Raw genomic sequence first — 72,089 nt, 5'->3', positions numbered from 1 at the left:
CATCACTTTCACATGTATGTACCCTACAGCTGCATCATCAGTAACTAACTGTCTACCGGGCGTACATAAATACTATTTGAAGATACTTCAGTATAAAAATATGAAAACATATAAATCTCCATCATCATTCTGAGCCTGCCTGTCGATCGTCTGTCTGCTTTTCTTCTGCCATCCATCCATCTATCTCTCCCTCTATCTCTCCATCCATTTGAGCATTCTGTCTGACCAGTCTGTTTATGTGGAGATTATGTAGACAGGGGTTGTAAATCTTTCCGCATTACCAACCGTCATTCCACACAGTAACAGCATGCTGTACAAATGTGACGGCTTTGTACTTGACCGGATGCTAAATCACCTCTTAGCACTGGAGGATTTGTTTAAAGTGTATGTGTGGGCTGGAGGAACAGGGAAAGCAGGGCTTGAATACTGCTTCAAGAGGTGCATGCTTTTGTTCTAGCACTAACACATCTGATTCAGCTAATCAAGGTCTAGATGGTTACTTCATTCATTGAATCAAGAGTGTTTGTGCTGGGCTTGAACAAATGCACCGCCATCCGCTCTCCAGAACCTGGGCTGGTGACTACTGTGTTAAATGTTATGATATTTATGATACCTCACTATGTTCTTCCCTAGCCCATCCCCAGTCTACCTACTGACTCAGTGTGGTCTGGTCTGCGGTGCTCAAGGTTGAACTGCTCGCTAATATAAACAGACCACAGGAGCCTCAGGAACTGCAGGGCTGAACTCTGATCTCTGCGGTGAAAGGTTGGCATAACTGAAACCTGGAGAGAGCTCTGGAGAGCTAAACAGTGTACAGCGTCAGAGAGAGTCCTGACCTGAGGTCATCTTCCTCCCCCTTCCTCATCCTCCCACCTCGTCCATCTCTTTTTCTTTCCCCTGAGCTTCCTTTAATGATGTGATCATATGCACCTCGCACCATCTGAAGCTCCACACCTGAACGGTGTCCAATATTCACCTTGCTGTCATGGTACTTACTGTATCAAATTCTGAGAGGTCTTTGTAGAAGCTAAGCTGAAGGACACAGAGATGCTGAATGGTGAAAATCCTTGTTTGCTGTAGTTTTATGTTGGGTGTCCCCAAAACACGTGTAAATAATGGACTATTAATTTTGCCTTCCTGTATTATACTGATACTAAAATGTTTATTCTATTCTACTGAGCCATTTACTTTATGTTCGTATTCTTATATTTTATTGTTCGTATTCTTATATTTTATTTATTGTTGTTGCATTGTCGAGTGGGAACCTGCAAGTAAGCATTTCGTTGGACGGTGTATACTGTGTGTATCCTGTACATATGACGAATACAACTTGAAAATTGTTAGGGTGTTCTGCAGAATCAGTTATTCTCATCTGAAAAAGCAACGGAAGAGACACCTAAAGCTCAGTTGGTAGTGCATGGCGCTTGCAATGCCATGTTTGTGGGTTCGATTCCCACGGGGGTCCAGTATAAAAATAAAATTCAAAAAGTATGAAAATGTATGCACTCAAGTCGCTCTGGGTAAGAGCGTCTGCTAAATGACTCAAATGTAAATGTAAAAATGTAAAACTATTCTGACAATCCTGGAAAGAAGCAGACATGCCATTGGCTGACCTCAGGTAGTGAGACACAATATATCATTGTACATCAGCTTCACTAAAAAACACTGCATCCCAGTTTGAATACCTTAAAGTGTCATAATTCCTTCCCTCCTTGGCCTATCTGGCTATGCTGGATTGGTGAATGCAATAAGGAAGAAAGAAACCTGCTTGGTAACACAACAGATGTGATTGTTGAAGTGGATTAAAAGCCTGCCCACATACTGTGCTTCAGCAAGGTGGCCAGTGGCCGCCCCCTAGTGCAGGGGTCCTTGCAATCTGAGATCCATTGGATGTCCAACTCTGACATCACCCCTTTGAAGATTCAATTTAAAATGGTTAAGGTTAGGGTTTAGGGTAGGGACATCCCAAGGATCATGGATAGCACTAACCCTAGTGTGGGGCATGGTTGAATGGAGACAAGGGGATTGATTGAATAGTATCGCCATCTAGTGGAGTCACTTGGGGACACATCCAACACCCTCAGACAGGAGAGAAATCCTAAGCAGCGAAAACTGAGCAGTTCGGTGCCATCTTCATTCAGGACAGAAGGAGAGACACTCAACTGGAGAGGGTCATACAGCAGCAGCATTCTATACTCCCACACTGGTTTTATCGCCACCCAAAAAAAACACTATTGGAAAAATCTTAACCGGAGAAGAAGACATATGCATATATTCCCCTCATGAGACTGAAAAGACTTGGCATGGGTCCTCACATCCTCAAAAAGTTATACAGCTGCACCATTGAGAGCATTCTGAACAGTTGCATCACTGCCTGGTATGGCAACTGCTCAGCCTGCGACCGCAAGGCACTACAGAGGGTAGTGTGTACCCCAATACATCACTTGTGCCAAGCTTCCTGCCATCCAGGATCCCTATACCAGGAGGAAGGCCCTAAAAATTGTCAAAGACTCCAGCCACCCTAGTCATAGACTGTTCTCTCTGCTACCGCACGGCAAGCGGTACCGGAGCGCTGAGTCTAGGTCCAAAAGGCTTCTTAACAGCTTCTAGCCCCAAGCCATAAGACTCCTGAAAGAGCTAATCAAATGGCTACCCAGACCCCTCTTTTACGCTGCTGCTACTCTCTGGTTATTATCTATGGATAGTCACTTTATCTCTACCTACATGTACATATTACCTCAATTACCTCAACTAACCTGTATCCCCGCACATTGACCTCCACATTGACTCTGTACTGGTACCCCCTGTATATAGCCTCCACATTGACTCTGTACCGGTACGCCCTGTATATAGCCTCCACATTGACTCTGTACCGGTACCCCCTGTATATAGCCTCCACATTGACTCTGTACCGGTACCCCCTGTATATAGCCTCCACATTGACTCTGTACCGGTACCCCCTGTATATAGCCTCCACATTGACTCTGTACCGGTACCCCCTGTATATAGACTCCACATTGACTCTGTACTGGTACCCCCTGTATATAGCCTCCACATTGACTCTGTACCAGTACCCCCTGTATATAGCCTCCACATTGACTCTGTACCGGTACCCCCTGTATATAGCCTCCACATTGACTCTGTACTGGTACCCCCTGTATATAGCCTCCACATTGACTCTGTACTGGTACCCCCTGTATATAGCCTCCACATTGACTCTGTACCGGTACCCCCTGTATATAGCCTCCACATTGACTCTGTACTGGTACCCCCTGTATATAGCCTCCACATTGACTCTGTACCGGTACCCCCTGTATATAGCCTCCATATTGACTCTGTACTGGTACCCCCTGTATATAGCCTCCACATTGACTCTGTACTGGTACCCCCTGTATATAGCCTCCACATTGACTCTGTACTGGTACCCCCTGTATATAGCCTCCACATTGACTCTGTACTGGTACCCCCTGTATATAGCCTCCACATTGACTCTGTACTGGTACCCCCTGTATATAGCCTCCACATTGACTCTGTACTGGTACCCCCTGTATATAGCCTCCACATTGACTCTGTACTGGTACCCCCTGTATATAGCCTCCACATTGACTCTGTACCGGTACCTCCTGTATATAGCCTCAATAGTGTTATTTTACTGCTACTCTTTAATTATTATTATTTTTATTTCTTACTTATGTATTTTTTACCTAACACTTATTTTTCTTAAAACTGAATTGTTGGTTAAGGGCTTGTAAGTAAGCATTTCACTGTAATACCTGTTGTATTCGGCGCATGTGACAAATTACATTTGATTTGATTTGACTTGGACGCTGTAGCAGGCTATAATCAATCCACCATCCTATAGTTACTTGTTATGAGCTATCCACATTTTTACCATGAGATGTCAGGCTTTCCCAAAGCAATGACAGCAGCCATACGCCAGCCCAGCTATAGAGAGATTCCCCTATATGGAGGGAGTTTGCTTCCCTTTCACCAATCTCTTTTTATTCACAATGACATCAAACGGAGAAGCATTGGAAAATGAAACAATGCATTTTAGGGCCCAGTCACTGGCTAATATATGTACAGGGCCCAGTCACTGGCTAATATATGTACAGGGCCCAGTCACTGGCTAATATATGTACAGGGCCCAGTCACTGGCTAATATATGTACAGGGCCCAGTCACTGGCTAATATATGTACAGGGTTAAGTGTGTGTGTGTGTGTGTGTGTGTGTGTGTGTGTGTGTGTGTGTGTGTGTGTGTGTGTGTGTGTGTGTGTGTGTGTGTGTGTGTGTGTGTGTGTGTGTGTGTGTGTGTGTGTGTGTGTGTGTGTGTGTGTGTGTGGTGTGTGTGTGTGTGTGTGTTTAACTATACAAACATTTAACCAACTGGGAACATTTTGTTAGTACTCCCCACAAGAACAAATTATATTTCTTGGGGGTTTAGGGTTAAGGTTAAAATTATTGTTAGGGTTAGAATTAGTTGAAGGGTTATGAGCTAGGGCTAGTTTTAGGGTTAGGAGCTAGGGGAAGGTTTAGGCGTTGGGGTTAGGGTTAAGGTTAGGTTTAGGCTTGGGGGTTAGGGTGTGTGTGTGTGTGTGTGTGTGGTGTGTGTGTGTGTGTGTGTGTGTGTGTGTGTGTGTGTGTGTGTGTGTGTGTGTGTGTGTGTGTGTGTGTGTGTGTGTCTTCGTCGGTATCTCACTGTATGCCAAACTCCCATGAAACCCCTTCAGGGTGTAGCTGTAAAACCAGACAGATCTATTTCCTCTGTTGACAGAACACAACTACCGATACAACCTTTGTGACACAAATAGGTTTCACGTTAAAAATTGAGGAAAGCAATAGCCATAAAGCTTCTCTATGTCCCCAAATGAAGCCTGTCTATTTCTATCTCTCTGGGACCCCAAAATGACGTCCCCCCCCCCAAAATGAATCACAAATTACCCGTCTCATCCATGGCTGCTCACCCTTTCCCACCCAAATCAAAAGGGGGGAGTCACTAGAGGTCATGTCTGGGCACCCCCCAGGAGAATAGCGGGGTCTCTGTCTGCCCGTCCCTGCCCGGCCCTTTAACAGCTCTCTATGGTCCCTATAGCAACAGCCAGGGTCTAGAGAAGGCCCCAGACTGGGTTGTCCAACCAGATGCCCATAATTAACATTATTATACGGGGGTGTCAGCCCAGCCAGTCTCCCCTCCATAGAGGCAGACACTCTCCCAGACCAGCCAGTCTCCCCTCCACAGAGTCAGACACTCTCCCAGACCAGCCAGTCTCCCCTCCACAGAGGCAGACACTCTCCCAGACCAGCCAGTCTCCCCTCCACAGAGGCAGACACTCTCCCAGACCAGCCAGTCTCCCCTCCATAGACGCAGACACTCTCCCAGACCAGCCAGTCTCCCCTCCACAGAGGCAGACACTCTCCCAGACCAGCCAGTCTCGACTCCACAGAGGCAGACACTCTCCCAGACCAGCCAGTCTCCCCTCCACAGAGGCAGACACTCTCCCAGACCAGCCAGTCTTCCCTCCACAGAGGCAGACACTCTCCCAGACCAGCCAGTCTCCCCTCCATAGACGCAGACACTCTCCCAGACCAGCCAGTCTCCCCTCCACAGAGGCAGACACTCTCCCAGACCAGCCAGTCTCCCCTCCACAGAGGCAGACACTCTCCCAGACCAGCCAGTCTCCCCTCCACAGAGGCAGACACTCTCCCAGACCAGCCAGTCTCCCCTCCACAGAGGCAGACACTCTCCCAGACCAGCCAGTCTCCCCTCCACAGAGGCAGACACTCTCCCAGACCAGCCAGTCTCCCCTCCACAGAGGCAGACACTCTCCCAGACCAGCCAGTCTCACCTCCACAGAGGCAGACACTCTCCCAGACCAGCCAGTCTCCCCTCCACAGAGGCAGACACTCTCCCAGACCAGCCAGTCTCCCCTCCACAGAGGCAGACACTCTCCCAGACCAGCCAGTCTCCCCTCCATAGAGGCAGACACTCTCCCAGACCAGCCAGTCTCCCCTCCATAGAGGCAGACACTCTCCCAGACCAGCCAGTCTCCCCTCCACAGAGGCAGACACTCTCCCAGACCAGCCAGTCTCCCCTCCACAGAGGCAGACACTCTCCCAGACCAGCCAGTCTCCCCTCCATAGAGGCAGACACTCTCCCAGACCAGCCAGTCTCCCCTCCATAGACGCAGACACTCTCCCAGACCAGCCAGTCTCCCCTCCACAGAGGCAGACACTCTCCCAGACCAGCCAGTCTCCCCTCCACAGAGGCAGACACTCTCCCAGACCAGCCAGTCTCCCCTCCATAGAGGCAGACACTCTCCCAGACCAGCCAGTCTCCCCTCCATAGACGCAGACACTCTCCCAGACCAGCCAGTCTCCCCTCCACAGAGGCAGACACTCTCCCAGACCAGCCAGTCTCCCCTCCATAGAGGCAGACACTCTCCCAGACCAGCCAGTCTCCCCTCCACAGAGGCAGACACTCTCCCAGACCAGCCAGTCTCCCCTCCATAGACGCAGACACTCTCCCAGACCAGCCAGTCTCCCCTCTATGACTGGCCAGCGGTGTGTGTGTGTGTGTGTGTGTGTGTGTGTGTGTGTGTGTGTGTGTGTGTGTGTGTGTGTGTGTGTGTGTGTGTGTGTGTGTGTGTGTGTGTGTGTGGGGCTGGGTGAAAATGACTGTCCAGTGATCACATTCCATGTTTTCATGTGACCCGTCAGTTGATCATAGTGATGATGGCTCCAGCCATAATAACCCAGTGTTGAGCCACAGCCCAGCAGGAAATGGACACCACCTACACACCCACTTAGAGAGCACTGCTTTAGGGGTTCAAATTGACTACATTATATATCTTTATAGTGCATTCTGCAGAATCCATTATGCCTTTTGTCTGTCTTGTGCTACACCACAATGTAACACATAAACCAGAGCAGGCTGGTGGGAGGAGCTAGAGGAAGACGGGCTCATTGTAATGGCTGGAATGGAATTAATGGAACGGAGTCAAACGTGTGGTTTCCATACGTTTTGATGCTTTTGACACCGTTACATTTATTCCATTCCAACCATTACAATAAGCCTGTCCTCCTCTAGCTCCTCCCACCAGCCTCCTCTGACGTCAACCCCCTTTAAGGTACAGAGGATAGAGTTGTAGTGATTTAGGGATAGTCATTGGGTTACTAGACGACAATACAGCGTTCAATGTACTGCAGGGATTTGAGCTGTAATGGAGGTTCTGTGTCTAAGGCTGCACCAGTGTAATATGGGGTTGTTGGGGTCATGGTGGCTGGCTATAGTCCTGTTAGAACACTGACTGGCTGTGTGTGCTTTACATGGCTGACTGACAATGACTGATGGGGTTTCACAGTCTCCTTCCCACATAGCATAGTGCTCCCGAGTGGCGCAGCGGTCTAAGGCACTGTATCTAAGAGCTAGAGGAGTCACTACAGACCCTGGTTGGATTCCAGGCTGTATCACAACCAGCTCTGATTGGGAGTCCCATAGGCCAGTGCATAATTGGCCCAGTGTCGTTAGTATTTGGCTGGGTTAGGCCGTCATTGTAAATAAGAATTTGTTAACTGACTTGTTAACTGGCAAGTCTTAACTGGCAAGTCTTAACTGACTTGTTAACTGGCAAGTCTTAACTGACTTGTTAACTGGCAAGTCTTAACTGACTTGTTAGCTGACAAGTCTTAACTGACTTGTTAACTGACAAGTCTTAACTGACTTGTTAACTGACAAGTCTTAACTGACTTCTTAACTGACAAGTCTTAACTGACAAGTCTTAACTGACTTGCCTAGTTAAATAAAAAGCATCTAACAAGAAGAACTTTAGCTACACAGACATACTGTATCTAACACTGCTGATATGGTTCAACAATGTGTCATAGCATGAGAAGATATGGACCATAAACCAAAGCAATGCTTGCTTTTTCATTTTTAATGCAGGTGATGCTTCCCAAGAAAAATATGTGACAAAACACACACTTCATGACCAAAAGTATGTGGACACCTGCTCGTAAAAAATATCTAATCTAAAAAACTATGGGCATTAATATGGAGTCGATCCCCCTTTGCTGCTATAACAGCCTCCACTCCTCTAGGAAGGCTTTCCACTAGATGTTGGAACATTGCTACGGGGACTTGCTTCCATTCAGCCACAAGAGCATTAGTGAGGTTGGGCACTGATGTTGGGCGATTAGGCCTGGCTCCGCATTCGGTGTTCCAATTCATCCCAAAGGTGTTCGAAAGGGTTGAGGTCAGGGCTCAGTCAAGCCACACCGATCTCGACAAGCAATTTTTGTATAGTTCACGCTTTGTGCAAGTGGGCATTGTCATGCTGAAACAGGAAAGGGCCTTCCCCAAATTGTTGCCACAAAGTTGGAAGCACAGAATCGTCTAGAATGTCCTTGTATGCTGTAGAGTTAAGATTTTCCTTCACTGGAACTAAGGGGCCTAGCCCGAACCATGATAAACAGCCCCAGACCATTATTCCTCCTCCACCAAACTTTACAGTTGGCACTATGCATTGGGGCAGGTAGCGTTCTCCTGGCATCCGCCAAACCCAGATTCCTCTGTTGGACTGCCAGATGGTGAAGCGTGATTCATCACTCCAGAGAACGCGTTTCCACTGCTCCAGAGTCCAATGGCGGTGAGTTTTACACCACATCAGCTGACACTTGGCACTGCACATGGTGATCTTAGGCTTGTGTCCGGCTGCTCAGCCATGGGAACCCATTTCATGAAGCTCCCAACAAACAGTTCTTGTGCTGATGTTGCTTCCAGAGGCAGTTTGAAACTCGGTTGTGAGTGTTGCAACTGAGGACAGGCAATTTTTAAGTGCTACGCACTTCAGCACTCGCCGGTCCCATTTTGTGAGCTTGTGTGGTCTACCACCTTGCGGCTGAGCCGTTGTTTCTCCTAGACATTTCCATTTCACAATAACAGCACTTACAGTTGACAGTGGCAGCTCTAGCAGGGCAGGAATTTTGACAAACTGACTTGTTGGAAAGTCACTGAGCTCTTCAGTAAGGCCATTCTATTGCCAATGTTTGTCTATGGGGATTGCATGGCTGTACACCTGTCAGCAAATCCACAATTTGAAGGGGTGTCCACATACTTCTGTATAAATAGTGTACATACAATTTACAGTACAAAATCATAGAAATAGCATGAGTTTCCTGCCCTCATCTGAGCTCCAGAATAACTAACTGAACCATTGTGGATTGGACAGCAGCACATTTCAGAAGATCAATCAAGAATCGCTCAGATTTAGCCCAATCAAAGGTCAACACAATGACTAAGATATTATCGCCCCTGGCTTTCAATAGGTCCAGCCCTGACCTGGTCAATCTGATCAGCCCTGATTGGGTTAAAGATGCATCCATCTGCTGTCCGGCAAATGACATAAGAGGTCACCCAATCGATGCACTGTCCTATAGTTTATCAACACTCTCCCTGGTCACCGACACACTCTCTGACCATAAAGGTCAAGGGGTCATCTGACCCTCTGTCCCTGGCCAGTCCCACTTGTTTACATTACATAATGAGTTTGAAGCAGCTTTGTCTGTAGTCAAGGATTTTACAGCCAGGCAGACAGTCTGTAAAAATGACTATACAGCCATGCAGGCAGTCTGTACAAAGGACTGTACAGCCAGGCAGGCAGTCTGTATAAAGGACTGTACAGCCAGGCAGGCAGTCTGTATAAAGGACTGTACAGCCAGACAGGCAGTCTGTAAACAGGGACTGTACAGCCAGGCATCAGTCTGTATAAAGGACTGTACAGCCAGGCATCAGTCTGTATAAAGGACTGTACAGCCAGGCAGGCAGTCTGTATAAAGGACTGTACAGCCAGACAGGCAGTCTGTAAACAGGGACTGTACAGCCAGGCATCAGTCTGTATAAAGGACTGTACAGCCAGGCATCAGTCTGTACAAAGGACTGTACAGCCAGGCAGACAGTCTGTAAAAATGACTATACAGCCATGCAGGCAGTCTGTACAAAGGACTGTACAGCCAGGCATCAGTCTGTATAAAGGACTGTACAGCCAGGCATCAGTCTGTATAAAGGACTGTACAGCCAGGCATCAGTCTGTACAAAGGACTGTACAGCCAGGCAGACAGTCTGTAAAAATGACTATACAGCCATGCAGGCAGTCTGTACAAAGGACTGTACAGCCAGGCATCAGTCTGTATAAAGGACTGTACAGCCAGGCATCAGTCTGTACAAAGGACTGTACAGCCAGGCATCAGTCTGTATAAAGGACTGTACAGCCAGGCATCAGTCTGTATAAAGGACTGTACAGCCAGGCAGGCAGTCTGTATAAAGGACTGTACAGCCAGGCATCAGTCTGTATAAAGGACTGTACAGCCAGGCAGGCAGTCTGTATAAAGGACTGTACGGCCAGGCATCAGTCTGTATAAAGGACTGTACAGCCAGGCATCAGTCTGTATAAATGACTGTACAGCCAGGCATCAGTCTGTATAAAGGACTGTACAGCCAAGTAGGCAGTCTGTATAAAGGACTGTACAGCCAGGCATCAGTCTGTATAAATGACTGTACAGCCAGGCATCAGTCTGTATAAATGACTGTACAGCCAGGCATCAGTCTGTATAAAGGACTGTACAGCCAGGCAGGCAGTCTGTATAAAGGACTGTACAGCCAGGCATCAGTCTGTATAAATGACTGTACAGCCAGGCATCAGTCTGTATAAAGGACTGTACAGCCAGGCAGGCAGTCTGTATAAAGGACTGTACAGCCAAGTAGGCAGTCTGTATAAAGGACTGTACAGCCAGGCATCAGTCTGTATAAATGACTGTACAGCCAGGCATCAGTCTGTATAAAGGACTGTACAGCCAAGTAGGCAGTCTGTATAAAGGACTGTACAGCCAGGCATCAGTCTGTATAAAGGACTGTACAGCCAGGCATCAGTCTGTATAAATGACTGTACAGCCAGGCATCAGTCTGTATAAAGGACTGTACAGCCAGGCAGGCAGTCTGTATAAAGGACTGTACGGCCAGGCATGCAGTCTGTATAAAGGACTGTACAGCCAGGCATCAGTCTGTATAAATGACTGTACAGCCAGGCATCAGTCTGTATAAAGGACTGTACAGCCAGGCATGCAGTCTGTATAAAGGACTGTACAGCCAGGCATCAGTCTGTATAAATGACTGTACAGCCAGGCATCAGTCTGTATAAAGGACTGTACAGCCAAGTAGGCAGTCTGTATAAAGGACTGTACAGCCAGGCATCAGTCTGTATAAAGGACTGTACAGCCAGGCATCAGTCTGTATAAAGGACTGTACAGCCAGGCATCAGTCTGTATAAAGGACTGTACAGCCAGGCATCAGTCTGTATAAAGGACTGTACAGCCAGGCATCAGTCTGTATAAAGGACTGTACAGCCAGGCATCAGTCTGTATAAAGGACTGTACAGCCAGGCATCAGTCTGTATAAAGGACTGTACAGCCAGGCATCAGTCTGTATAAAGGACTGTACAGCCAGGCATCAGTCTGTATAAAGGACTGTACAGCCAGGCAGGCAGTCTCTAAACAGGGACTAACAGAGCCACTGAAAAGGTAGACATGGTGTGTAAATCATGAACAACAGAATGGCCAGTTAGTGATCCAGTCAGGGGTCTGTACGGCTCAGTTGTTTTATTTGTTGGTGCCCTGTGGATTTCAGCCCCAGTCCAGTTGTTTTATTTGTTGGTGCCCTGTGGATTTCAGCCCCAGTCCAGTTGTTTTATTTGTTGGTGCCCTGTGGATTTCAGCCCCAGTCCAGTTGTTTTATTTGTTGGTGCCCTGTGGATTTCAGCCCCAGTCCAGTTGTTTTATTTGTTGGTGCCCTGTGGATTTCAGCCCCAGTCCAGTTGTCGTGTGTGTGTGTGTGTGTGTGTGTGTGTGTGTAAACAGACCAAGGTGCGTATCATTCCACACCTTTATTATATTGTGAAACTTAGCCAAATAAACAAAACACAAACCGTGACGACAGCTGTGCAACATGCACTAACTGAAAATAATCTCCCACAAACACAGGTGGGAAAAACAACTACTTAAATATGATCCCCAATTAGAGACAACGATGACCAGCTGTCTCTAATTGGGAATCATACTAAAAACCCAACATAGAAAAAATAAACTAGAACCCAACATAGAAAAATTTAACTAGATTTAAAAAAAACAGTCACACCCTGACCTACTCTACCATAGAAAATAAGAGCACTCTATGGTCAGGACGTGACACTAGTTGTTTATTTGTTGGTGCCCTGTGGATTTCAGCCCCAGTCCAGCCCAGTCCAGTTGTTTTATTTGCTGGTTTCCTGTGTTCAACAATATACAATATGCAAAAATGCATACATACAAAATGTGAACAAATGAAAACAGTTCATATACATTCTAAAACATTATAACTCGTATTGCCTTCGTCTGGTCCACAGCATCCCAGTGCCTTTGGAGTGTCTGTAAAGTAGTGTTCTCCGATCCTGAACCTGATCGAGTTTCATCCCATCACTAACATACCTGATTGGGCTTGATTAGCTGGGTTAGCCCTGGGGCTGGAACATAAATATGCACATCACAGCCCGTGGATTTTAAGATTTTCATAGATTTCTATGGGATTTATTCACTTTGGGGTCAGGGGTCATAGAGTCAGACACCATTTTATGGGTCCTCAAATAGAGAGAAATGTGGAGCCATGGGTTGTCTGGGCGAGATCAATTATAGGGTGGCTAGACACATGATGGTCACACTCCATGGTTCTCCTCTATGGTGTTTCTCATGTTAACACTGAATTAATCTTGCGGTGTTTCTCATGTTAACACTGAATTAATCTTATGGTGTTTCTCATGTTAACACTGAATTAATCTTATGGTGTTTCTCATGATAACAAGGAATTCATCTTATGGTGAGAAACACCAATTTGACAGAGCTTGATGAATAATTTTAAAGAATAATGGGCAAATGCTGCACAATTCAGGTGTAGAGTCTCTTAGAGACATACCCAGAAAGACTCACAGCTGTAATCACTAGGTGCTTCTACAAAGTATTGACTCAGGGGTGTGAATACATATGTACATTTTCTAAAAACATGTTTTCACTTTGTCATTATTAGGTTTTCTGTGTAGATGGGTGAGAAAACATGTATTTAATCCGTTTTTAATTCAGGCTTTAACAAAACAATGTGTGGAATAAGTCAAGGGGTTTGAATACTTTCTGAAAGCACTGTATATCATTTATGATGTCCTTCAGAAAGTGAAGTAGGCTCCATGGTCTCATTTTATTTGAGGTATACAGTAATTGTCTAGATCACGATTTTGTAGACGCCATGTTAAAATTCGTTATTTGACAAACATATGATTTTTCAATGAGCCCACTTCATAACAAAATACTAATTGCATTTTTCACGGTTGTGACTCTGGACCTCGAAGCCAGTTCCACTGCATTTTTTTAATTGTTCCCCTTTAATCAGGGACTGACTTAGACCTGGGAAACCAGGTGTGTGCAATGAATTATCTGGTAGAACAGAAAAGCAGAAAGCTCTGAACATCGTAGTGTAACAGTTGAATACCCCTGTCCTACAGTATGTGCATATATGCACGAATTTATTGTGAGACTGTGTTGGTATGTGACGTGAGAAACTAGACCTACATGCTATTTGAAGTCAAATGTAAGCTAAATTACTTCTGAAATCATTTTTTTTTTTCCACAAAAAAGGCATATTGTGTAGTGTAGTTTAGTCTAAATTGGCTTTATTGTGTGAAGTTTATGGCTTAAGGCCTAATAAAAATATTCTCAAAAATCTAGTTTAGGCTAATTATATTCAGGCTATTTACTTTATTGAATCACTTTAGACATCTGCAACTACTGACATGATGACGAGTTCCTCAATGCTTGAATCTCAAAAGGTTGACGAACTCTCCACCACAGAGAGCGCGCGCTTTTTCTTCATAATGAGCTGCACGACACGCCTTGAATTGCAATAGAGGCTCGCGCTTTGAGCTTGAACTTGACTGTCGGAATGTGCCTCGTGGGAACAGGCCCGAGTTTGCCCCCTCCTTTCATGGTGCACAATTTGGTGTCAACTCTAATTATCATAAATCCCAGCCTGCTTCAAATGAAGGGACGAGAGGTGCTGGGAGCTAGTCTCTCTCACATTCAAGGCAGGGGAAGAATTAAGAGCTCCCTCGGTGAAGAAGCCCACTTGGGTACGTTTATTTTACAGACACTTCTACTTGAGAAAGTTTAGGCCTAATATTTAATCCCAGCTACTTGTGTAGCGTTAAACGAGAAATATGTGTAATTTCTCACATTTTGATATTGACGATAAGTAAACGTTTGTAGGCAATATTTATTTTATTGTATACATTTCCAAGTAAGCCTATGCTGAATATTAGCTTAACTTTTATAGAGCATCATTAACATTTGCAAGAGTTTGATGTCGGCTTGCATGTAAACCTATTCTACTTTTACTCAAGTGGGCCTAAGAAACTAAAGTTCTATTCTGATTAAATTATTTTCATCTTATTTTTTTATTTTATTTCGTTAACATATTTTCTTATTTCCTTGCAGATGACTTTCAGACATAACAACAGGTAATTAAAACAGGCATTCACTCCTTGTAGTAAAGCAATTTATGTTTTTAAACATAAATAAAACATTTATTTTGCAGTGTAAATTTGCAAAAGGTTGTACTTAGTTAATTATCTTCAAAACATTAAGTATTCAATGTATACATTTCAACATACAGTAAAGTAGACAATAATGCATTTGTCTGATACAGTTATACATTTATAACCTTATTTGAATTAGCTCCGTTCTTGGGACACGTATGTCTTCATCATGTAAAATGTAGTCCACGATTCAGTGTAAAATTCTTATCAGGATTGTTAACATGATTATAATCATGACAATATTATTATTATACAACTGCAAATCAATTGTTTGCCTAATAAGACAGTGTCCTATAATACCTGAATATAATAATCATGAGCAGCCTGAGATTACTCAATCTCTTTCTTCATTTCCCTCTTCAACATGTCTGATGTTAGCGCATGGTACCGCACGCACGGCAAGCGGGGCCGGAGCGCCAAATCTGGGACCAAAAGGCTCCTAAACAGCTTCTACCACCGAGCCATAAGACAGCTGAACAGTTAGTCAAATGGCTACCCGGACTACTTGTATTGACCCCCCCCCCCCCCTTTATTTGCACTGACATTCTTGCTCTGGCTCTATGCACACTGACTGAACTCTACCCACACACTCACTACACTGACACTCCAACACACACATACACACCCACTACATACGCACAAACACAAAACACACAAACACACATGCATATTGATGCATATAAATGTTTGTATAGTTAAACACACACACACACACACACACACACACACACACACACACACACACACACACACACACACACACACACACAATTTCACTCTTCACATACACTTCTGCTACTCTGTTTATTGTCTATCCTTATTGCCTAGTCACTTCTACCCCTACCTACATGTACATATTACCTCAACTACCTCGTGCCCCTGCACATTGACTCGGTACCATCCGGTAATAACAGATACAGTAGTCTAGTCTAGTGAATTTGGCCCTAAAACAAGGCTGTGTTGAGGCTTTACTACTGTTGACCAATAAGAGTAAACCAACAGAAGGCCATGTAATGTACTTGAACTCATCATGACTTGTTGGCCACCAGAAGCATAGACAGAGTTTGGGAAACTCGGATTTTAATGACACAATGCTGGCACCAAAAGCTAAAACACATTCTAATTTCTAAATTAGAAGATTTTTGTGGAATGTTTTCTATCAACAAGGAGGATGGTTTGGTATATCCGCGGGAAGTAGGGGCGCTGAAAGTGCTGCAGCACCACCTGAAAAATCAGAATAAAAAACATTTTAAAAAATATATATATATTTATATATATATGAGTGCAGGGCTATTAAATTAATGCATGGCCCCCGGGAGCTGAAATACTGCTGTTTTTCTATTCTTCCTGGCTAATCAATTAATTGTATTGATTGTCCAGTTAAAAAATGAACCCCAAAAGGTTCTTCAAAAGCTTCTTCGAGGATGCATTAAAAGGGGTTATTTGAAGAACTTATAGGATTTCCCTCACAGTTTCAATTCGAAGAACCCCTTAAGGATACTCCAGGAATCTTTTCTTTTTAGAGTGTAGGACGGTGCACAATTGGCCCAGCGTCGTCCGGGTTTGGCCGAGGTAGGCCGTCATTATAAATAAGAATTTGTTCTTAACTGACTTGCTTAGTTAAATAAAAAAATGTATCATCAGCCAGGGCTAGTTTGGATCATTACACATTTTGTCTTTAGATAGATGATCGTCTTTTTTTGTATGTATGTTGTTGTTTTCACTGTCTGTTTCCCCACACCACATTCTTCCATGCTAAATAGACATAATATACTATAAGTTCGGGATTTTGAACACGTAACTTAACATGTCAAGTAGCTATTTTTGGGAAGGCATTCATTCTAAAGGACTTTACTCTCGTGAGGCTATTTTCACAATTCTTCTCTGACATAATTTTGAATTGATCGCATGTACCCACAGAATACCTTTACAGTATATAATTTACTCCTGCATATTGGGGTATGATATCAGTGGAATAATCATAAAAAAATATGAATTACATTATTTGAACAACTTTAATACGTATATAGAACACACTCCTGTGAAGCAGGGTGGAAGTGGTATATTCCCCCATTTCTACCGTGTAAACCCTATTTCCAAAATAAGTCACATCTGTAAATGATAGTGTAACATCAAATCACTTATAATCAAACTTGATTCAAAATGCATTTACGTTTAAATACACTTTAAAATAGACGTGTCTATATATTTGCTGACGTATGTTTAATCTAGAGGGTTGTATTGTAAACTCACTTGGTTGAAACTATTTCCGGTCTTGTACTGTACTTGACGCTTTATTAAGACGGTAAACGTACATAAAAAAACATGTATTCCCTCAATTTTATCAGGATGGTTTATATGCATTGATAAAACTGTTATTACGTAAGAAATTACCAAGTAATTACTGGTTAGTTTATTTGTGAGTTATAGCAAATTGGCATATTGCTCAATAAATAAATAGTATACCATCTGAAATTGAAAATTAAGCGTTTGATGCAAGTTTCAGACTAAGCAAGTACCTATTGTTATAAAGGATGTAGGTTACCAAAAATCATGTGGTCAAATTATTTATAGGACATATTGAAATAAAATGACATTAAAAAAGTTGCAGTGCTCCTTTTGACCATGTAGATTTATCGTTATTTTGTCACGGAATTACAGCATGAGCTGCACAAGTTGGTTGGTGCAAATCAGTAAATATGTTCGTTTTCTTTAGGATCAATTCAATTTGTGCTGAATTAATCTAACACTTAAAATGAACTTCAACCAATACAATCGAACATCAAAGTTTGATTCTGGCCTCGAAATATCAGTACGATGACGTTTAGACTGCAGGTCAAAGCAAATAAACATATCCACATGTATTTAGGCGTAGGCTAGCGTAAAAGAACGTATATCCTTCTCAAAATGTGAATGACGTAGCCTATACATTAGGTGACATTTTGCTTTTATCGTTTCTTAATTACAAATGCATATATGTTAATTAAAGACTCCGAATGAAGCACTGAATTTTGTAGTGAAAAATTAAATATAATTGGTGAATTGTGTCCCTCCATTAGCTTTCTATGACTGCATGAGATGTCCACCCAGTTTTTGAAGGTGTATGTTTGAAATGTTACCTGAACATTTTACAATCTGTATAAACGTATCATTCGTTTTCCCAATGAGAAGGCAAACACGCAAATAAAGCATTTTCATTTATGATACAGTCTGTAGCCTACTTCAGGATAATTTACAGGGATAGGCCTAAACAAAGGCTCACCTAAAACACATATTCACATAGCTATCTCTCCCTCTAATTGTCTGTGTATCGTGTTTTTTCGTGTAGTCAATAACTGACAACCAATATTTGACTGTAAAAGGACATTAACACTGCAGTCTACACTGTAGTCCAATCCACTGAAGACAATGTTCATGTCCCCTGTCACCAAAGAGCGTCGCTGTTTCTATCCTTCGTGTACTGTAGGATGGGGGGGATTTTTCCTCCCAACGTTTTGACAATATTAATTCCGAGAGATATACTGTATGTTCTATATCATTTTATTTGGGGCAGGGTCAGATAGTCTACATTCTTAGCATACAATCCATAACGTTAGATACGTTCATATTGTACTTTCACATTGAAAAGCAGATGCTCACAAAGCCTTTTTGTTGAAATATAATAATTCACTAGTGTGTTTGCTGTATAGACGTTTAGCCTCGTTAGTATTATTCCTTATTATTCAAAGTTACTATATGAGTATACAGACGAAAAATGAAGGTTCCTCAAGGGTTCTTTGATAAAGGTGATGGTTCTATGTGGAACCATACTAACCCAAATAATAAATATTTGAGTCCTTCAGTGTTTTTTGTGGTTCAAAAAGGGTTATTTCCTCTTTAGTGATAATTAAAATCTAGGGTCGGCGCCTCATTAGAATATTTGGGGCGTGGTTTGCTTACAGCTCTTTTTGTGCAACGGTGAGTGAGAGTGTCATTAGTGTTTAGAGAACCATCCTCCATAAAGGTTCTATAATTATAAAAAAAATTACAATAAAAAGGGTTTTATATCCCCAAAAAGAGTTGTAACCATAGCGGAACCCTTTTGTTGTGCTATATAGAAACTGTTTTAATGGTTCTTTGTAGGACCTTGGGAAAGGGTTCTTTATAGCACTATACAGGTTCCATTTAGAACCTTATGATTATGGTGCTTTATATAACCTTCAAAAAAAGGTTCCATATAGCACCAAAAAGCGTTGCGCTATGGTTACAAGCCGAATAACCCTTATTTGCCACTATATAGAACTATCTGTTTTTAGTGTGTATGTTACTGCAGGCCCATGGGCTTTAGACCAACTGAAGATTAGTATAGAAAAAATATAGTCCCAGGCCCACGATGCATTTGAGTTTATTTGGCTTGATACAAAATAACTTGAATGATGAAGATTATGGGCTGCTTCATTCTCTTTGTAAAGAAATCATTTGGATCCTTAAAGTTTCCTATATCTGGCGTCCATAGGGTAACAGTAATTCCAACTGACAAAACTGTTCAAAAAATCGCTCAAATAAAGATTCAATGTATATGTTTCTTTGTTTAACAGGAGTGACATTTAGACCTAAATAAATAATGTTTATTTATGGGCAAAAGTGTGTGTGCGCGTGCGTGTGTGGCTCCATCGTGAGTATTGCTTTCATCCAACAATTACATTTCTTAAATAGCCTATCACCTCATAATAATCTGGCGTAGTAGGCCTAGGTAGGCTACTACCCGAGTATGTAGCAAGCAGTATATGCCCTGACCATTGCTTTTCCATAAAGTCCGGCCGAATTAATCGTATACCTATATACCATATATGGTAACCTCTTCGGATAGCATCGCCTGACCATGCGCGTACCATCATTAGCATTTTTATTTTCGTATCTCCCGCGACAAGCACTGCACCTATTACCTCACTGCGCGACAGAAGGCAGAGAGGCAGATGCGTCATTGAGGAGTAATTAACGCGCTAACATTAAACTTGAGCATCAACACCGTCGCTGTGGCGCTGTTTCTGTCTGGTTGCCAAAGCCTGGCTGTTGCCAGGAGGATAACGTCGCGATAAACAATAGCCTCGGCATTGTTTTTCCCCAGCTTCATGGTCCTACATCATTTTGAAGCTAAGGAAAGCAAGATAATACAATATTGGAACTGGTTTCTAGTGAATGCAAGGTAGGTTATGGCATAGGTGGTTATAGGTCTGGCATGTGGTTATGCTGATATTCATTTCAGCCTTTGTATTGTTCCATATTTCTGCAAACATCTTTTGACACATTTGATATGTCGCCTCCCTCCTCCTCCCCCACCTCTCCATCCATCCATCCATCCATCCATCCCCTCTCCATCTATAGCTTGCTGCTTTCTCTCTCTTTCTCGCGGTCTTTCTCATGCACCCTTGCTCTCTCTCTCTCTCTCTCACACTCTCTCTCACTCTCTCTCCCTCTCACTCTCACTCTCTCACTCTCACTCGGTTGTGTCTGGAACAAAAACGATAGGGGACGTACATTTTGAGAGGCGCAGAGAATAGGCGATCACGCAGAGTAGGAACAAAAGCCGTCTGTTATGAAAGGACCAAACAGTGAAGCTGCAGCGTTTGGGTTTCTGGCCACGTTCGCCGATGCCGCGTGAGTGGAGGGGAGAAACAACCGATTCCAATCGCTCTTTCTCGTGGTCTAGGCTGGGGAGAATACTGCGTGTGTTTCCATTTAGTACAATAACCTCATTTATCTCTCTTGCCATTCAAGCACAAGTCATATTTTTGGGGCACATTTTAGTCGGATAAACTTCATTGATTAATTTGATGAGCAATATAAACTTTTGAAATATCTTTAACAAGAATCAAAAAGGATATCTGGTACTATTTTGGATTCTAAAGAGGCCCTGTTGTAAGTATGCATGTTGCTGGTGGTGATGCTGTAAGATGTTAAGACTTTCGTTAATCTGATCATTGATGATATTTCATCTGGCATAATTTAGTTCGTTTTGGGTAGTTATTTTATCTTTCCGTTTTTCTATTTTTTATTTGTAATACAAATTATTATTATTATTATTATTATTATTATTATCGTCATCATTATACTTTTTAGTCTACGACTTATTCTCTAAACTAAATGTAACTTAAATAACTCTTCCAAAGTATCTATTAAATAAGGTATATAGAGCCCCCCCAGCCGTTAGGAGATTGTTCAGAGATTGTTTAGGCATTGTTCAGAGCCTGGGAAAATGTTTCGGGGCCTACGGAGTGACGTGCTGACGAGACTCCCTTTTTCGGGGGACCTCGGGGCTACCAGACGGTATTGTTATGATAATGATTTCCAGCTCCCTGTTGAACTTGATGTTGACTTCTTTCTTTGGGGCAAATTTTTCTCTGTCACTTGTTTGTTGGGAAATCTTCCAGGGGTCTGCATGGCAGGGATTGTGAAAGGGACTATATAATGCACACCAAGGCTGATTTGAGTATAGACTGATTTATAGGCCGACACTATTTTCTAACCCTCATTTGTATGAGGTTACAGTAATTGCAATTTCTTCACGTGAAATGATGTCGTTACTTTATGGAAGTGATAATGTAATTGCCTGATAGGCTAATAACTAAATGTATTGTGCTATCCCATTATTATCCTGTGGGGCATCTGCAGGGTAAGTCGTACAGATTTACGCAGATGAGCAGATGAATTTAATGCATTTTGTTTATCATGTGGCATGGGATGAATCGAATGAATATGATATAACATCATTTTTCTGTTAAATGCTATTTCCAGTTACGCATTTTAGCGGCAACAGGTGCGGGCGGTACTGGCCTTAGCCTTTGTATTGAATGGCCAGCTGCCTATGCGAATGTCAAATTCTTTATGAAAAAATTGAATGCAATTTTTCATTTAAATATTTTGTGCAATTTTTCAATATGGGGACTGAACTTGGATGACATTACTTAAGGAATAAATGAATGCGTTTCCACATATAAATATAATACATTGTATTTAGATCAAGTGTAGGTCTATTTTGGTTTAAGAACACCATTATTTGTGTTTAAGTAATTTTATAGGACTAACTGGTGATTATTTGAGCTCTCGTTTTCTACTGATGTTTATGCTAAGAGGCTGCACGCGCATGCCTTACAGTCAGGCGCGTGCTCAGTGGGCTACAGGTTTGCTCGTCCAATCAAAATTCAATAAGATGATCTCAATTCATCAAAATGCTGCATACTGATAGGCTCACATCACGGCATGTCTTGTGATAGGCTAATAAATACTCTGTTTTGCTTGTGTCCTCACACGGTTACAAGTACTTTCTCTTCCCTGAATTTTAGTAACCATATCCGTTTTTTTTATTACAAAGGGTTTTACATGATTGTTGTTCAGTTCACTCAGAGGAATGCTGTAAGGAGCGACGCATAGCCTATGCTAGACCTTGACAAATAACCTTTCTCATGTTATAAAATCCAGGCTAGGCCTCGACTAGCCATAACATGACAGTATTATAATCCTTTAGGATGCGATCCCGTTTCACTGTAATTATTCTGACCCTATAGGCCTACGTGAACTCTATATCAGTGTCTCCCAAGGTGTACATTCGTGATAACGATGTGGCTCATGTGCTATAATCAGATATGCTATCTGATGCAAGCAGGTATATTTCATTCTGTTTAAATCTCCCTCTTCTATCTTTATTGGTAGGCTAGCATGCATCATATAACACACACACACACACACACACACACACACACACACACACACACACACACACACACACACACACACACACACACACACACACACACACACACACACACACACACACACACCACACACACACACACACCGCGCGCGCATTCTAGATGGTAAAGGCCTTTCAAACTTTATGAGTACAGTGAGATGCTATACTGGCTCGTTTCCAGTAGATCGGACAGATCTCTTTATCAAAAGATGTAGGTTGTTCATTATCCTGCAATCTCATCTATCTCTTGGCTCAAGCTATCCATCCTAACATGCTTGATAACGCGGTGCATCCGGACTGCGTACACTATCAGAAGTAGATTACAGCTGAAATGTGTAGAAGCGGCCAGACCATTTCAGCACCGTGGACAGAGACTTAGAATGAAGGCCGAGAATGAGTTGAATTCCTCTGCTTTAACGAGGGAGTTGGAGCCCATTTCCAAGTCATTGTTTTAGCAAAGCTTTAAAGTTAAGACCTCCTGGTGCTTTCACACGAAGGAACAATACTTATTTATGTGCTGGTATAATTTTACTTTGGGGTAAATGTGTGTTTTTATAGTGTGTTTGGCTGTGGTTGTGAGAGTGTGTAGAGGGAGAGAGAAGATGTTCTGGTCATCTTTGATGTAGAGGGAATATTTGACTAAATGCAGATCTTCCCATAACACCTCATCATGGTGTAAAATCTCAAACTGTTATTGGCTTTGAAATAGAGGATACTAGAGTGAAAATAATGTGGACGAAAATACCAAATCCCATTAGTACAGTAAGAAAACTGAGGAAGCAGCAGTGATGAACATTATTAAAATAGCTGCTGAGATCAACAGGTAAGAGAGAATGTAGGCCAGCCAGCTAGTTGACCCAATGTAGGCCAGCCAGCTAGTTGACCCAATGTAGGCCAGCCAGCTAGTTGACCCAAAGTAGGCCAGCCAGCTAGTTGACCCAATGTAGGCCAGCTAGTTGACCCAATGTAGGCCAGCTAGTTGACCCAATGTAGGCCAGCTAGTTGACCCAATGTAGGCCAGCTAGTTGACCCAATGTCAACATTTCTAAATGTAAGCCAGCTAGTTGACCCAATTCACTGCTCATCATGAGAGGCATTAATTAGCAAGAGCTTGTTAGCAGAACCTCTCAGATGATGATCAGCTCAGAAATGAATATTTGGAAGTAGGCTAATTGGATAAAATCCTTGAAGCACAAGTTTAGAATATGTATGCAGGAAAGAGATGATCTCCAGCCATATAAGTAACCTATGCCTAAAAATACTGGTTTGTTTTTTACAGCAATCTGATTACTTTGAAATAGTCATTATGGCATAAGGAGTATAGACCACTATAGCAGAAATCCCTGTGGCTCAGTTGGTAGAGCATTGTGTTTGCAACGCCAGGGTTGTGGGTTCGATTCCCACGGGGGCCAGTACAACAACAACAACACCAATGCATGAAATGTATGCATTCACTACTGTAAGTCACTCTGGATAAGAGCGTCTGCTAAATGACTAAAATGTAAATGTAAAAATGTATATTCAAAGGCAATATGAAGCTTAAGAAAAAGCACAAACGTTGTCTTATTCTTTCCTATTATAATTCGGAGATAGGCCTAAACCTCATTAAAACTCTTAATTGAAATGTTCAAAAATAACACGAATTTTGGTTAAGTGTAGCCCTTGATTCGTGAGCATGTTTTTGTTATATTTTGGACGGTGTAATTTAGGAATTTTCACAGTTGTAATTAATCATATTTTCCACTTTACCTCCCATGACTATTTTCATGCCTTTCATATTGTAAAACATTTTATCTTTGACCAAATTGTGATGACTATTTAAAAATGTATGTGGTGCATAAATTGAAAAAAGACTTGAGTAAACGGAGACAACATGCAGCCAAATATAAGTGATTGGACAATATATAATCTAAGAAAAACATGAGTATTTTTGCCAGGTAAAAATGAATGCTGAGTGGACCTATAAAGGCCCTTTCTCAAATAGGCCCGCTGTTGTAACGGTGGGTGGTATAGGCATTCCCTAAACTACTTCCCGAAATTACACTTTATGATGTCATGTATTATGAAATCAACATCACTAGCTCCTTCAATCCTGTGTTTGGGATTTTAACAAATCCTCTAGGCCTAGTGATTATATGTAGCTATTTCAGTGCATATTTCCCTGATAGACCACTGAGCGCTTTATAGGCTTATGTATAGGCCTATTTACACAGCATTGCTGTAAATGTGTAAACCTTAATTCTGACAAACTAGCAGTGTTGCACGAGATTCTCAAGATAATGCTCAATATTCCCAAATGACATCCAACTATGTTCTTGCTGCAAAGGTTGTGGTTGTATAAGCCTTAAGTTGCTGGTTGACTTGTCTATTCTGAGAGTGTGTTGGTGTCTCCATTTTATATACGCTTGTGGAGAATATAATGGACTCTTCCAGTTAGGACTACACCACAATAATGCATTTACATAGTCAAATGCACCGTGAATATTGACATTTTACGTGTGTGTGTGTGTGTCTGTGTGTGTCTGTGTGTGTGTGTGTGTGTGTGTGTGTGTGTGTGTGTGTGTGTGTGTGTGTGTGTGTGTGTGTGTGTGTGTGTGTGTGTGTGTGTGTGTGGGTGGTCAGGGCGGTATGGGATTAGTAGGCGGGCGCGGGGGGAGTTGTCCAATGAGCATATTGTCAACTATCTCATGCTCGTCAGTAGCAAGCAGCCTGTGTGTCAGGGAGGCGACACCGTTCTGTAGCCTATGGATATCTGCCTTGGTATATCCTCATATAGTCTACTTTCTTCAACTTGACACTGAAACCTTCATTTGCCTTACAGGCTATCTACATATTCTTACTAAAAACACATTTTAGAAAATGGAATAACAAAGATGATGAACGGATACTACGAACTGTACATCTGTGAGTAAGATGTCTTTATTTTAAGATGTGCATAATCTTTATTCATTGTATTGTCATAGATTATAAAGATAATATTCTGAACTGTATTAGTCTTTGTGTGAAATTGTATTTTGAGGATGAGTAGGAGATAGCCTTAAGAAGTTCATGTTGCCTAGTGATGGCTTTAGGTACTTTGCTTTTCGTGTACCCTCAGCATTTTCTCCTTTTCTTGTCAATATTAGCAATAACAACATGTTAGTTGCTGAGAATTTAATTTAGGCAGTTTTGTTGCAATAGCCTATTTCCTACCCAGCGCATGCATTGCCTTTCTTATAGTTTTGCGTTAAGGTATTATTTTAGTAAATCACATAGACCTATCTGAAAGTAACCTACGCCTATAGGCTACTCTAAATGATAGCCTTTTGATATTATATTTTAAGGTTTGAAATATGGGTATGCTATTTTGAAATTGAAGTCGGTAAATCGTTGAACTTGATAGATAACAGAATGTGTGTGTGATGTGTGTCCGCTACGTAGATAGCATTCCCTTACATAGCCCTATCTACATACATAAATATATATATATATATACACATGGCATGCATACATATGCTGGGAAAACAGCATCGTTGCCTACGGCGCTAAACGGTGTGTTGGCAGTGCGGGAGAGCCTCTCGAGCGTCTCGCTCCAACGACTGTTTCTGCTCCATGTGACCACAAACAGCGGATACGCAGCGGCCCCTTTAAGAGACGACGGGTTCGTTTGTGTCTTTGGTTATCTAGCTGTATGAGTTATAATTTCATAAAGCTAGAGAACCGAAAGTATAAACTAATTCCAAGGACTCCAGAAGCCGGGCCTGCGGCGAGGTGGCTATGGTCTGGGCAGGGAGAAGGTGGATGCTGCACATGCCTGTGCCAGTTCAGAACACCCAAAATGCCGACGTGGGGATTCAAGTAGATTCCTGCCTGCTGAGAAACGGTAGATAGCTTTGGATTTAGTGTATTCAGGTGTGAAATTATAAGTCTAAAAATGAATCAGTTTAACCTGATGTGTAGCCTATCTTGAATACGAGCTGAGAATACGCTGGCTACGCTGTCAATGGATGCGAACAGTCGAGCATCGTGATGTTTGGACCTAATGCACATTTCTAAATAGTTATAGAGTTAAGCAGCTGTACTTTATAACCGGAAAGGTAAATGAGGAATATAGAAATGCAAGACAGTTGTTCTGATAGTGTTATTGCTATTCGATCTGGAAAAACAGAAGAAAGGGTAAAAATATACATTTCATCCGATTGGTCAGTTCTGAGGTGTCACTTGGTTCTTGAAGCAGCGATATCAGCAGGCAGGTCACCCATGATACAAGTCAGTATTCGACGTCCATCCATGTCTCAGGACGTCGGGAGGTGAAGTGGAAACCGCCCACTAGGAGCAACAGTGAGCACTGTTACCTTCAAGTAGGCTTTACATAAATTGAAACCCACAAGTAAGGCTAAGTAAAGCTATACATTTCACAGAGATGTCTGATATGCAACAAACTCTCACCATCTCATGTCAGAATTAGAGATTCATCCATGTTTCTTAATCATCTCAAGGTTGCATGTTCGAATCCAGCAATAGAAAGTTGGTTTTGATATTTTCCTTTTAAACCTATCATAAACCTTAACCCTTACATGAACCATTATGAGTGAATGCCTAAACTTAACCTTGGAACAATACAAAGCAGTAACCAAACACTTCGAAATTTGATGTTTGGAACAACTTAAAAATGTGACATTTCTGAAACATGGATGAACGTCTAACTCTGATGTGAGATTGTGAGAGCTTGTTGCATATCAGAGATCTCTGTTAAATGTATAGCTTTACTTAGTGGTGGGTTTCAATACTGTATATTTAAAATAATCCTGATAGTCAAACCAATATATTCACCTTCCTACTATAGCCTACCTGTATTTTGGGGCAAAAACATAATGAAAAGAAAACATAAGTTGCATAGCATACTGCCTAGGCTACCTAATCGTTTTGATGACAATCATAGAATATTACAATTGGATTTTGTGTATTAGCCAGGGGTGCAACTTTCGCTGAGGACGGGGGGGACATTCCCCACATTCTGAAATTGCATTTTTGTCCCCTCCAGTTTTATCATTGGAATGTGATCCAAAATGAGGCAACAGTGTGCTTTAGGACCATGTGGACGCCTCCGAGTGGTCGGGTAGGCTGTTTTGGAGTGTTTATCAGACTGAAAAAATGTAATAATAATAATATTATGTACCCCCTACTTCTAAAACCAAAGTTGCGCCCCCCTGCGCCCCATCCAGGACCTCTATACCAGGAGGAAGGCCCTAAAAATTGTCAAAGACTCCAGCCACCCTAGTCATAGACTGTTCTCTCTGCTACCGCATGGCAAGCGGTACCGGAGTGCTGAGTCTAGGTCCAAGAGGCTTCTAAACAGCTTCTACCCCCAAGCCATAAGACTCCTGAACACCTAATCAAATGGCTACCCAGACTATTTGCATTGCCCCCCCCCCCCCCCTTTACACCCCTGCTACTCTCTGTTGTTATCATCTATGCATAGTCACTTTAATAACTCTACCTACATGTACATATTACCTCAACTAACCGTTGCCCCCGCACATTGACTCTGTACTGGTACCCCCCGTGTATTGTCTCGCTATTGTTATTTTACTGCTGCTCTTTAATTACTTGTTACTTTTATTTCTTATTCTTATCTGTATTATATATTTATTTTATTATTATATATATATATTTTTTTTTAATTATTATTATATTTTTTTAACTGCATTGTTGGTTAGGGGCTCGTAAGTAAACATTTCACTGTAAGGTCTACACCTGTTGTATTTGGCGCATGTGACTCATACAATTTGATTTGATTTGATTTGGTATTAGCAGTAACAACAGTCGTTCTGCCATCTTCAAACTTTAGGTTGTACCTGTCAAGAACTGAGTGAACACAGATTCATGTTGTTGGCTACAGCCGCCTACATATTGTTAGGAGAGACACAGGCCTCTATGTAGGGTGAGAAGGAGTGTTCATTTGAATGCACACAAAACAGGTGTGATGTTAGACGTTGGCATAGCTGGATAGTTTCTGTACTTTTCTTTACTGTATACACAGAATGTATGTAAATCCCTCTCGCCACGTCAGAAGAACAGGGTGTATGTACTTTTTACTGTAAGAAAGAAATAGATCAATCTTCCCTATTCGGCTCCAAAAGACTATTTTGATCTCAGTAGCACGGTTGTGTTGCCCTTGTGTGGAGAAGTAATGGAACTAATTCATATAGCTGGTCAGTGACAGGTTCTCAACATGTTATGTAGCCTGTAATGTTTTCCTCATCATTCCATCAATATTTACTGATATTGAATGTAACTGGTGACAGTTAACTGCTGGAGGTATGTATTTGAGGCATAATAATGTTTATTCTGTTGAAGTTCCTGAAGTAGACGTTAACTGTTCATTATGCGTACAGTACAGTATTTCAGACCATGTTCAAAGTGAGTTTGAATAGTCATTCTGAGGAGATTGTTCTAGAATTGAACAGCGTAACACAGTAGAGAATAGTTTCTGTTCTATTTATCCTATTCTTAGAATGACCATAAATAAGGATCTATCTTTGGCTGTGAGTGACATGTCATAACCCACATTCTATTTGGAGGACGAGTGACACATAGCTCAGTCTTTGATATATACTTCTGGGTTGTTGAAAGTTTGGCCTTGAATTGGAATGAGAATGTAGGAAGAAGAGTAGGAGTCTTGGCTGATGTTTGGCCGATTTGAAATGATCTACACAGACTCTTCCTCAATCTCTAGTTGACTACTAGAAAAGTAGCTAGAACAACGGAACACAGAGACACAAGCAAAACTTCACAATTTATCCATGACACGTGTTTTCAGTTGATACAATACATGCTATAATTGTATGATTTTTAAGGTTAATATACTCAAAATAATTAACGTCATTTGTCTTTTTTTAAATTCAGGCCTAGGTATGCTTGCTATATCCTAATTTGTATTCTCCGATATCCTTTATACGGTTAATAATGGTTAATAATGGTTGATAACAGTTGATAACGGTTAATAACGGTTAATAACGGTTAATATTGGTTAATGAAGGTTAATAAAGGTTAATAACGGTTAATGAAGGTTAATAACTGTTAATAACGGTTAATGAAGGTTGATAACGGTTAATGAAGGTTAATAACGGTTAATGAAGGTTAATAACGGTTAATGAAGGTTAATAACGGTTGATAATGGTTAATAATGGTTGATAACAGTTGATAATGGTTAATAATGGTTGATAACGGTTGATAACAGTTAATAATGATTGATAATGGTTAATAATGGTTGATACTGGTTAATAATGGTTAATAATGGTTGATAACAGTTAATAATGGCTGATAATGGTTGATAACAGTTAATAATGGTTGATCATGGTTGATAACAGTTAATAACGGATAATGAAGGTTGATAACGGTTGATAACGGTTAATAACGGTTAATAGCGGTTAATGAAGGTTAATAACGGTTGATAACAGTTAATAATGGTTGATATTTTGATCAACAGCATAGTAACCCATCATGTCTCTCAATAATTTTTTATTTCAGGAAGAAGAAAAAGTGATTGTACATACTGTCAGAAAACAAGATGGCGTCTCATGTTACCTTGAGGTCTCAGATACCAGGGACTGGGAGGAGGAGGGCCCAGGTCAAGCCTACAAGGAACAACCACCAATTTACAGGTAAACAATACTACAGATAAAAACATAAAATATATCATATTCCACATATCTTTTCACTTAATATTCAGTTTACCTTTTGTTCTTTACAGGTGCAAATACTTAACAAGTTGGCCCTAAGAGTACGGCAGTAGTTAAAACGAGTAGTTAAAACGTTGGTCCTCAAACCGTATATAATTCAATTGAGAAGTCTGAGACGTATGCATATGATGCTCTTGCTTGTATATTAGGTACCGTGGTGTAGCTACTAGCTAATGCAGTCATCCCCAGTGTTTTGTTCTGGTACAGAATAGTTTTCTATTGTGCGTAAATAAATGAGAGAAAGGGAGTGGAAGTTAGTCCATTATTGAGATGTGCTTGTTTTACTAGTGGCGGTAATTTTGTTTCAGTTGATAGGTCATCTTGGGTTTTGGGAAGGTGCTACATAGCTTAATTTCACCCTGCTTCTCACAGCAGGCACATAATCCTACAGCAACAGGAAATGTGAATTATTATGTGGAATATAATTAATTGACATTTTTTGAGGGTTTGATACATTTTCTGATAGGGCACACAAAGTCAATCAATTTAAAGTGGAAATCAGAAACTTTAGAAGCCATTTTAAACCTTGAATACACCACAATTAGCATTTCCTGCTGTGCAGGAAAATGATCTGCGAAAACAGTGATCAAAGCAGATCTGTATGTAAGAACCCCAAGCTGTGTGTGTGGATGGGGGAGTGTTTGTGGGGAACTAGTAAGGGTCTGTGTGTGTGGACTAGAGTGTGTGTATGTTGTGTGTGTTGAGGACAGAGGCCATGGATAGATACTTCATACCACTTAGACAGCATGGTAGTTTTCCAAATACCGTATCTAATAATTAAAACAATTTGAAAGACATTTACATAGTTCATTTTTTTATTGTAAAATATTTAATTTCAAAACGTTTACAGCCTCAGGTCATGAGGAAATGTATTTAGATTGTAAAAATAAAGACACTTTTAGTAATTAATATAGGCCTATACAGTATTTGCAGTCCAAGCCAAATGTACTATTATTGTGCTGTCTAATATTTGAGTTAGGGTAAGGCTGCAAGGGTCGACTCAACATTACTGTTCCTCAATCCACACACTTCCTAAAGATTATTTTGAACATACTGAATACCAACTCCAAATATCATTTAGTTTATTTCTTTATCCTCTGAAATGTTTGCATTTTTCACATTCTACACCCCCCTCTCTCTCTCTATTTTACTCAGAGACACACACTTCTTTTTATGCTTTTAAAATACTCTGATCAAGTGGCTTGCTATAGCTAAGGTGCAGGGGAGCTGGGTGTCTAATCCATATTTGAGAGCCTTTGCTGCGGTGCCTTATCTCTTTAAGTGAGCAAGGGGGACAGGGGCTCATCCTGGGTTTGGGACTGCTCATGTGGAAAGGCTGTTCTGGTGGCTCTGTACGTTTCACCCCTGTCTGCAAGCCCCCCCCCCCATATTTTCCCCCTCTTTTTCTCATTCTTTTTCTGTTCCTCTTTCTATTCATGTAACCCCGATCTGTTAATATTTTGTTCACTTGTTCTTAAGGAATAGTCATATTTTCTAGGACACTTTTAATTCCTAGGTGTCATTTTTGGAAATATGGTAGTATTTTTGTTGATGCTTATGTTAGAGTAAAGAACATTTTTAAGACCTACATTAACGTACATTGAATATTTATAGATGTACTTTAAGGAATTACAAACAGTACCTAAACAAGAAGACCAGGCCCAAAGCAAGGTCAAATCATCATGGCTTCCAACCTTGGGGCGTTCAGTTGGAGGCTAGCTTAGTGAAATTTGTTGAGAAGGTCTTTGACTTGCCTAGACTTTCCCAAGCTTTTATATTACCGTATGCAAAGACTTCTCTGTGCGCTGCTCTCAAAAGTGGATGTAAATTTTGCCCTGAGAATTATGCAGTCTGATTTGAGATACATCTCTGCAAATTAATGCAGTGGTGTGTGTGCGTGTGCATGTGCGTGTGTGCGTGTCATGACAGGATAACTAATGTAGGTAGAGTGCATTAATAAACATCAGAAACAATCACACACCTTCAGTTCATTTATTGGCTTTTTCCTATTTTCAACCATAACAAAATATATTATGAAAATTCCCCAATTGTCTCACAACAAGGTCTGTGAGTGAAATGACAGTGAAACAATATTAATCTAGGGAAGGCGATACAAAGGCCTGCAAGTCAAATTTACACATGTATAGTTTGTGTGGTTGAGGGGCTTCAGGCCCTAAGAGCAGAGAGAGAGAGGAGAGAGAGCTCTGGTATTTCTATGCAAACTAGGGCTGGAATAATGAGAGGAGTGTGTGGGGGTGGGAGGGGCGGATGGAGGAGGGAGGGGTAGGGGGGTTCGTGGCAGCTTTTGAAAGGCAGCCGGCTGCAGACTGAATGGGAGAGAGAGACGGGGGAGACAGACGGGGGGACATGGGGTACAGGGGGGCAGGGGGGTAGTGGTAGGGGCCCCATTGGTATGGCCCATCCACCAGAGCAGCTGTGAACAGAGGTCTCGTCTTTTTCCCACGCCCAGCAAGACGCGAAACAGTAGTTCAGCTCGCTAGGGTCAAGTCCCATCGCTAATATATACACACACATGCATACAAACACGCAGAGAAAAACATTCATGTATAAAAGTTGTGCAAATTAATGAGCTGTCTGGGAGGCACTCTGACATGGAGACACCTGCCATTCTCCCAGAACACACTGCAGCCTCACTTGGGGCCACTGGGTTCGATGGGGAGACAAATCATTCCTCACTTCAACTTGAACTTACACTCTCAGAAGAACAAAAACACTTTTTAAAGTCTTGATTTTAGCTGCACAGTACTGTGTCTCTGTTTTTAAATATTGTTATGTAATGCATTTTGTAATGCAACATATATTTTAGGTTTTGTTTAGACAGATAGTGATATAGCCAGTCACATATGATTCCATTCAGGATGTTATGATGCTCTAGCTAGATGGTTAGTTATGGTTGTGTTGTATTACGTTGTGTTGATAGCTGTTATATTCCCACCCCCACTCTGCACCCCCTGCAGACAAACTCGGACCCATAGCCTTGAGCTTGGCTGTGTGACACCCAGAATGCTTTGGGAGAAAACACAAAAGACAGCACATTTAAACAAGGAGAGAATGGGGGTCAGTGTGTGTGTGTGTGTGGGTGGGTGGAAGACATGACAACTTTAGAGGAATGTCTTGCAGGCGGACTCTCAGTGTGATTCCGGTCCTAATAATGGGGGCATGGGTGTGAAAGGGAAAGGGGACATTTTAGTATTCAGCTATACACACAGAATACCAAATACCATCTTTGATTCATGCAAGAATTCTATCGCCAAGCTCTATGATAATAATAAAGATATGAAAGCGAGGGAGAGAGCATTTCAGGAAGTCTTCAGAATGTTGTTGCCGCTACGCGTTCACTCTCATATCAGAGCACATTTAATATGTTTAGTCACGATTTGTAACAAAAGAGTTAGTTATTAGAGAATATCACCTTCAAATGCTTTAGGCTTTTAAAAGCTACCTAATATTGTTGACATATTCATACAGTCCACACATATTCTACCACTGGTTTCATTGTTTGAGGTGAGCCGTTATATAGATGGCAAAAATGGTTACTGTGGTCTTGTCTTACTGTTCGTTGCAGTGGCATCGACACCCAGAGCCCTGACACACACAGTTTTCTCCCTCTCCTTTCTCTCACTGCCTGTGCACTACCCAGAATGGTGCCGCACTCAAATCACTCCCACTGCCCTCCTCAGCTGCATCCATGCTACTTTGAGCTGTGTCACACTAATATTGCTCCCCCCTTGACACGATTAACTATCCCGCTTTAGGTTCCGCAAAATTAAAAGACACAAGCCTTCCAGTCCTTTGAGGATACAGTTACTAAGAACTCATCCCTCTCCTCTCCTCCTCTCCTCTCCTCCTCTCCTCTCCCCTGCCCTGGTATTCAGACAGAGGTGGAGAATAGAGAGGGGCACCTCCTCCTAATTAGCTCTGTGTAAAGACGTATTGTGAGCGTCAGTGTGCGTATGGAGAGGATCTGTGCCACAGGCAGTGGGAGTATTGTGAGGAGATGTATAGTCTGTTTATTGGGTTTGTTAGTGGAGTTTAAACCCTGCTGTTTGAATAGAATACACTCTCTCCTCTCACTCTCTCATCTCTACCCTTTGAAGGGACAGGAGTGAAGAGAGAGAGACAGACTAGGCTTTTACCGTACTACATATCAAATCAAATTGTATTTGTCACATGCGCCGAAAACAACAGGTGTAGACCTTACAGTGAAATGCTTACTTACAAGCTCCTAACCAACAATGCAGTTTAAAAAATAAAAGAGGGGGGACAATGCAAATAGTCTGGGTAGCCATTTGATTAGATGTTCAGGAGTCTTATGGCTTGGGGGTAGATGCTGTTTAGAAGCCTCTTGGACGTAGACTTGGTGCTCCGGTACTGCTTGCCGTGCGGTAGCAGAGAGAACAGTCTATGCCTAGGGTGGCTGGAGTCTTTGACAATTATATAATAGGTTATATACTGTGTTGTGTGGTTTGTATTTGAAGTGTAGATTAATAATGTCTTACATGCGCCACTTCTGAACTGCAGCTGACATCCCCTCTGAATTCCTTTAACCACTGCAGCTATAAGACCATATACTGAAGAAGAGACGGATATAAACTGAAGACAGAATGGGTGTGGAGAGGAGAGCTGAGGAGAGCTGATGAGAGGAGATGGGGGGGAGAGATGAGTGAAGGGGGAAGTAGGGAAATGAAAAAGAGGGGAGACGAGGGTAGGTTGGAGCCAGAGAGCACACCTGCCTGCCTGGTCTGCCTGGTCTGAGATTGTAAACGGTCAATCAAAATGGAGACAGACAAAAAAAGATAGAAATACAGACAGATATCCACTTTGCCCAGATTTGACTTCCCTTTTTCTCCCTTTCCTCTGTTGTTGTTGTGTTCTCTCACCATCTTGCTTCCTCTTGTTTTTATGTGGTGTTTAATATGTTTTAATTGAGTTAGCTATAGCCGTTGGCTCTCCCCTCTCGTTCCTCTTGGTTTACTGCTCCTCCACGGGAGGTTGAAGCGGTTTTACCATTGTAATCCTTTAGTGCAGGACAAAGCTGCCCCCCCCTCCAACCACAGGGGTCTTTTAGCCCCCCAGTGAGTAAGAAGGTCTCTACCACTCTAAAAAATGTCCCCTGTAACCACAGACACCTAGCCCCCCAGTGAGTGAGAAGGTATCTACCACTATAAACTACCTCCCATGTAACCACAGACAATTAGCCCCCCAGTGAGTAAGAAGGTCTCTACCACTCTAAAAAATGTCCCCTGTAACCACAGACACCTAGCCCCCCAGTGAGTGAGAAGGTATCTACCACTATAAACTACCACCCATGTAACCACAGACAATTAGCCCCCCAGTGAGTGAGGTCTCTACCAATATAAACAACAGTGAGGGAAAAAAGTATTTGATCCCCTGCTGATTTTGTAAGTTTGCCCACTGACAAAGAAATGATCAGTCTATAATTTTAATGGTAGGTTTATTTGAACAGTGAGAGACAGAATAACAACAATAAAATCCAGAAACACGCATGTAAATTGATTTGCATTTTAATGAGGGAAATAAGTATTTGACCCCCTCTCAATCAGAAAGATTTCTGGCTCCCAGGTGTCTTTTATACAGGTAACGAGCTGAGATTAGGAGCACACTCTTAAAGGGAGTGCTCCTAATCTCAGCTTGTTACCTGTATAAAAGACACCTGTCCACAGAAGCAATCAATCAATCAGATTCCAAACTCTCCACCATGGCCAAGACCAAAGAGCTCTTCAAGGATGCCACAGACAAGATTGTAGCCCTACACAAGGCTGGAATGGGCTACAAGACCATCACCAAGCAGCTTGGTGAGAAGGTGACAACAGTTGGAAGAAACACAAAAGAACTGTCAATCTCCCTCGGCCTGGGGCTCCATGCAAGATCTCACCTCGTGGAGTTGCAATGATCATGAGAACGGTGAGGAATCAGCCCAGAACTACACGGGAGGATCTTGTCAATGATCTCAAGGCAGCTGGGGCCATAGTCACCAAGAAAACAATTGGTAACACACTATGCCGTGAAGGACTGAAATCCTGCAGCGCCCGCAAGGTCCCCCTGCTCAAGAAAGCACATATACATGGCCGTCTGAAGTTTGCCAATGAACATCTGAATGATTCAGAGGACAACTGGTGAAAGTGTTGTGGTCAGATGAGACCAAAATGGAGCTCTTTGGCATCAACTCAACTCGCTGTGTTTGGAGGAGGAGGAATGCTGCCTATGACCCCAATCACCACCTTCCAGAGACACCTGAAACCCCACCTCTTTAAGGAATACCTAGGATAGGATAAAGTAATCCTTCTAACCCCCCCCTAAAAGATATAGATGTACTATTGTAAAGTGGTTGTTCCACTGGATATCATAAGGTGAATGCACCAATTTGTAAGTCGCTCTGGATAAGAGCGTCTGCTAAATGACTTAAATGTAAACACCATCCCCACCGTCAAACATGGAGGTGGAAACATTATGCTTTGGGGGTGTTTTTCTGCTAAGGGGACAGGACAACTTCACCGCATCAAAGGGATGATGGACTGGGCCATGTACCGTCAAATCTTGGGTGAGAATCTCCTTCCCTCAGCCAGGGCATTGAAAATGGGTCGTGGATGGGTATTCCAACATGACAATGACCCAAAACACACGGCCAAGGCAACAAAGGAGTGACTCAAGAAGAAGCACATTAAGGTCCTGGAGTGGCCTAGCCAGTCTCCAGACCTTAATCCCATAGAAAATCTGTGGAGGGAGCTGAAGGTTCGAGTTGCCAAACGTCAGCCTCGAAACCTTAATGACTTGGAGAAGATCTGCAAAGAGGAGTGGGACAAAATCCCTCCTGAGATGTGTGCAAACCTGGTGGCCAACTGCAAGAAACGTCTGACCTCTGTGATTGCCAACAAGGGTTTTGCCACCAAGTACTAAGTCATGTTTTGCAGAGGGGTCAAATACTTATTTCCCTCATTAAAATGCAAATCAATTTATAACATTTTTGACATGCGTTTTTCTGGATTTGTTGTTGTTATTCTGTCTCTCACTGTTCAAATAAACCTACCATTAAAATTATAGACTGATCATTTCTTTGTCAGTTGGCAAACATACAAAATCAGCAGGGGATCAAATACTTTTTCCCCTCACTGTACCTCCCCTGTAACCACAGACAAAGCGATATATTGAGGAGACTATGTTTTGTCACTGCAATGGTAGTGATTTATTGTTGGGGTTTTTTAGACTTTGCGGGAAAGCTGTGAGCTGTCTGTTGAGATTATTTTCCTTCACTCCTCACTCTGCACACTCATATTGAGCTTTCTCTCCCTAGGCTACCATTCCCCCTCCCTTCCCTCTCTCCATCTTTCTCTCCCTAGGCTACCATTCCTCCTCCCTTCCCTCTCCATGTTTCTCTCCCTAGGCTACCATTCCTCCTCCCTTCCCTCTCTCCATCTTTCTCTCCCTAGGCTACCATTCCTCCTCCCTTCTCTCTCCATCTTTCTCTCCCTAGGCTACCATTCCCCCTCCCTTCCCTCTCTCTATCTTTCTCTACCTAGGCTACCATTCCTCCTCCCTTCCTTCCCTCTCTCTATCTTTCTCTCCCTAGGCTACCATTCCTCCTCCCTTCCTTCCCTCTCTCTATCTTTCTCTCCCTAGGCTACCATTCCTCCTCCCTCCCTTCCCTCTCTCTATCTTTCTCTCCATAGGCTACCATTCCTCCTCCCTCCCTTCCCTCTCTCTATCTTTCTCTCCCTAGGCTACCATTCCTCCTCCCTCCCTCCCTTCCCTCTCTCTATCTTTCTCTCCCTAGGCTACCATTCCTCCTCCCTATTATCCCTCAAGTCCGAAGCCCTGAGCGGCCTTTCAGGTTATGTCGATATAGGACTCGTTTTACTGTGGATATAGATACTTTTGTGCCTGTTACCTCCAGCATCTTCAGAAGGTCCTTTGCTGTTGTTCTGGGATTGATTTGCACTTTTCGCACACCAAAGTATGTTAATCTATAGGAGACGGAACGCGTCTCCTTCCTGAGCGGTATGACGGCTGCGTGGTCCCATGGTGTTTATACTTGCATACTATTGTTTGTACAGATGAACGTGGTACCTTCAGGCATTTGGAAATTGCTCCCAAGGATGAACCAGACTTGTGGAGGTCTACAATTTTTTTCTGAGGTCTTGGCTGACTTCTTTTGATTTTCCCATGATGTCAAGCAAAGAGGCACTAAGTTTGAAGGTAGGCCTTGAAATTCATTCACAGGTATACCTCCAATTGACTCAAATGATGTCATTTAGCCTATCAGAAGCTTCTAAAGCCATGACATCATTTTCTGGAATTTTCCATGCTGTTTAAAGGCACAGTCAACTTAGTATATGTAAACTTCTGACCCACTGGAATTGTGATACAGTGAATTATAAGTGAAATAATCTGTCTGCAAACAAGTGTTGGAAAAATTACTTGCGTCATGTACAAAGTAGATGTCCTAACCGACTTGCCAAAACTATAGTTTGTTAACAAGAAATGTATGGAGTGGTTGAAAAACGAGTTTTAATGACTCCAACTTAAGTGTATGTAAACTTCCGACTTCAACTGTACATGAAGGCAGGGTAAAGTGACTAGGCATCAGGATAGATAATTAAAAAAAGAAGAGGAATTTAACCTTTATTTAACTAGGCCAGTCGGTTAAGAACAAATTCTTATTTACAATGACGGCCTAGGAACAGTGGGTTAACTGCCTTGTTCAGGGGCAGAACGACACTCTAACCACTAGGCTACCTGCCGCCCCTAATATTAATAATAATAATAAGGTATTTGAGGTAGATATGTAGATGAAGGCAGGGTAAAGTGACTAGACATCAGGATAGATAATAATATGGTATTTGAGGTAGATATGCAGATGAAGGCAGGTTAAAGTGACTAGGCATCAGGATAGATAATAATAAAGTATTTGAGGTAGATATGCAGATGAAGGCAGGTTAAAGTGACTAGACATCAGGATAGATAATAATAAAGTATTTGAAGTAGATATGCAGATGAAGGCAGGTTAAAGTGACTAGACATCAGGATAGATAAAAAATAAGGTATTTAAGGTAAATATGTATATGAAGTGTCACGCCCTGACCTTAGAGAGCCTTTTTTATTCTCTATTTTGTTAGGTCAGGGTGTGACTTGGGTGGGCATATCTATGTTTCTATTTCTTTGTTGGCCTAGTATGGTTCCCAATCAGAGGCAGCTGTTTATCGTTGTCTCTGATTGGGGATCATACTTAGGCAGCCCTTTTTCCCACCTGTGATTGTGGGATCTTGTTTGTGTGTAGTTGCTTTCTGCACTGCATATAGCGTTACGGTCGTTTTTGTATTTTGTTGTTTTTTCCGGTGTTTTAAATAAAAGTCAAATGTACGCCTACCACGCTGCACCTTGGTCCAGTTCTTCAGACGAACGTGATATGAAGGCAGGGTAAAGTGACCAGACGTCAGGATAGATAATAAGAAGAGTAAAATAAACGACAGAGTAGCAGCAGCATATGATGAGTGTAAAAGTTTGTGAGCGTACATGTGTTTGTGTTGAAATCAAGTTTTACTTGTCGCATACATATGTTTAACAGATGTTATTGCGGGTGTAGTGAAATGCTTGTGTTTTTTGCTTCAACAGTGCAGTTATCAGGTTTCAGGTAAGACCCAAATACAGACTGTGTTGAAGTAACAATGTTTATTACAGCAACAGGAGCAGGCAAACAGGTCAAGGCAGACAGGGGTCGATAATCCAGAGTAGTGGACAACGGTGCAGGCAGGCTCAGGGTCAAGGCAGGCAGGGGTCGATAATCCAGAGTAGTGGGCTACGGTGCAGGCAGGCTCAGGGTCAAGGTAGACAGGGGTCGATAATTCAGAGTAGTGGACAACGGTGCAGGCAGGCTCAGGGTCAGGGGCAGGCAGGGGTCTATAATCCAGAGTAGTGGACAACGGTGCAGGCAGGCTCAGGGTCAAGGCAGGCAGGGGTCGATAATCCAGAGTAGTGGACAACGGTGCAGGCAGGCTCAGGGTCAGGGGCAGGCAGGTGAGTTCAGAGTCAGGACAGGCAATGGTCAAAACCAGGAGGGTGAGAAAAAGAGAGACTGGGGAAAAGCAGGAGCTGAGACAAAATGCTGGTTGACTTGACAAACAAGACAAACTGGCACAGACAGACAGAAAATACAGGTATAAATACACAGGGGATAATGGGGAAGATGGGTGACACCAGGAGGGGGGTGGAGACAGTCACAAGGACGGGTGAAACAGATCAGGGTGTGACAGCAGTAATATCTAACAATTCACAACAATACACAAAATACAAACAACCTAAAAGTAAAAGAATGGAATTAAGGAATATATAAATATTGTTAAGGCTGTGTTGTGTCTCTGTGTGTGTGTTGTATTTTCAAGTATCATGTAGTAGCCTGAACCTATCGATGTTACATTGAACTGGGTGAATGGAATATAAATGACTGTCATCCAACATGCTGTATTAGAAGTAAGGCCATACTCATCAAAAACATAATCATCCTCCCTCATCTTAAACAGCACGACCGCCACTGGTATGTGTATATATTTTAGTGAGTGTGTATATATAGTCTAGTGAGTGTATATATATTCTAGTGAGTGTGTATATATAGTCTAGTGAGTGTGTATATATTCTAGTGAGTGTGTATATATAGTCTAGTGAGTGTATATATATTCTAGTGAGTGTGTATATATAGTCTAGTGAGTGTGTATATATTCTAGTGAGTGTGTATATATAGTCTAGTGAGTGTGTATATATTCTAGTGAGTGTGTATATATAGTCTAGTGAGTGTATATATATTCTAGTGAGTGTGTATATATAGTCTAGTGAGTGTGTATATAGTGTGTATATATAGTCTAGTGAGTGTGTATATATATAGTCTAGTGAGTGTGAATATAGAGTCTAGTGAGTGTGTATATAGTGTGTATATATAGTCTAGTGAGTGTGTGAATATATAGTCTAGTGAATCTAGTGAGTGTGTATATAGTCTAGTGAGTGTATATATAGTCTAGTGAGTGTGTGTGTATATATAGTCTAGTGAGTGTGTGTGTTTATAGTCTAGTGAGTGTGTATATAGTCTAGTGAGTGTATATATAGTCTAGTGAGTGTGTGTGTTTATAGTCTAGTGAGTGTGTGTGTTTATAGTCTAGTGAGTGTGTATATAGTCTAGTGATTGTGTATATATAGTATAGTGAGTGTGTGTATATATATTCTAGTGAGTGTGTATATATAGTATAGTGAGTGTGTGTATATATAGTCTAGTGAGTATGTATATATAGTCTAGTGAGTGTGAATATATAGTCTAGTGAGTGTGTATATAGTGTGTATATATAGTCTAGTGAGTGTGTATATATAGTCTTGTGAGTGTGTATATATAGTCTAGTGATTGTGTATATATAGTCTAGTGATTGTGTATATATAGTCTAGTGAGTGTGTATATATATATATATATATATATAGTCTAGTGAGTGTGTATATATAGTCTAGTGAGTGTGTGTATATTGTCTAGTGAGTGTGTATATGATATTGTGTGTATTTAGAGTCTAATGAGTGTGTATATGGTGTGTATATGTAGTCTAGTGAGTGTATATATAGTCTAGTGAGTGTGTATATATATATATATATATATATATATATATATATATAGTCTAGTGAGTGTGTATATATATATATATATAGTCTAGTGAGTGTGTCTATATATATATATATATATATATATATATATATATATATATAGTCTAGTGAGTGTGTATATATACTGCTCAAAAAAATAAAGGGAACACTTAAACAACACATCCTAGATCTGAATGAAAGAAATAATCTTATTAAATACTTTTTTCTTTACATAGTTGAATGTGCTGACAACAAAATCACACAAAAATAATCAATGGAAATCCAATTTATCAACCCATGGAGGTCTGGATTTGGAGTCACACTCAAAATTAAAGTGGAAAACCACACTACAGGCTGATCCAACTTTGATGTAATGTCCTTAAAACAAGTCAAAATGAGGCTCAGTAGTGTGTGTGGCCTCCACGTGCCTGTATGACCTCCCTACAATGCCTGGGCATGCTCCTGATGAGGTAGCGGATGGTCTCCTGAGGGATCTCCTCCCAGACCTGGACTAAAGCATCCGCCAACTCCTGGACAGTCTGTGGTGCAATGTGGCGTTGGTGGATGGAGCGAGACATGATGTCCCAGATGTGCTCAATTGGATTCAGGTCTGGGGAACGGGCGGGCCAGTCCATAGCATCAATGCCTTCCTCTTGCAGGAACTGCTGACACACTTCAGCCACATGAGGTCTAGCATTGTCTTGCATTAGGAGGAACCCAGGGCCAGTATATGGTCTCACAAGGGGTCTGAGGATCTCATCTCGGTACCTAATGGCAGTCAGGCTACCTCTGGCGAGCACATGTAGGGCTGTGCGGCCCCCCAAAGAAATGCCACCCCACACCATGACTGACCCACCGCCAAACCGGTCATGCTGGAGGATGTTGCAGGCAGCAGAACGTTCTCCACGGCATCTCCAGACTCTGTCACGTCTGTCACGTGCTCAGTGTGAACCTGCTTTCATCTGTGAAGAGCACAGGGCGCCAGTGGCGAATTTGCCAATCTTGGTGTTCTCTGGCAAATGCCAAACGTCCTGCACGGTGTTGGGCTGTAAGCACAACCCCCACCTGTGGACGTCGGGCCCTCATACCACCCTCATGGAGTCTGTTTCTGACCGTTTGAGCAGACACATGCACATTTGTGGCCTGCTGGAGGTCATATTGCAGGGCTCTGGCAGTGCTTCTCCTGCTCCTCCTTGCACAAAGGCGGAGGTAGCGGTCCTGCTGCTGGGTTGTTGCCCTTCTACGGCCTCCTCCACACCTCCTGATGTACTGGTCTGTTTCCTGGTAGCGCCTCCATGCTCTGGACACTACGCTGACAGACACAGCAAACCTTCTTGCCACAGCTCGCATTGACGTGCCATCCTGGATGAGCTGCACTACCTGAGCCACTTGTGTGGGTTGTAGACTCCGTCTCATGCTACCACTAGAGTGAAAGCACCGCCAGCATTCAACAGTGCCCAAAACATCAGCCAGGAAGCATAGGAACTGAGAAGTGGTCTGTGGTCCCCACCTGCAGAACCACTCCTTTATTGGGGGTGTCTTGCTAATTGCCTATAATTTCCACCTGTTGTCTATTCCATTTGCAGAACAGCATGTGAAATTTATGGTCAATCAGTGTTGCTCCTAAGTGGACAGTTTGATTTCACAGAAGTGTGATTGACTTGGAGTTACATTGTGTTGTTTAAGTGTTCCCTTTATTTTTTTGAGCAGTGTATATTCTAGTGAGTGTGTATATATAGTCTAGTGAGTGTGTATATATATATATATATATATATATATATATATATATATATATATATATATATAGTCTAGTGAGTGTGTATATATATTCTAGTGAGTGTGTATATATAGTCTAGTGAGTGTGTATATATATATAGTCTAGTGAGTGTGTATATATATATATATATATATATATATATATAGTCTAGTGAGTGTGTCTATATATAGTCTAGTGAGTGTATATATAGTATAGTGAGTGTGTATATATAGTCTAGTGAGTGTGTATATAGTCTAGTGAGTGTATATATAGTGTGTATATATAGTCTAGTGAGTGTGTATATATAGTCTAGTGAGTGTGTATATATATATATATATATATATAGTCTAGTGAGTGTGTGTATATATAGTCTAGTGAGTGTGTATATGATATTGTGTGTGTGTATATAGTCTAATGAGTGTGTATATAGTGTGTATATATAGTCTAGTGAGTGTGTATATAGTCTAGTGAATGTGTATATAGTGTGTATATATAGTCTTGTGAGTGTGTATATATAGTCTAGTGATTGTGTATATATAGTCTAGTGATTGTGTATATAGTGTGTTTATAGTCTAGTGAGTGTATATATAGTCTAGTGATTGTGTTTAAATTGTCTAGTGTGTGTGTATATAATATTGTGTGTATTTATAGTCTAATGAGTGTGTATATAGTGTGTATATATAGTCTAGTGAGTGTATATATAGTCTAGTGAGTGTGTATATATAGTCTAGTGATTGTGTATATAGTGTGTATATATAGTCTAGTGAGTGTATATATAGTCTAGTGATTGTGTATATATAGTCTAGTGAGTGTGTATATATAGTCTAGTGAGTGTGTATATATAGTCTAGTGAGTGTGTGTATATTGTCTAGTGTGTGTGTATATCATATTGTGTGTATTTATAGTCTAATGAGTGTGTATATAGTGTGTATATATAGTCTAGTGAGTGTATATATAGTCTAGTGAGTGTGTATATATAGTCTAGTGATTGTGTATATAGTGTGTATATATAGTCTAGTGAGTGTATATATAGTCTAGTGATTGTGTATATATAGTCTAGTGAGTGTGTATATATAGTCTAGTGAGTGTGTATATATAGTCTAGTGAGTGTGTGTATATTGTCTAGTGAGTGTGTATATGATATTGTGTGTATTTATAGTCTAATGAGTGTGTATATAGTGTGTATATATAGTCTGGTGAGTGTATATATAGTCTAGTGAGTGTGTATATATAGTCTAGTGAGTGTATGTATATAAATATATAGTCTAGTGAGTGTGTATGTATGTATAGTCTAGTGAGTGTGTATATAGTGTGTGTATATAGTCTAGTGAGTGTGTATATAGTATAGTGAGTGTGTATATAGTCTAGTGAGTGTGTATATAGTCTAATGAGTGTGTGTATATAAATATATAGTCTAGTGAGTGTGTATGTATAGTCTAGTGAGTGTGTATATAGTGTGTATATATAGTCTAGTGAGTGTGTATATAGTCTAGTGAGGGTGTATATATAGTCTAGTGAGTGTGTATATATAGTCTAGTGATTGTGTATATAGTGTGTGTGTATATATAGTCTAGTGAGTGTGTATATAGTCTAGTGAGGGTGTATATATAGTCTAGTGAGTGTGTATATATAGTCTAGTGAGTGTGTATATAGTGTGTGTGTATATATAGTCTAGTGAGTGTGTGTTTATAGTCTAGTGAGTGTGTATGTAGTGTGTGTGTATATATAGTCTAGTGAGTGTGTGTTTATAGTCTAGTGAGTGTGTATATAGTCTAGTGAGTGTATATATGGTGTGTATATATAGTCTAGTGATTGTGTATATAGTGTGTGTATATATAGTCTAGTGAGTGTGTATATAGTGTGTGTATATATAGTCTAGTGAGTGTGTATATAGTCTAGTGAGGGTGTATATATAGTCTAATGAGTGTGTATATATAGTCTAGTGATTGTGTATATAGTGTGTGTATATATAGTCTAGTGAGGGTGTATATATATTCTAGTGATTGTGTATATAGTGTGTGTATATATAGTCTAGTGAGTGTGTGTTTATAGTCTAGTGAGTGTGTATGTAGTCTAGTGAGTGTATATATGGTGTGTATATATAGTCTAGTGATTGTGTATATGGTGTGTATATATAGTCTAGTGAGTGTGTATTTGATGTGTATGTATAGTTAGTGTGCGTAGGGTCAGTACCATTAATTGACTATTTAGCAGTCTGGCTATTTAGCAGTCTGGCTTTTTAGCAGTCTGGCTATTTAGCAGACTGGCTATTTAGCAGTCTGGCTATTTAGCAGACTGGCTATTTAGCAGTCTGGCTATTTAGCAGACTGGCTATTTAGCAGACTTATGGCTTTGCGGTAGAAGTTGCCTCAGACCCTGTTGGTCCGAGAGCTGATGCTCCGGTGTCGTTTGCCGGACGGTAGCAGAGTGAACAGTCTATGGCTTGGGTGGCTGGAGTCTTAGCCAATTTTTCAGGCCTTCCTCTGACAACGACTGGTATAGAGGTCTTGGGTGGCAGAGAGCTTGGCCCCAGTGATTTACTGGGCTGTCCGCACTGCTCTCTGTAGCACTTTGCAGTCAAGGGCAGTGTATTTTCCATACCAAGTGGTGATGCAGCCAGTCAAGATGCTCTCAATGGTGAAGCTGTAGAACTTTTTGAGGATCTGAGGGCCCATGCCAAATCTTTTCTTTCTCCTGAGGGGGAAAAGGTGCTGTCGTGCCCTCTTCACCACTGTGAGGATGTGTGTGGACTATGTTAAGTCCTTAGTGATGTGGACACCAAGGAACTTGAAGCTCTCAACCTGCTCCACAACAGCCCCGTCGATGTGGATGGGTGCGTACTCTCCCCTCTTTCTCCTGTAGTCCACGATCAGTTCCCTGGTCTTACTGACACTGAGGGAGAGGTTGTTGTCCTGGCAACACACTGCTAAGTCTTTGACCTCCTCCCTGTAGTGGTGACACACAGACAAGCACTGTATCTCTCTCTCTCTCTCTCTCTCTCTCTCTCTCTCCACATACACAAACACACCCCTCTCTCTCTCCACATACACAAACACACCCCTCTCTCTCTCTCTCTCTCTCTCCCTCCCCCATTTTCCTTTCAACTCTCCATCCCTCTCTCTCTCTCTCCTCTCCTGTCTTTATAATGCAGTGCCTTTACTCTGTGCTTGGTGGAAGGCTGCCCTGAACTAACATTGTCCACCCCACTCGCCTCTGCTGGTGAGGAATGGGGAGTTAACACCCATGTCTGAACCTTCTCAATGGGAGCATTGTGTCTGGAATCTTCCTCCACATAACCCCCCTCTGCATAGGGCATCGTGGCTGCACCCCTGATCTATCTGGTCCCACTCACTACTCTTTCCTATCTGAGGCAAACACACTCGCTCATAAGCATGCACTGAAATTCAAAGGACACACACGGACACACACACACACGGCCACACAGCCACACGCACACAGAGGAGTTCTGTACTCCAGTCCTCTACTGAAATACAAGGTCAACCATTACTTTCGTACCACTACCAACCTTGTTTTTTTACCAACATGTTAACTAAAACCTTAGGGATGACTGAGACAGGGAGACAGGGGTTTCAGAAGACTTGAGGAATCCTTGGGGATGACTGAGACAAGGGTTTCAGAAGACATGAGGAAACCTTGGGGATGACTGAGACAAGGAGACAGGGGTTTCAGAAGACTTGAGGAATCCTTGGGGATGACTGAGACAAGGAGACAGGGGTTTCAGAAGACTTGAGGAAACCTTGGGGATGACTGAGACAGGGGTTTCAGAAGACATGAGGAAACCTTGGGGATGACTGAGACAAGGAGACAGGGGTTTCAGAAGACTTGAGGAAACCTTGGGGATGACTGAGACAAGGAGATAGGGGTTTCAGAAGACTTGAGGAAACCTTGGGGATGACTGAGACAGGGGTTTCAGAAGACATGAGGAAACCTTGGGGATGACTGAGACAAGGAGACAGGGTTTTCAGAAGACATGAGGAAACCTTGGGGATGACTGAGACAGGGAGACAGGGGTTTCAGAAGACTTTAGGAAACCTTGGGGATGACTGAGACAGGGAGACAGGGGTTTCAGAAGACTTGAGGAAACCTTGGGGATGACTGAGACAGGGGTTTCAGAAGACTTTAGGAAACCTTGGGGATGACTGAGACAGGGAGACAGGGGTTTCAGAAGACTTGAGGAAACCTTGAGGATGACTGAGACAGGGAGACAGGGGTTTCAGAAGACATGAAGAAACCTTGGGGATGACTGAGACAGGGAGACAGGGGTTTCAGAAGACATGAGGAAACCTTGGGGATGACTGAGACAGGGGTTTCAGAAGACTTGAGGAAACCTTGGGGATGACTGAGACAGGGGTTTCAGAAGACTTGAGGAAACCTTGGGGATGACTGAGACAAGGGAGACAGGGGTTTCAGAAGACTTGAGGAAACCTTGGGGATGACTGAGACAGGGGTTTCAGAAGACATGAGGAAACCTTGGGGATGACTGAGACAGGGAGACAGGGGTTTCAGAAGACATGAAGAAACCTTGGGGATGACTGAGACAGGGAGACAGGGGTTTCAGAAGACATGAGGAAACCTTGGGGATGACTGAGACAAGGGTTTCAGAAGACTTGAGGAAACCTTGGGGATGACTGAGACAGGGGTTTCAGAAGACTTGAGGAAACCTTAGGGATGACTGAGACAAGGAGACAGGGGTTTCAGAAGACTTTAGGATCCTTGGGGATAATATCAGGAAGATATTAGTGTGAATACTGAAATTATAACTAATCAGATGGTGATATAAGGTATTGCAGTATATTATTCAAACTAAAACCAAAAAATGCGCAAGCTTTGTTTTCACTCTTAGTGTGTAGTAAATTGTATATGGCAATAATGCTTTGAAATGAACATCTACCATTTTGTTATTATGAACATAAATTCAACGTATGCAAGGCATACTGTGGGTTTATGCATCTATTGTGTTACCGCCCTGTCTTTGCATTTCTGTAGAGTTTGTTTGTGTCTAGTAGTCTTGGGGCTACGCTACTAAAGCGCAAGTTGGCATTTGCTTTCCACATCTCCAACATCAAAGAGCTGGTGTAAAACATTTGCATTTGCATGAAGCGGAGAGATGTCGAATGCTAAAGGTGAAGTGTAAAAAATATATATATAACTCTGTATTTGTCTCCTTTCACAGATGGAGGATGAGAAAAAGAAAGAGAGTGGGCGGATGGAGTGAAGGATGAAGGCTGGGTAGACAACTGAACAGAGACAGGCCCTATGCGGCAGTTCATTCGTTCATCGCCATGGGCTCTTGTCCTCCTCTCTCCTCCCCTGGTCTATACTCCCATCACAGGGTCATTTGGAGTGAGTGAGGCCCAAAAACAGAGCTTGTGAGTGGGCTGGCAATGCAGGAAGAAGTCCCTGCTGGTTACCAGCACCTCTGAAGCTAACGGCAAAATAAATCAATATGGAGAAGACAATGTTAGCCCACAGCCTAGGGGCCTGAAGACCTCCAGAGGAGAGGCCCATCTCAACCTTGCTCAGCCCCAGCCAAAGTTCCTGAGACTGGGCCTGGGTCCCTACCCGCACTGGGTGTGTGTGGTTCTGCTGCTGGAGGGGGCCTCCCAACAAACAACACATGATACACGCTCTCCTGAGTTATCGTTTCTTTTTTTGAAAGAATGCTTAAGGGGATATCCCTCTCTTTATTTCTCTTTTCTTAAAAATAAGATTGACATACTCCCCTACCTTCCCTGTGTTGCTGTGTGTAAATGCTGGCAGAAGGGTTCACATTTTGATTCAGACTTCAAATCCACTCACTGCTTATTCCCTGGGACACTTTTACATTTGACAAAGAGACAGTTTACACTGGTGTGCTTCCTCCAAAGCAGTATACAAACCACAACAACCACTAAAATTGACATTTTTTAAAACATATTTTTATTAGGCTCTTTATTGTTCAATTCCAATGTCTTTTTTTATTTGGCATGATCAAAGACCATAGACAGACGACTAAAACCCAGGCCCAGTAAAACCCATGTCAGATCTCCAATCAACACTGTTCCTTCATTCTGACCAGCTAGAAAAAATGGACGAAAAGGATCCTGGACAACACAAGACCACGAAAAGGATCCTGGACAACACAAGACCACGAAAAGGATCCTGGACAACACAAGACCACGAAAAGGAGCAGTACAGATGACTAGACACTCCCTGAAGAACACAGTACCAGCAGAGACACGCATACAGTGAGCGCCAAAAGTATTGGGACCGTGACACATTTTTTTGTTGTCGTTTTGGCTCTGTACTCCAGCACTTTGGATTTGAAATGATACAATGACTATGAGGTTAAAGTGCAGACTGTCATCTTTAATTTGAGGGTATTTTCATCCATATCGGATGAAAATTACAGCACTTTTTGTAAGTATTGGGACAAATTCACTTATATGTGTATTAAAGTAGTCATAAGTGTAGTATTTGATCCCATATTCCTAGCACGCAATGATTACATCAAGCTTGGGACTCTACAAACTTGTTGGATGCATTTGCTGTTTGTTTTGGTTGTGTTTGAGATTATTTTGTGCCCAGTAGAAATGAATGGTAAATAATGTATTGTGTCTGTTTGGAGTCACTTTTATTGTAAATAAGAAAATAATATGTTTCTAAACACTTCTACATTAATGTGGATGCTAACGTGATTACAAATAATCCTGAATGAATCCTGAATAATGATGAGTGAAAATGTTACAGATGCATAAATATCATATCCCCAAGTCATGCTTAACTTTCACCATTACAATAACAGAGGTTAGCATTTTTTTTGGGGGGGGGGGGGTAACATTTGTGTGTATGTTACTTTCTCACTCATCATTATTCAGGATTCATTCAGGATTATCCGTAATCATGGTAGCATCCACATTAATGTAGAAGTGTTTAGAAACATTATATTCTTATTTACAATAAAAGTGACTCCAAAATGACACATTACATCTGCACTTTAACATCATAGTCATTTCAAATCCAAAATGCTGGAGTACAGATCCAAAACAACAAAAAATGGGTCACTGTCCCAATACTTTTGGAGCTCACTGTATCTTATCTGGTAAGAACATACTTTTCCACTGTTACACACACTGACAGTACTTCTTTCCAATACTGAGCAATTCCCTGTAATTCCCTATAATTCTCTCTAATTTAAAAATCACATAAACAAAATTATACCTGTATAGCCCCCATCATAATATGGTTGTGAGAAGAAAACGAACACATAACCCACACATCCGCATTGCTCTCGAGGAGTATCTCTTTCCTTACATATGCACTGTACCCTGCTATTGTCTGGTAGTGTTATGTACTAGGACTAGCCCGTAATGGTGGGTCTCCATCACACCCCTTCTTTCTTGGTGAATGTGCCAGCTGTCTGTTATAAGGCTTTAGTGCCAAGCTACCATCGTAGTCACGGTAACACAGCGCCGTTGTTTACATCCAGACGGGCACAGCCTCAGACAAAATGGCCACCGCTCAGTTCCTCTGCCAAAGATGGCGGCCAGCGGTGTCTCTGTTCTAGCACCATCTGTGCGACCGTTACCTTGCCCGCCATATGGAAATCTAGGCTAATAGCATTTGCATATCCACTTGATTTAGTAAGCGTGGGTGCTGACAAAGCTAATTCCTCGTAAACATGCCGTAGAGGTGGTGAGTGTCTGTACGCTAAGTAGAAAGGCTTGTCACCGCTGTTCGTTTCCCTCGTGCTGTGTGTGTGTGTGTGTGTGTGTGTGTGTGTGTGTGTGTGTGTGTGTGTGTGTGTGTGTGTGTGTGTGTGTGTGTGTGTGTGTGTGTGCGTGTGTGTGTGTGTGTGTGTGTGTGTGTGTGTGTGTGTGTGTGTGTGATATTGTGTTTTATAGCTGTTAATGTGGCTGGAATAGAAGGAGTGATCTGGCGGTGTCATATGAGGCATGTGTGTGTCAGTCTGGGACATTCCCCCGTATGCAAATCACTCACTGTACAGAGAGACAGGGGCTTTCGTTAATCAAATGCCCCGGACACACACACGCTTATTTGCACGTATACACAGACATGCAATGCACACACATCACAGACACGCGTGGGCGCTCATTGGCACATGCGCACACACACACACACACACACACACACACACACACACACACACACACACACACACACACACACACACACACACACACACCCCCCCGCACACGCACACACGCACCCAGACTGTAATTGGGGATTCCCAGGCCCAATGAACTCCAGACAGACCATAATAGCCTCATTACCATGCACATTGGTCTCTCATAGTGGGTCGTCTGGTTTCCATGGCATTGGACACAACTATATGTATAGAACCCAGTCGCCAAGCTGTGGTGTAACCGACTCTGCCATGACGGGATATAATAGAAGTGAGAGATGAAATGAGAAATGTAGGATGAGAGGGGATCGTTGTCTTTTGAGCTGATACTCTCCTTATTGCTAAAATACATCTCTGATAATATTGCTTCAAGCATCTCCTTGTCATTATTTTCAAACATGTCAGACAGATGGGGAAAAATAAGGGGAAAAATGCTCTTAAAATACATTTAAAAAACTCTTATGTGAGGCATAATTTCATAGCACATTTTCTCATCTGAGTTGTCTAGTAACTAGCCGGTACTGTCAATTCATTCAAATTATATAGTCTGGGAATTAGGAGGATAAAGATGAATGTCTGAAACATCCTCTGGCGCATTGTTCCCACAGTTATATTTAATTGAGCGTCTCAGTTTTTGGCCATTAATTAATTTGAGGCGAATGGTCTGAGCAGCTGAGCAACAATGCGGTCTTCGTATTTGCATTCGCCCATGCAGCTAGGCAGCTGCAGCAGTTAGCCCTGTACAGTTGGCTATACTGTGGGCAAAATGGCGGTCACGCGAATCATAGGGTCTGTCTGACGATCGTGGGAGCGGAGGGGAGGGGGCAGCGGAGAGGGGTGATGGGGGGGTACATTGGGTGGTTTTGGGGAGTCTGGGTGAGGGGGAGCGGAGGGGAGGGGGCAGTGGAGAGGGGTGATGGGGGTGGGGTACATTGGGTGGTTTTGGGGAGTCTGGGTGAGGGGGAGACTGGGGGGTGATTTGGGGGTCTAGACTTGAGGGGTTGGAGGGCATGGGGGATGTGTTTCGGAGGGTTGAGCGTTTGGGGGGGGGTGTAACTGTCTTGTTTGCCCAGAAACTATTAATAGAGGGTCCAGGGAGGAGGGGGGATAGCATGTCTGGGTCTGAATATGTGAGTCATTTACATATTCAGTGCAGCGAGGGAGCCCATATGCTGTCCGACGACCCAGACATATACACAACCCCGGTCTCCCCATTAGCGGAACACAATCATCCTTCGCTCCTATCAAAGGATTACGCTTTTTTAAATGTGTGAAGGAACGGCCACGCTTTAACAAGGAGGGAGAACACACACCATCAGTCACAACATTACAGTAAAGAGCTCTAGTCTCATGTTGAATACATTAATGATATTCTGCATCATTCTGTCCAATCAGAGGACGGAAGACTGATTGGAGCCAATAGAAATGGATAATAAAACAGGAAGAGGAAGCAAGAAGGAGCGAAGTAGAGAGTTTACCCCTGCAATGCCAGAGAGGGAGAAATCAACCACACTATAAACTCTGAGAGAGGAAGGAGAGAGGAGAGGAGAGGAGAGGGGAGGAGAGGAGAGGAGAGGAGAGGGGAGGGGTACTGGTGAAATATGAAAGTGCTACGGCAGGTCGAGAATCTGTAATATAGAGACATACGTTTGTGCAATTCACAAACAATACAATACGACTTAATGAATACTCTCAGAGACAGTTAAAAACATGTCATTGACATCAATTCGACTGAGATGTTCAGTATTAGCAGTGAATACTGGACATATGACGTAGAAATGAGTTCTGATAGAGGTTTTGGTCTCTCGGTATGACAAAGGGAGATTGCTCTACAGTCATAGACCAGGGTAGTCTTGTGGCACACTAATCTGAGTATAGTGAGGATATCGCCAATGGAATTCATAGCGATCGCTCATTACGAAGTGCAAATGATTTAAGGCAGGGTTTGGGGGGCTCGCCCATACTAAAAGAGGGTTTAGAGAGTGATACTAAAATATGGTTTAGGGAGTTACACTAAAATATGGTTTAGGGAGTGATACTAAAATATGGTTTAGGGAGTGATACTAAAATATGGTTTAGGAAGTGATACTAAAATATGGTTTAGGAAGTGATACTAAAATATGGTTTAGGAAGTGATACTAAAATATGGTTTAGGAAGTGATACTAAAATATGGTTTAGGAAGTGATACAAAAATATGGTTTAGGAAGTGATACTAAAATATGGTTTAGGAAGTGATACTAAAATATGGTTTAGGGAGTGATACTAAAATATGGTTTAGGAAGTGATACAAAAATATGGTTTAGGAAGTGATACTAAAATATGGTTTAGGAAGTGATACTAAAATATGGTTTAGGGAGTTATACTAAAATATGGTTTAGGAAGTGATACAAAAATATGGTTTAGAAGTGATACTAAAATATGGTTTAGGAAGTGATACTAAAATATGGTTTAGGGAGTGATACTAAAATATGGTTTAGGGAGTGATACTAAAGTGGGTTTAGGAAGTGATACTAAAGTGGTTTAGGGAGTGATACTAAAATATGGTTTAGGGAGTGATACTAAAGTGGGTTTAGGAAGTGATACTAAAATATGGTTTAGGGAGTGATTCTAAAATATGGTTTAGGGAGTGATAGTAAAATATGATTTAGGGAGTGATAGTAAAATATGATTTAGGGAGTGATACTAAAGTGGGTTTAGGAAGTGATACTAAAATATGGTTTAGGGAGTGATTCTAAAATATGGTTTAGGGAGTGATAGTAAAATATGGTTTAGGGAGTGATAGTAAAATATGATTTAGGGAGTGCAGAGCTTGTGAGGGAAAGAACTCAGACAGCCAGACACAGAGACACAATGAGGATCTCCATAATGTCCTATATGAATACTGCTTTGTGCTGGTGATGGAGAGATGGACAGGGGGGTGAACAGGCTGGTCCTGGAGGTCTGGACTGGGAGCCTGGGAACGTCAAGTAAATATATGCAGAACAGGCAGGCACTGGCTAGACGGACACCAAGCCCAGAATGTCTCTGCAGCAGGTGAAAGAGGACCCCAGAGTTCAAGGGTCAAGGCCAAAGGGGGGACCGAGGGGCCAGTCTCTCTCTCTCTCTTTGTAAGTGTGTGTGCGTGTGTAGGGCCACCACTCTGTCTGGGTCTAGCTGGATGCTAATGAATGTACAGGGCTGTTTAATAAGCAGTAGCCATCTTTTGTTTGGCGATCAGAGCTCCTCTTTCAGATGAGGAGATGGTCAGACTGACTGCTACTGCAGAGATGGGAGTGAAGGGGTCCTCCATCCACTAGCGGTTCTGGGGGGGGGGGGGGGGGGGGGGGCGGGGGGTTCAGTGCCCCTGTGACAACAATTTTGGACCCCCTTGTGGCCCCCCTAAATGTGGAGTATGAAATAATTTTTACATAACAAATTTTTTCTAGCGTTCTTTTTTTACATCCGTTATTAGACAGTGGCAACGTGGAACACTAATGATTATGAACATGGTCTTTTGCCTGCTAATGCCTGCAATGCAGTGAAGAAAACAATATGACAACAATAACGTCTAATGTAACTGGCCCCAGCTTGGCCCCCCCAGTTCAAATGGTCTCGAACCGCCACTGCCTCCATCATCTGCAGTCACTCAGACCCTCTGGAATAACAGACAGGCAGACTGCCTCAGGTTAGACCTCCCCTACTGAAAGTGTGAGATTGTTTTATGATTGACATTCTGATTTCAGGCATTCCGGAAACTTCCCTGACAGCAGGGTTGGGTAGGTTACTTTCTAAATGTATTCCGTTACTCCTCAACCCTGCCTGTCAGCTACTAAGACATGTTAGGAAGCACGTTATATGTGAAACATTTAGAATGCAGTGTGTTCCACCTGCCTGATCGATCCTGTAATAAGACATAAAACTGCATTGTATTGCATTCACTTTAAAACATGCACTATTAAAGGTCCAACCTGTAACAGATTAGTTTCTATGAAAAGCATTAGTAGAGAGGAGTCGCCCACACTCCGCCCTTACTCTCTCTTCCATCCAAACCATTCAGTTCAGCCTTCCCCTGCACTGTGAGTGCTGTACCTCTATAGCCTCATTATAATCCGTGGTAGGTCTTTAAGAGAGGACACCATTACCTCATCAGGATCTCTCCAAAGGGAGGAAGTGAGTGAATGGGTGAAGGAGGGCAGCTCTAACTCTCTCGCTTCTCTCCTTTATGCGTTGGGTTGTAGGCTTCATTAGCTGTGCTGAAAGGCACAACTCCTTCCCAGTCTGCTCAATAGGCCCATAGACCCTGTCTTACTATCCCTGAGTTTCAGAATAGTGTGTGTGTGTGTGGGCGTGCGTGAGCATATGTAGTGTCCCAACCTTCACACGCCACAATGCCTCAGATTCTCTCTCAGACTTAAATCAAGCCTAGCAGTGAGTCAGTCTTTCTCTCTCTGACTTAAATCAAGCCTAGCAGTGAGTCAGTCTTTCTCTCTCAGACTTAAATCAAGCCTAGAAATGAGTCAGTCTTTCTCTCTCTGACTTAAATCAAGCCTTGCAGTGAGTCAGTCTTTCTCTCTCTGACTTAAATCAAGCCTAGCAATGAGTCAGTCTTTCTCTCTCAGACTTAAATCAAGCCTAGCAATGAGTCAGTCTTTCTCTCTCAGACTTAAATCAAGCCTAGCAATGAGTCAGTCTTTCTCTCTCTCTTGTCTGTCTCAGCTCTCTCTTTCTTTCTGCCTTCACATTGACTGATTTTCTATATCAGCTCTCAGTCCTTATTCTTAAATCCTTGTTTTATTGATTCACACCTTTATTTTCGTCTCTACCTCTATTGTCTTATTTGGTCATCTCGTCCTCTATTGTCTTATTTGCTCATCTCATCCTCTATTGTCTTATTTGGTCATCTCATCCTCTATTGTCTTATTTGGTCATCTCATCCTCTATTGTCTTATTTGCTCATCTCATCCTCTATTTGCAAAATGGCAGATCCTGAAGAAATATCTCAGCCCAGTTTTGCTCATTCCTATGCAAATAGTTCACACACACATATATGCAGGCACGCGCCCAGACACACACACACACACACCCACCCACCCGCACGCACGCACGCACACACACACACACACACACACACACACACACACACACACACACACACACACACACACACACACACACACACACACACACACACACACAGTCAGCTGGGCAGAATAAACCCTGATAAAGAAGAGTGGATTCATCCCAATCGTACGCTGTCTGTGGACGGCTATGTGGGGGCCTAGTCTGGCGAGTGGGAGGAGACGTGTGTAACGGTGGGTCCTGGGAGGTGATCAACAGTGGGATGATTAGCATGGCCAGCTGCCATTCATCCCTGGTTTTGTTCATTGTTACCAAACGGCATTAATGAGTCTAGAAACACATTGAGAGCTATTCTGATGCCGCCACAACTATCTCTGCTAATACCCACACCACACACACGTGAACATGCACATCCATGCACACCTCATACAGACGTAGGATGATGAAATGAGTTTTTCAGCTAGCTTCCCTAAGCCATTCCTCTCTTGCCTGAGACTCAAGTCGTTCTCTCCCTCATCTTCCTCTGTCTGTCAGTCAAGTTCAAATCAAATTTTATTTGTCACCTACACATGTTTAGCAGATGTTAATGCGAGTGTAGCGAAATGCTTGTGCTTCTAGTTCTGACAGTGCAGTAATATCTAACAAGTAATCTAACAATTCCACAACTACCTACTACACACAAATCTAAAGGGGTGAATGAGAATATGTACACATACAGTTGTAGTGAGAAGTTTACATACACCTTAGCCAAATACATTTAAACTCAGTTTTTCACAATTCCTGAAATGTAATCCTAGTAAAAATTCCCTGTCTTAGGTCAGTTAGGATCACCAGTTTATTTTAAGAATGTGAAATGTTAGAATAATAGTAGAGAGAATGATTTATTTCAGCTTTTGTTTCTTTCATCACATTCGCAGTAGGTCAGAAGTTTACATACACTCAATTAGTATTTGGTAGCATTGCCTTTAAATTGTTTGACTTGGGTCAAACATTTCGTGTAGCCTTCCACAAGCTTCCCACAATAAGTTGGGTGAATTTTGGCCCATTCCTCCTGACAGAGCTGGTGTAACTAAGTCAGGTTTGTAGGCCTCCTTGCTCGCGCACGCTTTTTCAGTTCTGCCCACACATTTTCTATAGGATTGAGGTCAGGGCTTTGTGATGGCCACTCCAATACCTTGACTTTGTTGTCCTTAAGCCATTTTACCACAACTTTGGAAGTATGCTTGGGGTCATTGTCCATTTGGAAGACCCATTTGCGACCAAGCTTTAACTTCCTGACTGATGTCTTGAGATGTTGCTTCAATATATCCACATAATTTTCCTCCTCATGATGCCATCTATTTTGTGAAGTGCACCAGTCCCTCCTGCAGCAAAGCACCCCCACAACATGATGTTGTTACCCCTGTGCTTCATGGTTGGGATGGTGTTTTTTGGCTTGCAAGCCTCCCCCTTTTTCCTCCAAACATAACGATGGTCATTATGGCCAAACAGTTCTATTTTTGTTTCATCAGACCAGAGGACATTTCTCCAAAAAGTACAATCTTTGTCCCCATGTGCAGTTGCAAACCGTAGTCTGGCTTTTTTATGGCGGTTTTGGAGTAGTGGCTTCTTCCTTGCTGAGCGGCCTTTCACGCTATGTCGATATAGGACTCGTTTTACTGTGGATATAGATATTTTTGTACCCGTTTCCTTCAGCATCTTCACAAGGTCCTTTGCTGTTGTTCTGGGATTGATTTGCACTTTTCGTACGAAAGTACGTTCATCTCTAGGAGCCAGATCGCATCTCCTTCCTGAGCGGTATGACGGCTGTGTGGTCCCATGGTGTTTATACTTGCGTACTGTTGTTTGTACAGATGAACGTGGTACCTTCAGGCGTTTGTACATTTCTCCCAAGGATGTACCAGACTTGTGAAGGTCTACAATTGTTTTCTGAGGTCTTGGCTGATTTCTTTTGATTTTCCCATGATGTCAAGCAAAGAGGCACTGAGTTTGAAGGTAGGCCTTGAAATACATCCACAGGTACACCTCCAATTGACTCAAATGATGTCAATTAGCCTATCAGAAGCTTCTAAAGCCATGACATCATTTTCTGGAATTTTCCCAGCTGTTTAAAGGCACAGTCAACTTAGTGTATGTAAACTTCTGACCAACTGTAATTGTGATACAGTGAATTATAAGTGAAATAATCTGTCCGTGAACAATTGTTGGAAAAATTATTTGCACAAAGTAGATGTCCTAACCGACTTGCTAAAACTATAGTTTGTTAACATGGAATTTGTGGAGTGGTTGAAAAACAAGTTTTAATGACTCCAACCTAAGTGTATGTAAACTTCCAACTTCAACTGTAAATATTTGGACGAGTTCATCCCCCAATTTATAATATTACTATTGTCTACACTCTGGATCACTCGAAAGTTAAAGAACTGTCCTCTGCACTGATTTATAGAAATGTGGTCTGGTGTGAGTTGAGTTGGAGCCCCCAGTTTAAATCTATCTGATGGACTCCCAGTGTAACCCCTGTTGACATTCAGAGGACTGATAGCATAGCACAGTTCACAGAATAGATTCTAGTACAGTATGTAAATCATAGATAGTCGTTGTTTATATGTTACTGTTCAGATTTTTGCATGTCTTTTAGTCTAGGTCACACCTTGCTCACAGGTTCTAAAAAACAATTAAAACCATGGAGGGAAAGAGGGAGGAGAGGAATGACTCAGAAATAGCGGCTTTGCTATCTGCAGTCGTGAGGGAGGGAAGGAGGGAGGGAGAAGGGGAGGGAGAGGGAGGGAGGGAGGGGGGAGGGAGGGAGGGAGGGGGAGCGCGCAGAAAGAGAGAGAGCACGCAGAAAGAGAGAGCACGCAGAAAGAGAGAGAGATCGTGCAGAAAGAGAGAGTTTAGAAAGAGGGGGGTGAAGTGAGAGTGTGAACAATGCTGTGGCTTGGTTATAGGATCCTCAGGGAGAGAAACACATAGTTCCCTGCTAAGTGAGTCAGGACTGGGCTGGCTGCATGGGTCTCTGTTCCGGCAGCAGAAAACTCAGCGCCTCACGTTGAAAGTAAACCTGCCTCTCTCTATTTGACCTAGGCCTGCATCATGCAGCAGGACTAACCATTTATGGTTCAGCTTCTTAATTATCCATGCATTCAGGATTCAAATGACAGAAGTGCTGGGCACTCTCTTAGCAACGGAATAAGCATTAGAAATAGTTATGTTGGTCTAGCCTACTATTCATGGTGCTCCTGAAGAGTAAAGGTTTGATTTCAAACCTGTAGGATTTGCATGCATGATATACAGTGTAGTGATGACATGTAGACAATAGTAAAGAGTAAACACAGTTAGGAAAGGTGGTTGAGAAATGTGTTAAATTACCTTGGAAACAGGTGTAGCTGTTTAATGGCTTCATAAACATAAGGAAGGAACACAACTCTGCTGGTGTTTTTAAACTGATGTAACATATTGGTTCACATCACTTTCCTTCCATTCTCATCTTCCAGTCCAAGTTCGCTTTGTGTAGTTTACATAAAGGACGTTCCAGGAGGTGTGTGTGTGTGTGTGTGCTAGACAAGCGTGCAGGCATATGTGTGTGTGTGTGTCTAACAGACAGTCCCTGACCCTTGACCCTAGCCTGCTGTGCGGCTGTAGTTCCCATAGTCATGGGGCCGTAGCCACACACGGGCATGCGCACACACAGCAGCTCTATTGGCCTAGCTGTCCCCCGGCCACCCATTCAGGACTCAGTCATGGCCACTTAAAGCACAGCAGACTGAGACGAGGTGTGATCCAATGACATGTATTTGTATAATGAGCGGGCCGCGGGGACGTCTTTGTTGGACGGACACAATATCAGGAACAGGAACAAAAAGAGAGGGACAGAGAGAGGGCGGGAGGAGACAGAAAGAGGGAGAGAGGAAAAATGGGAGAGAGAAATGGTGGGGAGAGCAAGAGAGAGGGAGAGAGAGAGAGAGGGTGGGGAGAGAAAGAGAGAGAGATAAAGAGAGAGAGAGAAAGAAAGAAAGATAAAGAGAGAGAGAGAATGGGCAAGCCCCCCTGATGGACATATTCAGCTCCTGTGTTTCCCCCTCTCTCTATTTCTTCAATACACACAGATGGACACTATCCCCATATCCACCAAAACACTTATTATTTCATAATTTCCTCAGATTAAATGACCACCAGAGAGCAGAGTGCAGAGTAACTTCTAATTGGACTTCATAATTAGACTAGTCTATCTGGAAGTACTGATAGAACAGCATTCAACACTCCTGACATGGATAGGAATCAGACAGTCTGAACTGAACCCAGACACGACCAGGATGATCCACTACGCACCCCTCTCCCCCAGTCCTCTCAACCCCAGTCTGGTGTGGGTGGACTACCCCATAACCACCCCTCTCCCCCAGTCCTCTCAACCCCAGTCTGGTGTGGGTGGACTACCCCATAACCACCCCTCTCCCCCAGTCCTCTCAACCCCACTCTGGTGTGGGTGGACTACCCCATAACCACCCCTCTCCCCCAGTCCTCTCAACCCCAGTCTGGTGTGGGTGGACTACCCCATAACCACCCCTCTCCCCCAGTCCTCTCAACCCCAGTCTGGTGTGGGTGGACTACCCCATAACCACCCCTCTCCCCCAGTCCTCTCAACCCCAGTCTGGTGTGGGTGGACTACCCCATAACCACCCCTCTCCCCCAGTCCTCTCAACCCCAGTCTGGTGTGGGTGGACTACCCCATAACCACCCCTCTCCCCCAGTCCTCTCAACCCCAGTCTGGTGTGGGTGGACTACCCCATAACCACCCCTCTCCCCCAGTCCTCTCAACCCCAGTCTGGTGTGGGTGGACTACCCCATAACCACCCCTCTCCCCCAGTCCTCTCAACCCCAGTCTGGTGTGGGTGGACTACCCCATAACCACCCCTCTCCCCCAGTCCTCTCAACCCCAGTCTGGTGTGGGTGGACTACCCCATAACCACCCCTCTCCCCCAGTCCTCTCAACCCCAGTCTGGTGTGGGTGGACTACCCCATAACCACCCCTCTACCCCAGTCCTCTCAACCCCAGTCTGGTGTGGGTGGACTACCCCATAACCACCCCTCTCCCCCAGTCCTCTCAACCCCAGTCTGGTGTGGGTGGACTACCCCATAACCACCCCTCTCCCCCAGTCCACTCAACTGCAATTACCCCAGTCTGGTTGGTTGGATGACACCCTTACCACTCTTCTCCCCAGTAGCCCTTACCACCCCTCTCCCCAGTCCCCCCAACCCCAACAACAGGGGGACAGGGAGACAGGGGGGTGCCATAATTAAGCCTTGTGTCTGAAACAGTGTCTGCCCCAGTCTACATGGATTGTCAATGTCTGAAACTGTTTCTAGCCATGTATTGTGGTCTATGGCTGAGCCTCACTATTAAGTCCAACCCCTCTGCCAGGCTGTTACTGGTACTCACTCATCAGTATGTCATATCGGTCCCCAATAATGTTATGTTGTAAAGTACACATGTTGACATTCTGCCGTCCAGAAGAGTTGTGTTTGGTTGTTTGGTGCCTATGCACAAAACACATCTCTATCCCTATACTGCAAGCTTATATTTTTCCCACTTAGAGAGGAATTTAGGATCTGACTTAGATTTCTCTCTTTGTTGCACTGCATAAAATGTGACTCCAACCAGACATATTTTTTTTATTGATATTGTGCTTTCATGTCCTTATGGAATCTAGTCTATTGCATTTGGATATTGGTTTCTGGTCAAAATATGTAGATCTGAATTGAGATCTTGTTTTAAACTGGGCGTGGCTGTCTTTTATGATCGATCGTTATGACTGTTACTATTCCTTATTCGAAATGAACATAAACACACCAGGAAGTGATGTTAGCCTAATGGACATTGTGCAGTGCAGACAAGTCATAGGGCCATGACATTGCAAAAGCCAGACAGGAGACGTGTGTCTCTGAGTGTGTCTGTGATTGTGTCTGTGTTTTCCCAGAGGTGTCATTTTGGGGGTCCTAGCTGACTGCTCTTCCTCTAAACACCCCCATCCCAGACATAGAGGTCAGGGGTAGGGGGAGCCCAGACACACACACACACACACACACACACACACACACACACACACACACACACACACACACACACACACACACACACACACACACACACACACACACACACACACACACACACACACACACAGGCTGTGTGTGCTGACCTGTGTCTATGTGCAGACTGAGGGGACAGACACACGATAACCGCAGGACTGACGGTAGGAGATGGGAGAGAAACACATGGACAGTGTGTTTCTTATGTGCATCACCACTTTCATTACCCACAGCACATACACACACATACAGCATCATCACCCTGCCATTGCAGTAGCCTGTATCAGCACCGCTATACTCCACTAGCATTCTGGACTGACAGCAATAGTATCTTACTGCATTTCTGTGTTCAAATAAATCTAATCAAATCTAATTTTATTTGGCACATGCACCGAATACAACAGGTCATTTTGGATGTCCTTGCCGTGAAATGCTTACTTACAAGCCCTTAACCAACAATGCAGTTTTAAGAAAATTGAGTTTAGAAAATATTTACTATATAAACTAAGGTAAAATATATATATATTTTTTATTGTCCACAGAGTGGTTTCAGTAGTATTTTAACAGCATTGAACAATTGAAAGACACACATATGATCTAACGCATTGTCTTTCTGTGTCCTTACAGACGAACATGTGAGCGTGAAAGAAGGAAGGCGCTGGATTGGACCAACCGGATCACAAGACCTTGTGGAGCTCTCCCATTGGTTCACCTAAGAAAAGAGCGGGAAAAAACACTCCTTTGACTTCAAGCTTTCTATGAAGATTCATGGGATGTTGAGTAAAATGGACATCTAAAACTGGACAAAATCCCAATACAGAAATTGCCTCTTCAATATTGCTATTTAATAATGATGTACACTCACCCCCGTTTATCATAGCTGACTGTTGCTTTCTGTTCTCTGAAACCATTCTATTTTTTTGTTGTTTCAATGATCACATATAATTAGTTTAGTCTTTTGAACAGATTTTTTTATGAAAAAAATCCGTGTGTATGTATAATATCTAATTGATGCTGAGTACGGTAATAATAGAACAGAGAAATATATCAATAAAACTGCTTTGTTTTCTGAAAGCATTTTGAATCTTTTTTTTTATATATGTCAAATAATGTTTTGACTCGTGGCTTTATTTAATTATCACCTCCTAAGAGTTATCTTTGTAATTTACAAATATTGTAACGCAAAGAAAACTACGTCTGTTTTGAATTCAAATTCCACTTCACATATCACATGCAATAGAATAAATATAGTAATCAGAGACTTTAACACCCAGTAGAACCCAGCTTCATAAATGAATACAGAATCTCAATGGATGAAAGGAATAGTAAAATCTCTATGGAGCTGACTCTGCCAGTCCAGCAAGCACCCAATACCAGTGGTGTAAAGTACTTTAGTAAAAATACTTTAAAGCACTACTTAAGTCGTTTTTTGGGGTATCTGTACATTACTTTACATTTTTGACAACTTTGACTTTTACTTCACTACATTCCTAAAGAAAATAATGTACTTTTTACTCCTGACATTTTCCCTGACACACAAAAGTACTCCTTACATGTTTAATGCTTAGCAGGACAGGAAAATTGTCTAATTCACTTATCAAGAGAACATCCCTGGTCATCCCTACTGCCTCTGATCTGGCAGACACACTAAACACAAATGCTTCGTTTTTAAATTATGTCTGAAGTGTGCCCCTGGCTATCGGTAAATTTAAAAAATAAGAAAATCGTGCCATCTGGGTTGCATAATATACGGAATTTAAAATGATTTATACTTTTACTTTCGATACGTAAGTATATTTTAGTGATTACATTTACTTTTGATACTTGAGTATATTTAAAACCAAATACTTCTTAGACTTTTACTGGGTGACGTTCACTCTAACTTGAGTCATTTTCTATTAAGGTATCTTTACTTTTACTCAAGTATGACAATTGGGTACTTTTTCCACCACTGCCCAGTACCTCCCCAGCGGAGCCTCAGTGAGGTGGGTTACTACCCCTTCAGTGACCTGGGTGACTGCCCCCTCAGTGAGCTGAGGAGTGTCCCTGCACAGAGATGAACATGCTGTCTCTGTGCCCAGACCCATGCCCATTTTGGTACTTGCCAGTGCTAATATTGGGCTATTTGTATAGGTTAATATGAGAGTGCACACTATCATGGTACCTACAGAGCACAAGCCCATAAAAACATTCAAATGTATCTTATTTATAAAGATGTTTTTTAAATTCAACTCGAGCATTAGCAATCTTTTTGTGCTATGTTTACACATACATTTTCACAATTTCCAGTGAGTTTAAAGCTGTTTATTATGAACAAAGCATGGTTGATGAATATATTCTACTGTGACTGAAAACGGTCTGAACGTTTTTTATTGGAATCAAGAACTAGTTAATTTAAAGCTATAAAGATTTTATTACTGTAAAGCCTGCCTAATTTTTCATACTGTATGTGGGCTACTATATGGAGATAACGAGTTAAAAATCAATGGCAATTAAAGGATTTCAATTTGCGATTGGTGTACAGGCCTATTCGTTTTGGAAAGTGTAGTTGTCAATTTTAGGCTACACATTCATTTACCAACGACACTGGGGGGGGGGGGGGGGTCATGTACGATAAATTATATCTAAAGTCCTATTTAATTTTTGGTTTAAAAGAAGTGTAGACCTAGGCTGTACGTTACAGGTTATATGCCAACATTGTACGCATAGACAAGGCATACAAAAGCCATGTAGACATTGGTGTAAATTACTGACGAATAATAAGGTGTAAATGGAGATTTTTTGTTGTTGATTATTAAGCCATCTAAAAATCTGTAAAATGTGTAGAAAATATTCGTACAATATTCTAACAATTCTAGTAAGTTGTTATAACCTCTTGATGTTAACAACGCCAATCATCCTAAAACTGGCGTTAATAATTGTGTAGGCTAATAACAAAGTTTAGGCTAATGTAACATTCATTTTTTTGTTCACCCTAAATATTTTTTTCGATTGATATCTAAACAAAAAAGTATACGAAAAAGGAATACAGGTTGCAGTTTAAATGTTTTTTAAGCTCTTGCAAATATTTAGTAAAGTTTTATTTTAAGCAATGCTGAATAATTCATTTTTTTTATAGGCTGGTTATATTATGCTCCCATAAAGGATCACATGCAATTTAACATTGTCATAATTTTTCAACAGCAAAATTTCATATGCAACATATATCTAAATAATCAATACAATTGTAGCATATAAAACAAAACGTTTTTGTTAATCGAATACGTTTATTAAAAACGATAAATGACTTTAAATGCTAAGGAGAAATATCTGAGAGTATATGGTTATTGTCTAAATAACTAAATAAATGTCTATGGGAGCAAGAAACAAAAAGCCAAATTTAAGGGATTTTTTGTTATCTTGAGGTTTACTGAAAGAACATAATTCATATTCCAAACTCTTATGCAGTTCTCTAGCCACTGATAATAGTGTGTTGACCATACACATACTCCTACTGTACATGCATATATCCTCCTCTCTACTGTTTGTCCAACGCAAACATCCATCTAATACATTTGCCTCATTATTATGTCAACACCAAATACAGAGCTTTCCCACCTCAATACAAACTAGTGCGGCCAATTATATCTGGCTGCTAAGGAGGCATGTTGACATTTTTTGTAAATTAAAATCATTGAATTGGCTACAATATATCAAATAAAAATATTTAAAAAACGTACTGCGCATAGGAACATTTTCACATTTTGCTTGGATGTCTTATAATATAAAAATGAAAGATGAAAATCCTCTTCGTTTTAATTGAATAATTAAACATTTACTTTACCTTGATATATAGAAAATACTTATTTATTTCCATGTTTTAATCCCATTGTTTTAATCCCATTAGACTTGGTCTCTCCCACTGGTCGAATCTGCAGGTGGACTCTTCCATCCAGCCCCGCATCATCAGTTCCGTTATGTATGAGCTCCGATACATCAAGAAGCCAATGAGGAGCCCTGTGTGTCTCTTTACTTTGGTGTGTCTAATTAACATAATTACCATAACGACAGTAATGGGACTTTTAAGGTGGAGTAATTATGTATAAAACATCTCACATCCAATACAGTATTCTGTGCACGGTGATGGTTCTGTAGGAATGTTGTTCTATACAGTATGTAATGTTGCATATGTTATTGGCCTGATTATTGCACATCAAGGGATAAATAAAGTGCTGTTGTATTGTAGTGATGCAAGATGCAAGATAATAAAAGCAGTAAAGTCCAACTTTACTCACCTGACAGATTCGGATACAAGTTTATCATCATCTATCATGCTTGTTGCAGCCTATTCCGGCCCACTGAAAAGCATCCATTAATGAGAGCTAGGGCAAATACATGTATTTCTCACCACTTACTTCAGTGTATGGATGTAGGTATCAGGGACGTTTCTATGATTTTAAGACATTATGGGGCTTAGCCCAAAGCCAGTAGGGGGTTCCGGGGGCATTCTCCCCCGGTTAAACAAGTTACAAATTTCAACGGATAAATTCATTATTTTGATGCACTTTGAATATTAAGAGATTAGAACATTGAGAGATTAGATATTTTTTAGGTAACTTGCACTTTACCACCTGCCACAGCAGGTGGGTCTCTCTACTCTGTGGGTCTCTCTACTCTGGAACAAATACATCTATAGTGTACTGTCAAAAAGCCACTCAACTTCAAACAGACTGTTGTGATTTGATGTGGGTGTTAGTGTGTGTGTGTGTGTGTGTGGGGGCGCAGGTTGGAAGAGTTAGCCAAATTGTTTAGCCAATTAGCTTCAGCTGGCTGCTTTGCGACCTGACTTTGAATAGCCTATCTCTGGGGCTAGTTAGCGACCGTCAATAAATTACACAATGTAAATGAAACAATATTTTCATGTTGTACATATTTTAGTTCTCATTAAATGCTTACAATATTTATATTTGAATTTCTACAATTTATATTTTGTTTGAGATTTTTAAGTCATTGACATTTTAAGCTATTGGAATTTTAACGATGGTCCCTAACTAGCCCCACAGGGATATCCAAAGTCAAGGCAAATTTACCACAGGGATTACCACTGGGTCGTGTGCAGTTGCACTCTGAATTGATGATTACTTGTGTGCTGTCAGCTGTGGGTGTGGGCAGGTTTGAAACAAACCCAACGTTCATTTACGTTGTGATGCAGTCATGACCACAAGTCTCACAAAACTCAGTTTTGAACGACTGTTGTCAATTTTCTCAGTATAATACATTTTGGACTCATATTGTTGCCACATGGGCATAAGAGCAACACAACTCCAAACATGACAGATAAGAACCTACATAGCCCCTAGGCTATATGAATATAAAGTGACATGAACCCAAAACATTGACCTGTAGAATGGAATACGTTTTAAGACCCCTGATTAATTTCATTTCGTTAATGTGAGATCTTTAGATGACATAACATTTGAGAACACATAACTTAAAGGGCCTATATCTTTTCAATGTTTTGTTCACCTACAATATAACCGCAAAGGTGGCCATCTTTCCCCGTCTTTCTGGCTGCCCTACCCCTTAAGAGTTCACGTTTGTTTATTCATTACATACACAGAGTACACAGTGAAATGAATTGCTTACTTGCAGATTAACCTTTCAACAATGTAACCACAATATAAAAAGTAAGTAGCTATGTGAATAAAGAGTCCAAAATTAAAGCTCAATTAAATAATTTATTCAATTTAATAATGGGCTTTTTTAAATATAGCTATATAACCTACATGGAAATAACAGACATGAACCAAGCATATTTACCTGTAGCATGGGTTAGGTTATAACACCTCCATGGTTCATTTCATTTGGTCAGTTCTACCACCTCTACATTGCTCATTTTAAAACAGGGTTAAATATAATGTTGTAGTAAAGCTTCAGTGTCACTGTCAGAAGATATGTGCTTCAGTCAAAAAAAGGTCCTCTCATCTCTTCGGTTTCAGCTAGCTAGCCAGCCAGTAGCTACCGAAGTGGCTAGCCAGCCAAGCTAGATACAGAAATGAAACCAACCAAATACACTTGCTGGAAATAAGCACTTTTCCTAATATCATGACTTATATCAAATAAAATACAAATGTATTTGTCACATTTGCCAAATACAACAGGTAGACCTTACAGTGAAATGCTTCCTTACAAGTTCTTAACCAACAATACTTTAAGAAGTTAAGAAAAACATGTTAGTAAAAAATAGATATGTGAAACATTTAAATAATAATAAAAGTAAATAATTAAACAGCAGCAGTAAAATAACAATAGCAAGGCTATCTACAGGCGGCACCGGTTAGTCGAGGTAATTGAGGTAAAATGTACATGTAGGTAGAGTTAGTGACCATGCATAGATAATAAACAGAGTAGCAGCAGCGTAAGAGGGGTCTGGGTAGCCCTTTGATTATCAACATCCTGAGCTTGCCCATTCATTAAATATACTGGTACTAACTGTGACTGATACCCAATAGCTTAAGAATGCTGAGCGCTTATTAGCATTAGAAAACTCTTGTGCTGATAGACTAGCTAGTTAGCTACCACCCAACTCTGCACAAACCTGTGACTAACTCTGCTACTGTTGCTGCACTGACTTTCTAACAGTGTTCAGCCCTCTCCACCTGCTGCCTTAAATTTGCTCAACATTTTTACAATTTTGACATTTAGCAGACACGCTTATACAGAGCGACTTACAATTTGTACATTCATCTTAAAACAGCTAGGTGGGAGAACCACATCACAGTAAGTAAATTTTTCCACAAAGTAACTATCAAAAAGGTCAAAGCTAGTAAAGGGGGGGGGGGGGCAAGTTCGAGTGTTAGATCATGAAAATGGTGCAAGGGGAGTGCTAGGGGATTATTTAAGATACTCTTTGAAGAGGTATGCTTTCAGATGTTTTCAGAAGATGGGCAGGGACTCTGCTGTCCTAACTTCAGGGGGAAGCTAGGTCCACCATTGGGGTGCCAGGACAGAGAAGAGCTTGGACTGGGCTGAGCGGGAGCTGCCCTCCCGTAGGAGTAGGAGGGCCAAGAGACCAGGAGTGGCAGAACAGAGTGCTCTGGTAGGGGTGTAGGGTTTGAGCAGAGCTGGAAGGGAGGGGTAGTTCCTTTTGCTGCTCCGTAGGCAAGCACCATGGTCTTGTAGTGGACACGAGCTTTGACTGGAAGCCAGTGGAGTGTGAGGAGGAGTGGGGTGACATGGGGGGAACTTGGGAAGGTTGAACACCAGGCGGGCTTCAGTTTTCTGGATAAGTTGAAGGGGTTTGATGGCACAAGCGGGAAGCCCAGCCAACAGCGAGTTGCTGTAGTTCAGACAGGAGATCACAAGTGCCTGGATTAGGACCTGCACCGCAGCAGCCAATCACAGGCGTGAAAGAGTGGCTTTTATTGCCACTCTTTCAGAACAAGTTCATAATATCTAGACTGACTGAGTGACAGGTGTTTTGCTGAGTGATGACTAGACCCGCATGGAATCCGTGCTCACAGAATTCCTACGAAAACCTGCAGAATTTCAAATAGAATGCATAGGATTCCAAAGCTAAAAACAAGCTACCCCTGAAAGCACAGTTAAGCTAAGTGATGACATTGACATCTAACCGGTGCTGTAGGGGTGGAGGAGGGGTCAAGGGACGATCGGGTTTAAGTCCGGGTTCTGGCTGGGCCACTCAAGGACATTCAGAGACTTGTCCCAAAGCCACTCCTGCAACGTCTTGGCTGTGTGCTTAGGGTCGCTGTCCTGTTGGAAGGTGAACCTTCGCCCCCAGTCTTAGGTCCTGAGCACTGGAGCAAGTTTACATCAATAATCTCTCTGTACTTTTGCTCCGTTCATCTTTCCTTCAAGCCTGACTAGTCTCCCAGTCCATGCCTCTGAAAAACATCCCCACAGAATGAGGATGTCACCACCAAGCTTCACCGTAGGGATGGTGCCAGGTTTCTCCACCGTGCTTCTACATCTGCATTGCTTGCTGTTTGGGGTTTTAGGCTGGGTTTCTGTATAGCACTTTGTGACATTGGCTGATATAAAAAGGGCTTTATAAATACAAATGATTGATTGATTGATGTGACGCTTAACATTCAGTCCAAAGAGTTCAATCTTGGTTTCATCAGACCAGTGAATCTTGTTTCTCATGGTCTGAGTCCTTTAGGTGCCTTTTGGTAAACTCCAAGCAGGCTGTCATGTGCCTTTTACTGAGGAGTTGCTTCCGTCTGACCTGAATGGTGGAGTGCTACAGAGATGCTTGTCCTTCTGGAAGGTTCTCCAATCTCCGCAGAGGAACTCTGGAGCTCTGTCAGAGTGGCCATCAGGTTCTTGGTCACCTCCCTGACCAAGGCCCTTCTCCCCCGATTGCTCAGTTTGGCCTGGTGGCCAGCTCTAGGAAGTCTTGGTGGTTCCAAACATCTTCCATGTAAGAATGATGGAGGCCACTGTGTTCTTGGGGACCTTCAATGCTGCAGAAATATTTTGGTGCCCTTCCCCATATCTGAGCCTCGACACAATCCTGTGTCAAAGCTTTACAGACAATTCCTTTGACATCATGGCTTGGTTTTTGCTCTGACATGCACTGTCAAATGTGGGATCGTATATAGACAGGTGTGTGCCTTTCCAAATCATGTCCAATCAATTGAATTTACCACAGGTGGACTCCAATCAAGTTGTAGAACCATCAAGGTTGATCAATGGAAACAGGATGCAGCTGAGCTTAATTTCAAGTCTCATTGCAAAATGTCTGAATGCTTATGTAAATAAAGCATCTGTATTTATTTTTAAAACATTTGCAAAAATTTCTAAAAACCTGCTTTTGCTTTGTCATTATGGGGTATTGTGTGTAAATGTTCTTGTGTTCTTATTGAATCCATTTCAGAATAAGGCTGTAACATAAAATGTGGGGGGAAAAAAATCAAGGGGTCTGAACACTTTTCGAATGCACTGTACGTGTTAGAATGATACAAGGTATGAAAGAGTAAGTGAAAAGTGTGTGGGGCCTAGCGCTTAAGAGCATTAGGCCAGTAACCAAAAGATTGCAGGATCTAATGCCTGAACTGACTAGGTGAAAAATAAATAAATAAATACAAAATCTGTCGATGTGCCCTTGGGCAAGGATTTTAACGCTAATAGCTCCTGTACTGTGTGGGTTTCCACCGAACTACAACAGGGTATGACAAGAGGCTACTTGAGACTAAGGAGTGGACCCAGCTGTAATTAGTGGTAGTAAGTTAGCTGCTGTGCTTTGCCCCATCTCTGTCAAGGTCAAGTTCAAG

The 72,089-nt window shown here is 42.1% G+C and overlaps 1 long non-coding RNA gene across 4 annotated transcripts; it reads left to right on the top strand.

The window, feature by feature from the left end:
* Positions 1–14,126: 14,126 nt before the first annotated feature.
* On the top strand, positions 14,127–63,888 carry LOC106569685 (uncharacterized). 4 transcript variants are annotated; one of them, XR_014380373.1, is made up of 5 exons: positions 14,127–14,199; positions 14,564–14,586; positions 29,906–30,039; positions 48,717–50,624; positions 63,442–63,888. It is a non-coding gene; the product is annotated as an uncharacterized LOC106569685 (long non-coding RNA). The 4 variants fall into 4 exon arrangements; XR_014380374.1 differs by lacking the exons at positions 14,127–14,199; positions 14,564–14,586 and adding an exon at positions 19,546–19,849; XR_014380372.1 differs by lacking the exons at positions 14,127–14,199; positions 14,564–14,586 and adding an exon at positions 20,050–20,562.
* Positions 63,889–72,089: the final 8,201 nt, after the last annotated feature.

The sequence above is a fragment of the Salmo salar genome, chromosome 14 (assembly GCF_965601325.2).
Source record: "Salmo salar chromosome 14, fSalSal1, whole genome shotgun sequence".
In the NCBI taxonomy this organism is placed as follows: Eukaryota; Metazoa; Chordata; class Actinopteri; order Salmoniformes; family Salmonidae; genus Salmo; species Salmo salar.
The sequence above is the reverse complement of the archived record's forward strand: the minus strand, read 5'-3'. Positions and strand labels throughout refer to the sequence as shown.